Source organism: Alexandromys fortis, unplaced genomic scaffold (genome assembly GCF_014885135.2).
Source record: "Alexandromys fortis isolate MF-2015 unplaced genomic scaffold, M_Fortis_MF-2015_v1.1 scaffold_300, whole genome shotgun sequence".
Classification (NCBI taxonomy): domain Eukaryota; kingdom Metazoa; phylum Chordata; class Mammalia; order Rodentia; family Cricetidae; genus Alexandromys; species Alexandromys fortis.
Genome location: NW_026068183.1, coordinates 1026696 through 1098784, shown reverse-complemented (window position 1 = coordinate 1098784; position 72089 = coordinate 1026696). Strand labels below are relative to the sequence as shown.

Genomic DNA, 72089 nt, shown 5'->3' with positions numbered 1-72089 from the left:
CAATACTTTTTCACTGGTCCCAGCTCCCTGTTGGAAGATTTGTTTTTAATGGCAAAAAAATGTCAATGAGATAAAAAAGAAAAGCTATTTCCCTGGATGTTACCCAAACTGCATAATTACAGAAATACCCAAAAAAAAAAACATGAATTTCTTTGAATACATTGTCTATTACTACAGAGTTAACAAATTCTACACTAATTTTCTTTCCAGCGGCAATCTAATTCTATCCAATTCTATTTTACTTTTCATTTAGCACAAAGAAAACTAAAGTTTACTTTTCTATGTTCATCAAACATACCGTTAAGAGTTAAAATCTTCAATGCTGTCCTCCTAAAAGCCCAAATGTTAAAGTTTGGTCACCAGATAGCAAGCACTAAGGGCTGCTAACCAAACCCTTAAAAAGCTTTTAGGTTCCTGGGGGATGTCTTTAAAGGAGATGATGGGACAAGGGCTGTCTCTTCTCTTCACTGGCCTCCTGCCTGAGTATAGGCCCAAAATCTTAGGGCCAGTTATTTGTGGGCATGATTCAAAATCAACCCTTATTGCTTAAACAGATCATCTAGGGTAGCAGAACAGAAAGATGGCTGACAATGGGGTCTCTTGCAGGAACTCACTTTCAGCTTCTGAAAAATAGTTTTAACTGGTTTCCCTTTCTGTGCTTATAGATGTCATACCTACCCTGCTACGTCAGAACATATAAGCAGTAATGTGGCTAAATTTAGGTTTTCTGTTTAATATAACATAGTTTCTATTTCTGCTACTTTGAAAAACCTAAGTTCATCTTATGGGAAAATCTGAGTTGTTCACAGTGTTTGAGATGTATTCTGTTAAAAGGCCTTTTCTCAAGGTCCTAATGTCGCATTTACTCCAAAACTATAATTACAGAAAGGCATAGACACTCAGCAAAGTCAGCCTCCTGTCTGGGTGATTCCTGTCCTTCCGCTGTGCAGGTGGGATCCCTGAGCTGCTTACTTTGTCTACTGATTGAGAACCCACTCAGGACAAGTCATTCCTGTCAGTGTCAGAGTAAATGTTTCAACGGAGACAGCTTCTGCCTTTCTATTTTAAAAGTTAAAATATCTCATCTGTAACCTTTCCAAAGCCTAAAGATAAAATGGAAGTATAGAACTCCAGCAGGCTAAAATTTTAGACAGTATTTTTCAGTTTAACTATACAAGAAGATGAAATGACCTGCGCCTTTACTTCTTATCCACTCCCACAGTTGTCTCCTGAGCGTCCTTTGCTAAAAGAGCCAAATAAGACACAGACCCATAATTTCCAGCAGACTTTTTCATAAAGCAGGAAATTTTAAGAACAGTTTTACCTATATTGGCAGTTTGTCAGTCACTTACTTCTGTGTCCTGCAGAATGTCTGTCAGACTCTTTCATGAAGCAGGAACCCTAAGGATCGTCTTACCTTTAGGCAACTCAGCAGTCATTTCTCTGTGGATACTGCATGTCCTGTTCATACAGCATAGCATCAAGCAGTCCAGGGAAGAGCAGTTTCTTGTCCAAACGGGTAACAAACTCCATGAGGAGTCGCTTCAATGCCCATCTTCTTCTTGAAATAGACTGGTGCTGCCAGGGGTAGATGTGTCTCAATGTCACAAAAAGTTCTAAGGTCTTAAAACATTTTAAATGCCATGTTCTGAAGGACTTTGAAAGATTTGAAGAGGAGCTAAAGTTAGGTTTTAAGTTTAAATTATTGTGCTTTAAAGAGAACTATAAAACAAAAATACCTCTACTACTATAGAGAGAAATACTTTGCATTGGCAGAAGGTGCAGGCAGCGGCAGATGGCAGGGACCGGTGGGGACCTGCGCAGGCAGCAGGGACCAGCGCACAACACCCAGAGCAGATCGCCCCACTACAATTAAATCAAAGAGGTAGGCCTTTGGTTGGCGAGGGCCCTGGCAAAGGAGGAGCTGGGTCCTGTTCCTGAAGACCCTTCTGAGTAGTGAGAGGGACCTTGGCCCTCGGCAGGAGCCAGGAAACAGACTGAGGGCATTTTGGTTTTTTTTGTTTTGTTTTGTTTTGTTTTTTTTACTTTATTTATTTCTTTATTAATTAAAGATTTCTGTCTCTTCCCCAATGCTGCCTCCCCTTTCCCTCCCCCTTCCCCAATCAAGTCCCCCTCCCTCGTCAGCCCAAAGAGCAATCAAGGTTCCCTGCCCCGTGGGAAGTCCAAGGACCACCCACCTCCATCCAGGTCTAGTAAGGTGAGCATCCAAACTGCCTAGGCTCCCACAAANCCATCAGAAACGGGGCGAAGCCCCTAGCTGGGGGATCGATGACTCGATCGATGTCTGTTCTTGCCCTTCCTCTACGAGAAGGTGGAGTTGTTGGATCTGAGCTTTTAACATACAGTTAATAAATGCTTCATTAGATAAGAAACCAGAACAGGGAGCTGACATTGACCATGAGGCTTGTTTGGGGGAAGAGAGAGGGTGCTGGGGTCACAGAGTCAGGCTGGGAATTGGAGCTCCAATGTTACTCTGAGGACCTGTGCTTGTTTCTTTGGTCACACTTGGGAAAGGCCTCCTGGACAGAGTGTGACCCTTACACACCAGTGACTGACTGAATGCCAGAGCTATTGTTGGAGCCGAGGCCGGCACGGAACTGACACGGGGCCCTTGATAGGCAGGCTGTGGTAGGAAGACAGGGACAGGAAGCCTGGGGTACTTCAGTTCTTCATGAGGGCCACTTAACTCATGCCTTTAAAGTCAGGAAGGGCCACATTGGAAGCATCTGAAGGGGTACTGACCTCAGAAAAGATGGGGTAGAAACAGGAGAAGGAAAGAGAACTAAGATGGGGTGGGAGGCTGAAGACAAGGATTACAAGGTTTAAGGAAAAACATTCATAGGCCTGGACTTTATCCTGAGGACGATGAACCCCTAAGTTTGCAGGGCTTAAAAAGGAACACAGCACAGCTGATATTTCCCAGGCAGGACGGGCATGAGTAAAATACTGGACAGTACGCCCTCAGCAAATGCGTCCTGTCTTCTCCAGTGAAATACCAGACAGTACGCCCTCAGCTAACACTTCCTTTCTTCTCCAGTGAGGGCGGATCACAATGATTGAAGCTGTTAAGAAATCAACCACTCAAAATATAACCTTTCCCTCTTTAGCAAAGCCAGATGACATATTGCTGGCAACTGCATGGAGTGGTCAACCAGATCTCTCCTTTTCAATGGCACCATAACGAAGCAGACCAGAGACTCCTACAGCAGGAGAGTCTAGGAACACAAGTACTATAGGACCAATCGCCCGGTTACAGCGCTCATGTTTCACATTTCCTAACCCTTCTTCCTTACATGGGAGTGTCTTATAAGCCACACTGAGACTGCACTTGTATTCAGAAGTCCCTGAAGTGAAATTTTACATTTGGGGGTTGATAAAAAAAAAAGTAGTTGTCTAAAGTACAGTCATTCTGTTTACAATGCTGTCAAGGGAAACAGAATTTCTTAATGCTGAAATAAACTAACACGTCAATTCTTTTGTAATAAAATGCCAGTTGTACCATAAACACCTTATTTGTTCTTCCTTATTTTATCCTACTTAAAAAACCTCTTCCATCATGGCAATGGAACAGTAAAACAGGGATTTTTTAAAATAAAACTCTCTATTTTGTGAATGATGATAAAGAACATGTCTAGCTGTAATTTGCAATATAATTTTATTTCAGCTTTAGATACAATTATTTTGTTGGCCAGATCAGAGTAAGAAAAATACACCTTTTTGGGTCATATGTTTTGTAGGGAGCTGCTAAATATATTTGTTAAGGTTCTTAAAATACACGTTGTGATTTTTCATTATTATAACTTCCTTTTATTTCTAAACAAAGTTGTCATAAAATACACCTTACTTACCTGAGCATCCAGTTCAACTTGAGTATCATTAATCGTAGTATCGGGGTCTCTATTTGCCTGTAAGAAAGAACATCACACACTGGACGACAGAGCAACTTAATTCTGATGGAAAGATGCACCTGATGCCTGTGCCAAGGGACCCCCTTTCCCCAGAAAACTAGGCTTAGGCTAAGATCATATCAATCATACAGTGCTGAGATCATATCACCATACAGTGCTAAAATCATATCAACACTACAGTGCTGAAATCATATCAACCCTACAGTGCTGAGATCATATCAACCATACAGTGCTAAGATCATATCATCACCCCTACAGTGCTAAGATCATATCATCAACCCTACAGTGGTAAGATTATATCATCAACCCTACAGTGATAAGAACATATAAACCCTACAGTGCTAAGATCATATCATTAACCCTACAGTGCTGAGATCATATCAACAATACAGTGCTAAGATCATATCACCCTACAGTGCCAAGATCATATCACCCCTACAGTGCTGAGATTATATCAACCCTACAGTGCTGAGTTCATATAAACCCTACAGTGCTGAGATCATATCATCACCCCTACAGTACTAGGATCATATCAACCCTACAGTGCTAAGATCATATCCTCAACCCTATAGTGCTGAGATCATATCATCACCCCTACAGTGCTAGGATCATATCAACCCTACAGTGCTAAGATCATATCCTCAACCCTACAGTGCTAAGATCATATCATCAACCCTACAGTGTTAATATCATACCATCAACCCTACAGTGCCAAGATCATATCAACCCTACAGTGCTGAGATCGTATCAACCCTACAGTGCTGAGATCGTATCAACCCTACAGTGCTAAGATCATATCAACACAACAGTGCTGAGATCATATCACCCTACAGTGCTAAGATCATATCACCCCTACAGTGCTGAGATCATATCAACCCTACAGTGCCGAGATCATATCACCCATACAGTGCATGCTGCACTGCCACACAGCAGGGTCCAAACCAGCACAACCTTGCTGATTCTAAAGTCTATGAGTGAACAGGCTGCATACAGCTGCCTGAAACGAATGAATGAGTTGGCTCTTTGCAGTCTGAATCAGATATTCTACAGCGCAAACAGGCACAGGCAGCAGGTGAGCATCAAAGTGGGAATCTGCACAATTCAGGAATTTTTGAAAGATTTTTAAGTGGCCTTAATTTAATACGGGATGTCATTCTAACCCGCCCCTTAGTCAACTCTGTTAAGTCTCTACCAGTACCTGAAGGAGGACCACCAACATCCTCTGGTAGTACCCTGAGGTGTCCCCAACCACGTCATCTTTCAGGCTGGAACCATATTCTGCAAAACAATGATTTCACACTTGGTCATAGCATCTCTTAGCTAAAAAAACCCTGGACCATTTACAAAATGAACAAGACATACAGGAAGACATGTATATTTGATTAACAAAAACTTGCTCTATGCCATCAATGAGTTCTCTAAACACGGATGGCAAATTCAATAAGTGAGCGGCTGGATGAAAATGGGCTCTATTGACATCCCCCAAAAGCATTTGCTCAAGCCTAAATTATGACAGCCACATAGAAACTCTCTCCCCGAATGTTAGTAAGTGAACAGACAGAAGGACAGTGTGAGGCTTAAAACTATGGTAATCGTGAGCTGAAGTTCTGCTTTTTCGAATGTTTTATGTGGGTTTTTTTTTTTTTGCTAGATGTCTTCCATCCTTGGAATTCTTGTCTTTGTATGCTCATATCTCCCGCTAATAAGATATTTTCCTTTTGCAACGATTAAGTTACTTCTGACAGATAACAATGACATTGTAAAGTATGACCCCACCCCTTAGGTCCAAATCCTCAACTTGAGATCACAGGAAGGAAGAACTGAGCCCTTCTGAGTCGTAGAGCCTTTAGCTAACTCTCAAGCTGCTATTTTAAAATGGTCTTGCTAAAGGAGACTGTCACTAAGACAAAAAGGCAACCCACTGATTGGGAGAGAGCTTCACCAACCCAGCAACAGACAAAGGTCTGATCTCCAAAATATATAAAGAACTCAAGAAACTAAACGTTAAAATGCTAATTAACCCAATTAAAAAATGGGGAACTGAGCTTGATGGAGATGGGTCATTTGTCTACCTGTTGCTTTCATTGGTTAATTAATAAAGAAACTGCTTGGCCTGATAAGACAGAAAATTAGGTAGGCGGAGTAGACAGAACAGAATGCTGGGAGAAAGAAGCTGAGTCAAGCATTCACCATGATTCTCCCACCCGACACAGCTGCAGGTTAAGATCTTCCCTGGTGGGTGATGGACGGACTGACACAAGACGGCGGCGGACAGACCGACGCAAGGTGGGCAACGCAGCTGGCGGCAGGCGATGCAGGTGGACACGTGCAGGAGACATATCTGCTCCTGGCAGCACCAGCTACTTCAAGAGGAAGATGGGCATCGAAGAGGATCCTTATGGAGTTGGATAGTCATTTGGGCAAGAAACTGCTCTTGCCTGAACTGTTGCATAAACTGGACACAGAGAACCCGCAGAAAGAGGACTGCTGAACCTGCCTAAAGGTGAGATGGTCTTTCAGGGTTTCTGACTCATGAAAGAGTCTGCAAGACATTCTGCAGGACACAGCAGATAGTGATGGAACTGTCTTTGGAACTTCCTGCTTGATGAAAATGTCTGCTGAATACTATGGACCTGAAGGCTGAAGGTGGATGCCCCAATGGTACAAAAGAATTTTGGGTGGCTGTCCAGGCAACGAGATGTCTCTGTCATTTCTAGAGATTTCTTATTTCNTAATATCACTTAATATTAATGGTCTCAATTCACCTATAAAAAGGCACAGGCTAAGAGATTGGATACGAAAACAGGATCCAACATTCTGCTGTTTGCAAGAAACACATCTCAGCCACAAAGACAGGCACCTACTCAGAGTAAAGGGTTGGGAAAAGGTCTTTCAATCAAATGGTCCTAAGAAAAAAGCAGGAGTAGCCATACTTATTTCTAACAAAACTGACTTCAAACTAAAATCAATCAGAAGATATCAAGATGGACACTTTTTACTCCATAACAGGAACAATTCATCAGGATGATGTCTCAATCTTGAATATCTACACGCCTAATATAAAAGCACCCACTTATGTAAAGGAAATATTACTAGAACTCGACGCGGACATCAAACCACACACACTAGGAGTAGGAGACTTCAATACACCTCTCTCTCCAATGAACAGGTCAATCAGACAGAAACCTAATAGAGAATTAAGAGAATTATTGGAGGTAATGAAGCAAATGGACTTAACAGACATCTACAGAACACTCCACCCAAATAGGAAAGAATATACCTTCTTCTCTGCAGCTCATGGAACCTTCTCGAAAATTGACCACATACTTGGAAACAAAGGAAACTTCCACAGATACAAAAAAAAAATCACTAAAAAAAAAATCAGTGTCCACCTGTGTCTTATCAGATCACCACGGATTAAAGTTAGAAGGCAACAACAATGCTACCCCCCAGAAAGCCGACAAACTCATGGAAACTGAACAGTCGACTACTGAACAACACCTGAGTCAAGAAAGAAATTAAGAAATTAAAGTCTTTCTTGAATTTAATGAAAATAAAGAGACAACATACTCAAACCTATGGGACACTATGAAAGCAGTGCTAAGAGGAAAGTTCATAGTACTAAGTGCCCACTTAAAGAAAACGGAGAAAGCATACATTGGGGACGTAACAGCACACCTGAAAGCTTTAGAAAAAAAAAAAGAAGAAGCAGACGTACCCAGGAGGAGTAGAAGACTGGAAATAATCAAACTGAGGGCAGAAATCAACAAAATAGAAACACAGAAAACAGTCCAAAGAATCAATGAAACAAAAAGTTGGTTCTTGGAGAAAATCAACAAGATCCACATACCCCTATCCAAACTAATTAAACAACAGAGAGAGAACATGCAAAGAAATAAGATCAGAAATGAAAAGGGGGATATAACACAGACACAGAGAAAATTCACAGAATCATTAGATCTTAATACAAAAGCCTGTATGCCACAAAACTGGAAAATGCAAAAGAAATGGACATTTTTTTAGATAAGTACCATATACCAAAGTTAAGCCAAGACCAGGTGAATGATCTAAATAGACCTGTTAGTTACGAAGAACTGTTATCAAAAATCTCCCTTCCAAAAAAAGCCCATGACCAGATGGTTTCAATGCAGAATTCTACCAGAACTTCAAAGAAGAGCTAGTACCTATACTCCTTAATGTATTTCACTATATAGAAACAGAAGAGTCATTGCCAAATTCCTTTTATGAAGCTACAGTTACCCTGATACCAAAACCAAACAAAGACTCAACCAACAAAGAGAATTACAGGCCTATCTCACTCATGAATATCGACGCAAAAATTCTCAATAAAATACTGGCAAACCGAATCCAAGAACACATCAGAAAAATTATCCATTATGATCAAGTAGGCTTCATCCCAGAGATGCAGGGCTGGTTCAACATACGCAAATCTATCAATGTAATCCACCATATAAATAGACTGAAAGAAAAAAACCATATGATCATTTCATTAGATGCGGAAAAAGCATTCGACAAAATTCAACACCCCTTTATGATAAAGGTCTTGGAGAGAATAGGGATACAAGGGTCATACCTAAATATAATAAAAGCTATCTACAGCAAACCGACAGCTAACATTAAATTAAATGGAGAAAAACTCAAAGCCATCCCACTAAAATCAGGAACAAGACAAGGATGTCCACTCTCTCCATACCTCTTCAATATAGTGCTTGAAGTTCTAGCAATAGCAATAAGACAACATAAGGGGATCAAGGGGATTCGTATTGGAAAGGAAGAAGTTAAGCTTTCGTTATTTGCAGATGACATGATAGTATACATAAGCGACCCCAAAAATTCTACCAAAGAACTCCTACAGCTGATAAACACCTTTAGTAGCGTGGCTGGATACAAGATCAACTCCAAAAAATCAGTTGCCTTCCTATACACTAAGGATAAGGAAACAGAGAGGGAAATCACAGAAGCATCACCTTTCACGATAGCCACAAAGAGCATAAAATATCTTGGGGTAACCCTGACCAAGGAAGTGAAAGATCTATTTGACAAGAACTTCAAGTCTTTGAAGAAAGAAATAGAAGAGGACACCAGAAAATGGAAGGATCTCCCTTGCTCTTGGATTGGGAGGATCAACATAGTAAAAATGGCAATTCTACCAAAAGCAATCTATAGATTCAATGCAATCCCCATCAAAATCCCATCAAAATTCTTCACAGATCTGGAGAAGACAATAATCAACTTTATATGGAAAAACAAAAAACCCAGGATAGCCAAAACAATCTTATACAATAAAGGAACGTCTGGAGGCATTACCATCCCTGACTTCAAACTCTATTACAGAGCTACAGTATTGAAAACAGCTTGGTATTGGCATAAAAACAGAGAAGTCGACCAATGGAATCGAATAGAAGACCCTGACTTTAACCCACAAACATATGAACACCTGATTTTCGATAAAGGAGCTAAAAGTATACAATGGAAAAAAGAGAGCATCTTCAACAAATTGTGCTGGCAAAACTGGATGTCAATCTGTAGAAGAATGAAAATAGACCCATATCTATCACCATGCACAAAACTCAAGTCCAAGTGGGTGAAAGACCTCAATATCAGTCCAAACACACTGAACCTGATTGAAGAGAAAGTGGGAAGTACTCTACAACACGTGGGCACAGGAGACCACTTCCTACGTATAACCCCAGCAGCACAGACAGTAAGGGCCTCATTGAATAAATGGGACCTCCTGAGACTGAGAAGCTTCTGTAAAGCAAAGGACACTGTTGCTAAGACAGAAAGGCAACCCACTGACTGGGAGAAAATCTTCACCAACCCCGCAACTGACAAAGGTCTGATCTCCAAAATATATAAAGAACTCAAGAAACTAGACCGTAAAAGGCTAATCAACCCAATTATAAAATGGGGCACTGAGCTGAACAGAGAATTCTCAACAGAAGAAGTTCAAATGGCCAAAAGACCCTTAAGGTCATGCTCAACTTCCTTAGCGATCAGGGAAATGCAAATCAAGACAACTTTAAGATACCATCTTACACCTGTCAGAATGGCTAAAATCAAAAACACCAATGATAGCTTTTGTTGAGGAGGTTGTAGAGAAAGGGGTACACTCATCCATTGCTGGTGGGAATGCAAACTTGTGCAACCACTCTGGAAAGCAGTGTGGAGGTTTCTCAGGAAATTTGGCATCAACCTACCCATAGACCCAGCAATACCACTCTTGGGAATATACCCAAGAGAGACCTTATCATACAACAAAAGTATATGCTCTACTATGTTCATAGCAGCATTGTTTGTAATAGCCAGAACCTGGAAACAACCTAGATGCCCTGCAATTGAAGAATGGATGAAGAAAGTATGGAATATATACATATTAGAGTACTACTCAGCAGTAAAAAACAAGGACTTTTTGAAGTTTGCAGGCAAATGGATGGAAATAGAAAACACTATCCTGAGTGAGGTAAGCCAGACCCAAAAAGAGGAACATGGGATGTACTCAATAATATTTGGTTTCTAGTCATAAATAAAGGACATTGAGCCTATAATTCGGGTTCTTAGAAAAGCTAAATAAGAAGGAAAACCCAAAGAAAAACATATAGGCATCCTCCTGAATATTAACCTTCATCAGGCAATGAAAGGAGACAGAGACAGAGACCTACATTGGAGCACTGGACTGAAATCTCAAGGTCCAAATCAGGAGCAGGAGAGAGGGCACGAGCAAGGAACTTAGGACGGCGAGGGGTGCACCCACACACTGAGACAATGGGGATGTTCCACCGGGAACTCACCAAGGCCAGCTGGGTCTGAAAAAAGCCTGGGATAAAATCGATCTCGCTGAACATAGCGGACAAGGAGGACTACTGAGAACTCAAGAACAATGGCAATGGGTTTTTGATCCTACTTCACGTATTGGCTTTGTGGGAACCTAGGCAGTTTGGATGCTCACCTTACTAGACCCGGAGGGAGGTGGGTGGTCCTTGGACTTCCCACAGGGCAGGGAACCCTGATTGCACTTTGGTCTGAGGAGGGAGGGGGACTTGATTGGGGAGGGTGAAGGAAATGGGAGGCACGGAGGGGAAGAGACAGAAATCTTTAATAAATAAATATATAAATAAAAAAAAGGAAAAAAAAGATCTTCCCTGGTAAGCCACCTCGTGGGCTACACAGATTATTAGAAATGGGTTAGATCAATATGTAAGAGCTAGCCAATAAGAGGCTGGAACTAATGGGCCAGGCAGTGTTTAAAGGAATACAGTTTCCATGTAATTATTTTGGGGCATAAACTAGCCATGTTGGCGACCGGGTGCTGGGGACAAATCCCCGCTGCTCCTATTGTAACATGAGCTGAACAAAGCATTCTCAACAGAAGAAGTTCAAATGGCCAAAAGACACTTAAGGTCATGCTCAACTTCCTTAGCGATCAGGGAAATGCAAATCAAAACAACTTTGAGATACCATCTTACACCTGTCAGAATGGCTAAACTCAAAAACACCAATGATAGCCTTTCCTGGAGAGGTTGTGGAATAAGGGGTACACTCATCCATTGCTGGTGGGAATGCAAACTTGTGCAACCACTTGGAAAGAAGTGTGGCAGTTTCTCAGGAAATTCGGGATCAACCTACCCCAGGACCCAGCAATACCACTCTTGGGAATATACCCAAGAGATGCCCTATCATATTACAAAAGCATTTGTTCAACTATTTTCATAACAGCATTATTTGTAATATCCAGAACCTGGAAACAACCTAGATGTCCTTCAATGGAAGAATGGATGAAGAAAGTGTGGAATATATACATATTAGATTACTACTCAGCGGTAAAAAAACAATGACATCTTGAATTTTGCATGCAAATGGATGGAAATAGAAAACACTATCCTGAGTGAGGTAACCCAGACGCAAAAAGATGAACATGAGATGTACTCACTCATAATTGGTTTCTAGCCATAAATAAAGGACATTGAGCCTATAATTTGTGATCCTAGAGAAGCTAAATATGAAGGTGAAACCAAAGAAAAACATATAGTTATCCTCCTGGATATTGAAAATAGACAAGATTGCCAGGCAAAAATTGGGAACTTGCGGGTGGGGTGGGATGGGGGTAAGGGGAGATGGGGAGAAAAAAAGTGAGAAGGGGAGGATGGGGGGAACTTGAGCGAATGGGATGGTTGGGATAAAGGAAGGGTGGATATGGGAGCAGGGAAGTATATATCTTAATTAAGGCAGCCATCTTAGGGTTGTCAAGAGACTTGTCCCTAGATGACTCCCAGGAGTCCAGGGAGATGTCCCCAGTTAGTTCCTTGGGCAGCTGAGGATCTGGAACCTGAAATGACCCTATCCTATAGCCATACTGATGAATATCTTGCATATCACCATAGAACCTTCATCTGGCAACGGATGGAGATAGAAACAGAAACCCACATTGGAGCACCTGACTGAGCTCCCAATGTCCCAATGAGGAGCAGAAGGAGGGAGAACATGAGCAAGGATGTCAGGACCACGAGGGGTGCACCCACCCACTGAGACAGTGGGGCTGATCTATTGGGAGCTCACCAAGGCCAGCTGGACTGTGACTGAAAAAGCATGGGATAAAACCGGACTCTCTGAACATGGCGCACAATGAGGGCTGATGAGAAGCCAAGGACAATGTCACTGGGTTTTGATCCTACTGCATGTACTGGCTTTGTGGGAGCGACTGGAGAAGGAAGGGGAGAGGAGTGGGGGGAGGTGGAGGGAAATGGGAGGCTGGGAGGAGACAAATTTTTTCAATAAAAATGAATAGATAGATAGATAGATAGATAGATAGATAGATAGATAGATAGATAAAATAGTCTTGCTATAAGGCATCAAAATACTTAATCAGCACTTGAAAACAGAATATTTTAAAAGTCCGACCCTTCTATTCTATGTGTGAGAACCAGCTACCCAGATACAAAGCCTGTAAGCATCTGATTCCTTCCTCTACTCCAGTACCCGTAATTAGTTACCAAATCCTCCCCTACATTTGCTGCTCTGATTTGTACTCTGGCCCGCCACCTCCCTGCAACCTCGGTTGCGCCATAATTACTACACAACTTCCTCACTGCCTCACTACAGAGCTATCGATCCAATATATGTGACTTTCTAAATTTCATCATCCTTTAGCTACTGACTCTAACCTCACCAAGGACAAGAACTGTGCTGTGTATGCCTTTTATGTCCTCGGGGCAGCAGTGGACACACAGCTATGCCCAGAAACACACTGAGCAGGATGCAGCCAGCACAATTACGGCATCAGAGATGCTCAGTCCTCAGCATCAGCACCCCTAGTCAGAGAGCTCTGAAGATGACAGCAGATAAACTGCCACTTTGAGATATGTGTGTCACCTCAGCCGTAGTGGGAGCGACCATATTGGCTACAAAGACATGCTGGAAAGAGAGGCTCAGGTAATGGTTTAGTAGCTGTAGATTTCACTGTTCTTACCTGGTGGGTTAACAACATCACATCTAAATTCTATAAGCTTTGCCCACAGAGAGCCATGACCACTGGCCAACATTCCAGGTTGAGTCCAACGACATACAAACTGGACAAGAACAGACTCTCTTCATTTTTATTTCATGGACTTGAATACATTGAAAGAATTGACATATGAACTAGACTAAAATACAGACTTTGTTTTCACAGATGAAAAAAATAGGTCACACGAAAAATAACATCCAAAAATACAGGATACTTTAGTCAAGCACTCCCAGCAGATGAACAGCATACTTTTATCAATGTCTTAACAACTCCAGTATGGAAAAGGGTTTCAGTCTTTCTTCCCGCTCCCCAAAATGTCTTCTACATAGCTCTTAACATCTAGCATAAAGTTGAGTTTGTTTGAAGAAACTTAACATAGAAGGCCAGTCTATTGCTATAGTGTCTGCAAGTCTCAGGCAAAAACAAACTGCATCTCCCTTACAAGTGTTGTCAAGTTTGTTCCTGCCGTCTGTTTTGATTGAAGAAGAACAGCCTGACTGACTCATAGTTCATTCAGTGGACAATGAGAACTACAAGGGGTCACAGCAACATGAGGACAGGAAGGCGGTGACCTCCAGCTGCTTACCTTCCTCATAAACCTGTTTGATGGCCCGTAGCTCGTCAGGTGTCCTTGAAGCAATAATCTCTGTCAATACTTTTTCACTGGTCCCAGCTCCCTGTTGGAAGATTTGTTTTTAATGGCAAAAAAATGTCAATGAGATAAAAAAGAAAAGCTATTTCCCTGGATGTTACCCAAACTGCATAATTACAGAAATACCCAAAAAAAAAAACATGAATTTCTTTGAATACATTGTCTATTACTACAGAGTTAACAAATTCTACACTAATTTTCTTTCCAGCGGCAATCTAATTCTATCCAATTCTATTTTACTTTTCATTTAGCACAAAGAAAACTAAAGTTTACTTTTCTATGTTCATCAAACATACCGTTAAGAGTTAAAATCTTCAATGCTGTCCTCCTAAAAGCCCAAATGTTAAAGTTTGGTCACCAGATAGCAAGCACTAAGGGCTGCTAACCAAACCCTTAAAAAGCTTTTAGGTTCCTGGGGGATGTCTTTAAAGGAGATGATGGGACAAGGGCTGTCTCTTCTCTTCACTGGCCTCCTGCCTGAGTATAGGCCCAAAATCTTAGGGCCAGTTATTTGTGGGCATGATTCAAAATCAACCCTTATTGCTTAAACAGATCATCTAGGGTAGCAGAACAGAAAGATGGCTGACAATGGGGTCTCTTGCAGGAACTCACTTTCAGCTTCTGAAAAATAGTTTTAACTGGTTTCCCTTTCTGTGCTTATAGATGTCATACCTACCCTGCTACGTCAGAACATATAAGCAGTAATGTGGCTAAATTTAGGTTTTCTGTTTAATATAACATAGTTTCTATTTCTGCTACTTTGAAAAACCTAAGTTCATCTTATGGGAAAATCTGAGTTGTTCACAGTGTTTGAGATGTATTCTGTTAAAAGGCCTTTTCTCAAGGTCCTAATGTCGCATTTACTCCAAAACTATAATTACAGAAAGGCATAGACACTCAGCAAAGTCAGCCTCCTGTCTGGGTGATTCCTGTCCTTCCGCTGTGCAGGTGGGATCCCTGAGCTGCTTACTTTGTCTACTGATTGAGAACCCACTCAGGACAAGTCATTCCTGTCAGTGTCAGAGTAAATGTTTCAACGGAGACAGCTTCTGCCTTTCTATTTTAAAAGTTAAAATATCTCATCTGTAACCTTTCCAAAGCCTAAAGATAAAATGGAAGTATAGAACTCCAGCAGGCTAAAATTTTAGACAGTATTTTTCAGTTTAACTATACAAGAAGATGAAATGACCTGCGCCTTTACTTCTTATCCACTCCCACAGTTGTCTCCTGAGCGTCCTTTGCTAAAAGAGCCAAATAAGACACAGACCCATAATTTCCAGCAGACTTTTTCATAAAGCAGGAAATTTTAAGAACAGTTTTACCTATATTGGCAGTTTGTCAGTCACTTACTTCTGTGTCCTGCAGAATGTCTGTCAGACTCTTTCATGAAGCAGGAACCCTAAGGATCGTCTTACCTTTAGGCAACTCAGCAGTCATTTCTCTGTGGATACTGCATGTCCTGTTCATACAGCATAGCATCAAGCAGTCCAGGGAAGAGCAGTTTCTTGTCCAAACGGGTAACAAACTCCATGAGGAGTCGCTTCAATGCCCATCTTCTTCTTGAAATAGACTGGTGCTGCCAGGGGTAGATGTGTCTCAATGTCACAAAAAGTTCTAAGGTCTTAAAACATTTTAAATGCCATGTTCTGAAGGACTTTGAAAGATTTGAAGAGGAGCTAAAGTTAGGTTTTAAGTTTAAATTATTGTGCTTTAAAGAGAACTATAAAACAAAAATACCTCTACTACTATAGAGAGAAATACTTTGCATTGGCAGAAGGTGCAGGCAGCGGCAGATGGCAGGGACCGGTGGGGACCTGCGCAGGCAGCAGGGACCAGCGCACAACACCCAGAGCAGATCGCCCCACTACAATTAAATCAAAGAGGTAGGCCTTTGGTTGGCGAGGGCCCTGGCAAAGGAGGAGCTGGGTCCTGTTCCTGAAGACCCTTCTGAGTAGTGAGAGGGACCTTGGCCCTCGGCAGGAGCCAGGAAACAGACTGAGGGCATTTTGGTTTTTTTTGTTTTGTTTTGTTTTGTTTTTTTTACTTTATTTATTTCTTTATTAATTAAAGATTTCTGTCTCTTCCCCAATGCTGCCTCCCCTTTCCCTCCCCCTTCCCCAATCAAGTCCCCCTCCCTCGTCAGCCCAAAGAGCAATCAAGGTTCCCTGCCCCGTGGGAAGTCCAAGGACCACCCACCTCCATCCAGGTCTAGTAAGGTGAGCATCCAAACTGCCTAGGCTCCCACAAAACCAATAGGTGCAGTAGTATCAAAAACCCATTGCCATTGTTCTTGGGGTCTCAGTAATCCTCATTGTCCGCTGTGTTCAACGAGACCGGTTTTAACCGAGGGCATTTTGTAAGAGGAGCCCCTGGCAAGCAGGGAAAACTGATCCGGCTTTAAAAGACCCATTAGATAGCATCTATAGGAGGAGATGGGCAGGTGCCAAGGCAAGAATTCACCCAATAATCTGAAAAACAACATGAAAGCACCAGAACCCAATGATCTTACAACAGAAGGACTTGAACACACTAACACAGAAGTGGTGGAAAAAATTGACTTTATGAAAGCAATAGAGTCTCTTAAACAACATGTAAAAAAATGCCCTTATAGAAATGGATGAGAAGTATAACAAAAAGTTTGAAGTAATGGGTAAATACGTACATGATACCCTGGGAAACCAAGAAAAAATGATCAAACAGGTAATGGAAACAGTTCAAGAATTGAAAACTGAAATGGAAGCAAGGAAGAAAACATAGACTGAGGACCAGCTGGATGTGGAAAATCTAGGTCAATGAGCAGAGACTACAGAAACAAGCATAATCAATAGAATACAAGAGATAGAAGAAAGAATCTCAGATTCTGAGGACACCATAGAGAAAATAAATGCACTGATCAAAGAAAACAGCAGCCAACAAATTCTCATCACAAAACATTCAGGAAATATGGGACACAATAAAAAGACCAAACGTAAGAATAATAGGAATAGAAGAAGGAGAAGAGTCACAGCTCAAAGGCCAAGAAAATATTTTTAAGAAAATTATGGAAGAAAACTTTCCCAACATAAAGAAAGATATTCCTTTGAATAATCAAGAAGCATACAGAACACCAAACATACCGGATCAAAGAAAAACATCCCCTCACCATATAATAATCAAAACACAAAATATACAGATTAAAGAAAGAATAATAAGAGCTGCAAAGGAAAAAGGCCAAGTAACTTATAAAGGTAAACCGATCAGACTTACACCTGACTTCTCTATGGAAACCATGAAAGCCAGAAGGTCCTGGATAGAGGTTCTTCAAAAACTAAGAGACCATGGATGCAAACCCAAACTTCTATACCCAGCCAAGCTAGTATTCACTATCAATGGAGAAAACAAGACATTCCAGGATAAGAACAAATTTAAACAATACGTAGCCACAAATCCAGCGCTACAGAAAGTAATAGAAGGAAAATCGCAACCCAAGGAATCCAACATTGCCAACACTGACTACAATAACTCAGGAATCTAGCGAACCTTCACCAGTACAACTCAAAGAAGGGACACACACAAACTCTACTACCGAAAACAGTAAGAATAACCGGAGTAAACAACCACTGGTCACTAATATCACTTAATATTAATGGTCTCAATTCACCTATAAAAAGGCACAGGCTAAGGGATTGGATACGAAAACAGGATCCAACATTCTGCTGTTTGCAAGAAACACATCTCAACCACAAAGACAGGCATCTACTCAGAGTAAAAGGTTGGGAAAAGGTCTTTCAAGCAAATGGTCCTAACAAAAAAGCAGGTGTGGCCATACTAATTTCCAACAAAACTGACTTCAAACTAAAATCAATCAGAAGAGATCGAGATGGACACTTTATACTCATAACAGGAACAATTCATCAGGATGACATCTCAATCCTGAATATCTATGCCCCTAATATAAAAGCACCCACTTATGTAAAAGAAATATTTCTAAAACTCAAGGCAGACATAAAACCACACACACTAATAGTAGGAGACTTCAACACACCTCTCTCTCCAATGGACAGGTCAATCAGACAGAAACCTAATAGAGAATTAAGAGAATTATTGGAGGTAATGAAGCAAATGGACTTAACAGACATCTACAGAACACTCCACCCAAATAGGAAAGAATATACCTTCTTCTCTGCAGCTCATGGAACCTTCTCAAAAATTGACCATATACTCGGAAACAAAGGAAACCTCCACAGATACAAAAGAATATCAGTGTCCACCTGTGTCTTATCAGATCACCACGGATTAAAGTTAGATGGCAACAACTATGCTACCCCCAGAAAGCCGACAAACTCATGGAAACTGAACAGTCAACTACTGAACCACACCTGGGTCAAGGAAGAAATTAAGAAAGAAATTAAAGTCTTCCTTGAATTTAATGAAAATAAAGAGACAACATACTCAAACCTATGGGACACGATGAAAGCAGTGCTAAGAGGAAAGTTCATAGCACTAAGTGCCCACTTAAAGAAAACAGAGAAAGCATACATTGGGGACTTAATGGCACACCTGAAAGCTTTAGAAAAAAAAGAAGCAGAGGTGCCCAGAAGGAGTAGAAGACTGGAAATAATCAAACTGAGGGCAGAAATCAACAAAATAGAAACACAGAAAACAGTCCAAAGAATCAATGAAACAAAAAGTTGGTTCTTGGAGAAAATCAACAAGATCGACAAACCCCTATCCAAACTAACTAAACAACAGAGAGAGAACACGCAAATAAATAAAATCAGAAATGAAAGGGGGGACATAACCACAGACACAGAGGAAATCCAGAGAATCATTAGATCTTACTATAAAAGCCTGTATGCCACAAAACTGGAAAATGCAAAAGAAATGGACATTTTTTTAGATAAGTACCATATACCAAAGCTAAACCAAGACCAGGTGAATGATCTAAATAGACCTGTTAGTCGCGAAGAACTAGAAACTGTTATCAAAAATCTCCCTTCCAAAAAAAGCCCAGGACCAGATGGGTTCAACGCAGAATTCTACCAGAACTTCCAAGAAGAGCTAATACCTATACTCCTTAACGTATTTCACAATATAGAAACAGAAAAGTCATTGCCAAATTCCTTTTATGAAGCTACAGTTACCCTGATACCAAAACCACACAAAGACCCAACCAAGAAAGAGAATTACAGGCCTATCTCACTCATGAATATCGACGCAAAAATTCTCAATAAAATACTGGCAAACCGAATTCAAGAACACATCAGAAAAATTATCCATTATGATCAAGTAGGCTTCATCCCAGAGATGCAGGGCTGGTTCAACATACGCAAATCTATCAATGTAATCCACCATATAAATAGACTGAAAGAAAAAAACCATATGATCATTTCATTAGATGCGGAAAAAGCATTCGACAAAATTCAACACCCCTTTATGATAAAGGTCTTGGAGAGAATAGGGATACAAGGGTCATACCTAAATATAATAAAAGCTATCTACAGCAAACCGACAGCTAACATTAAATTAAATGGAGAAAAACTCAAAGCCATCCCACTAAAATCAGGAACAAGACAAGGATGTCCACTCTCTCCATACCTCTTCAATATAGTGCTTGAAGTTCTAGCAATAGCAATAAGACAACATAAGGGGATCAAGGGGATTCGTATTGGAAAGGAAGAAGTTAAGCTTTCGTTATTTGCAGATGACATGATAGTATACATAAGCGACCCCAAAAATTCTACCAAAGAACTCCTACAGCTGATAAACACCTTTAGTAGCGTGGCTGGATACAAGATCAACTCCAAAAAATCAGTTGCCTTCCTATACACTAAGGATAAGGAAACAGAGAGGGAAATCACAGAAGCATCACCTTTCACGATAGCCACAAAGAGCATAAAATATCTTGGGGTAACCCTGACCAAGGAAGTGAAAGATCTATTTGACAAGAACTTTAAGTCTTTGAAGAAAGAAATTGAAGAGGACACCAGAAAATGGAAGGATCTCCCCTGCTCTTGGATTGGGAGAATCAACATAGTAAAAATGGCAATTCTACCAAAAGCAATCTATAGATTCAATGCAATCCCCAGCAAAATCCCATCAAAATTCTTCACAGATCAGGAGAAGACAATAATCAACTTTATATGGAAAAACAAAAAACCCAGGATAGCCAAAACAATCTCATACAATAAAGGATCGTCTGGAGGCATTACCATCCCTGACTTCAAATTCTATTATAGAGCTACAGTATTGAAAACAGCTTGGTATTGGCATAAAAACAGAGAAGTCGACCAATGGAATCGAATAGAAGACCCTGACTTTAACACATAAAGCTATGAACACCTGATTTTCTCAATTCTTTTTAAGTTTCGAAGATACATAAAATGTGAAAGAATGGTACAATAAATACTATTTTTCCATATTCCTCCTGACGTGTTTGTGTTTGCATATGCTAAAAATTTGCAAGTAGATAACAGACACTAAAATGGCTTGCGTATTAATTATGGAGTAACCAATCACTTTCTAATTAGTTAAGACAAGCTAAGAAGAAGGAAATGCATGCCTGGTCATCTTAAATCTGATAAAGATTTAAAATAGCTGGGAGTTCATATGCTCCAGGGAGGGATAGAAACACTACTACTGTTTTGCTAATGGACTTAGGATCAAACCACCCTCTAAATATGAACCCTTTTTTACCCACTGGTAGTGGGGCTTTCGGTCCTCGTCAGAGAAGCTGCCGTGGGTGTGGATGATGGATAACACAGAAACTCACAATTAGTCAGAACACAGAGAATAAGTGTCTGCGGACATCTATTAAAAACCGTTTGTAAATTGCAAAATCAGGATCTAGTAAAATGTTCTCCTTTGTGCGTGCGGGTGTGTCTCAGAGGTCTCTCTCAGTCTAGAAAGATTCTCATTACATCATGGAGTTCTGACAGCACGCCCATTTTTAAGGTAAGTAACGTTGTAAAATGTTCCATTTTCTGGATTTGTTTAGTCACCACGCAGTAATTAATCTGAGAAGCTTTGGCAAGAACCCTCTATGAGTGATTTTTTAAATTCTTACTGGTGCACTCAGGAAAGTAATGCCAGCCTGTTCTACAGGGGTGCTGCTATTTGGTCATCTGCCTGAGGCGGTGACCTCAAAACTTGTAAACTACTGTTATAAGAAGTGTTCTACTTAAAGAGCTGAACATCTTCTTTTGTAACACATTTTTACCAAGATTTTAACGTTTGTTGATGCTTCTTACTTGAGTCAGTTGTGACACCAGGAATTGCAAGACAATAGTTTTCTGTTACTGGCATTCCTTTAAGATGTATGATTTAACAGAAGACATCAAACAGAAAAGGCAGCTGTGGTGCTGACTTTAGCAGAGTTTAGCAGGATACCCTAAACATGCTGACTAAAATCTGTTCTCTTGACAAAAAAAAAAGTATTAGAACTTACTATATAGTGTGTAATTGCACCAGCACTAAAATCCTGAGATTATTTTATATGTACTGTAAAGCAAAGCAAAGAAATACATTCTTCAAAAACACACATAAAATAAGGTAGAGAAAAACATTATGATACTTTGTACTTGAAAACAGTGTAGACCGCAGTGGCATCAGGAACAGGGAAGTTTATTAAACCTTGTGAGATGCGATTAACTATCAACATGTGTGTGAGTGATTTTTTTCTCTCTAAAACCATAGTATTAATTTTTTATGTCCTTAATGATGAATGTTTAATTATGATGTGATCAGATTCATCTGTTTTGAGCCAGGTATGGTGACACAAGCCTTTAATCTCAGCACTCAGGAGGCAAAGGCAGGTGAATTTCTATGAGTTCAAGGCCAGCCTGGTCTACAAAGCAAGTTCCAGGGCAGCCAGGGCTGTTACAGAGAAACCTTATCTCAAGAAAAATCAGTTTTAATGACAATTACTTTTACATATACTGCCCAAAAAGTTTTTGAGTACCCCCAAAGACAATTTAAATATTTTTAGACCTTCATAGGTTTACTCTGTATAAGACTATGATTGGTCTCAATCTGTGCATATGACGTGAGACAGGTCCCAAGGTTTTTTGTGAGCATTCAGTAATTACAAAACTGTTAGTTGAAAACTGGCCTCTGATTGCTTTGGAGAGTTGGGGTAATTGCTCAGTGGATTGGAGCGTACACTGACTTTGCAGAGGATCCAATCAAATTCAGTTTCCTGCGCCCATGTCAGGCAGCTCTGAAGAGCTGGACAGCCTGCTGCTAAGTGGGTCTTCCTCCAAGGAGCAGGAACACCTGGGAGCGATCTCCACCTGCAAGCTGGGCTCTGGAGAGAGGGATTGGAGTGGCCAAAAGGCTGTGCCCAGACTTTGATTGGCAGGCTGTAAGCAAATGAGGTAGAAAATAATGATCAATCAGTGGCTCCATGGAGAGCCCACCAAAGCCAAGAGGGCTCTCATCAGGGCTATGCTCCATCTCCTCCCCCAACCCACCTTGCTGATGTGGCAGAGGCAGGGAAATGGAAGCAAGACCAGCAGAACATACCCCAGGGGTTTGACTTTGTTCCCTGCTGGTTCTGATCACAGCCAGGATTTTTGGTTTGTGTTCAAAGTTCCTAACTACTGGCTAAAATCACAGTCAGGGCCTCTATCATCTTGCTTTTTTAAATATATAAATAAGTTGTTCGATTTAAATTTTTTAATCTACCTGTCTTTTATTTACACTTTTCAGATTAAACTTTTAGTGGTCATATAGCTAGTACAATGTATATCTAATTTACATCTGCTTCTCAATCTATGGAGCTAGTCATCCCCGTTTTTCCATTAAACACAATAACTATGATTTTAAGACATGCATATGGCACAATGGGAGACACCAGCTTCATTCCTTTCAAAAACAAAGTAATTAGAAAGTTATCTGTAAGAGAAAATAATCACAAAAGGGCTCAAGAGTCCAATTAAGAAGTCAGCAACAGAGGAGAACGAACGGCAGGAAAGGGCAGTGAACAAACGGCTGTGACTCCCGTCATGGGACCTCTGGTGAGAACAGAGGAAAAGGAGGGTATTGGTATCAGCCCACACCACCACATTCCCCAGTGGCTGTTCTATAGCAGAAAATGGCAATTTTCATCCCTGAGATGACCAAAGACCTTGTTACCAAGAGTGCCACAAAGAAGTAGGCACTGACACACACAATGCAGAGAAGCAACACTCACACCCCTGAAACTGACACTTTACCCAGCTCCGTGAGCATCCTACATACACCCCTGTTGCAGACACAAGAGCTGCTACTGCTACAGGCAAGTCCTCTCTGGGCCATACAACTGTCCCAGCTCTGAGTGTGCACACTCTGTGAACACCCAGGTCTCACACACCAGAGTCACTGCCACAGCAGGGTAGCCTGCACCTGTGCCTAGGGCACTGTCTCTGTGTATCTGTGCTCCAGGCTCTCAGGCCTATGGCCACACTGAATGCTCCAGGAGAACAGACAAGGACCCACTTGAGCACTAGAGCTGGGCTGTGTGCACCTGTGCTTCAGGCACTGGTTCTACCATGTTCCTGTGAGCACACGCTCCTTGCATGGCATTACCAGTTCAGCAGTAAGCGAGCCTGTCTTCCAGACACTGGTACTACCTCCTCCCTCTGCAGCTCAGATACGCATGTCCGTGCTCCAAACCTTGCTTGGCTCTGTGCCACCACATAAGAACCACTTATCAGACACTGGCACAATCACTGCCAATAAGCTGGACCCAGCACCAAAAGAGGCACCTCCAATCATGACTTCCCCTATTGGAGAAAGAAAAATCAGAAGAATTCCAATGACCTATCAAGGGCCTCCAAAGTCCCTGCTACCATGGACATCCCTGGAGATGTCTTGGGAACCCATGCAACCTTCATCAATCTCAAGGGACAGAGTTGGGTAGAGACTATGGTACTGGTCCTTCACGAGAACCAAAGCTGCCACGTTCCATCTTGCCAACACCTTCACACTTCTTTCCATGTAGCTATTGGGTTTGAGGTGTCTGCTCAGATCTCTATGTAAAGAAGCGGCAGCTTCGTTATAACAGGAATACAAACAATATACCAAAAATGCAACATATCAGTTGTGTCTCCGTGATAAAATGCCTTGCCTAAAAGAAAGCTGGGAGGAAAGGGTTTGCCTCCCTTACAGTTGCAGTCCATCTTGAAGGGAGTCAGGCTAAGAATTCAAGGCAGGAACCTGGTAGAAGGAACTGAAGCAAGCCCATGGAAGAATTCTGATTACTGACTTTTTCAGTTTGCTTTCTTATACACCCAGGAATATATACCTGCACAGGGATGGCAATGCCCATAGTGTGTTAGGCCGTTCCATATCAGTCATTAAGAAAATACCCCACACAGGCTTGCCAACACGCTGACCTGATGGAAGCATTTCCTCAATAGAGATTCCCTCATCTCAGATGACTCTAGTTTGTGCCAAATTGCAAAAAAAAAAAAAAAAAAAAAAAAAAACTAACAACAGAATACCCAAAATAAAACTATTACAAATGCTGATAAGAATGTAGAACGAGTGCTCGTTCATGGCTGACATGTGAGACTGCACAGCCACTTTGGAAAACATCTGGACAGTTCCTTCTGAAAACAGGACCCAGCAATCCCAATCCCAGTTATATTTCTGAGAGAAATGAAAATGAAAACTCATAAACCAAGGTCCATACATAAACGCTTGTAGCTTTATGAATAGTCTCTAAAAACTGAACAGCATCCTTCAGCCAATGGATAAACACAACACATTCAGAACACAAAATACTATTCAATAAAAAGGAATAGAATTGATTTGTATGTCTAGATGGATTAATCTTAAATGCATTTTGATAGACAAAAGAGCCAGACAGGCTGAGAAAACTAGTGTGGTTTCTGACTCCATTCATATGATATCCTGGAAAATATGAGACTACAAAGATGGGAAACAAGTCAGTGGCTGCTGGAGGATTGAGGATGGGAAAGCATCTGATTACTAAGTGACAAGAAAGGGAGCTTTAGGGTGATATGACTGAACTGTATGGCTTATGCATTTGCAAAAGCCACCAAACTGTGTGACATGGAGGAAAACTTACTATGGGCCAGTATTTAGAATTCAATCAGTATTTTGGAGAATTTGAAGATACCACACAGACTATAATGAAAGACTCCAACTGGATTATAGATACATAACTTCACTACAGCACCCTCAGCAGAAACAGGGTGAACTAAGCAACTGCAAAAAACAGTGTTTTAATGGGAATCTAGAAGGCTAAGACAAGAAAAGCAATCGCAAAAAAAAAAAAAAATGTACCCTACTTGCTGTTTCTCAGAGGAGTACATGCTGGCAATTTCAAAACTACTCTACATATATATTAGAGTTAAACAAGTGAATACATTGTAGGCGACAGGAACACTGTATCTCACTGTCAGAGAAGCAAGCAATGAGAGTGCAGAATAAATCTTGTATTAGCCAGAAATATGAGTATGCACTCTTGTTTAATACGTCGATGACCAAATGAAATAAATATGTCTAGATGCATGAGCAATGAAGAATTAGCTTAGGAGGACTATTACTCAAACCTTTCCTATTCCAAAAGACCCATTCCTGGATGGCCCTTGGTTGGCTCCTAAAGTTTGAGTCCCTGAAATGTTCTGATGAGCATTTGCATACTGGGAGATTTGAAGTCCTGCAGTATTTTGTTGAGACGATGTGTGCAATCAAGATAATCTGTGCCATCAGTGTGATTTGTGCAAAACGCTTTCCTTTCATAGATGTGGAACTTTAGAAACCACTTTCTCTGGGAGTATACAAGACTGACTCCCAATCAGAACTCTGAATTTCTAGGCTCAGGCAAACTTCCGCAGTAGACAACACCATGGATATTACTGGGTAGTCATGGTACATTGCTGGAGCAATCAGCTCTGCATTCTGTGGCCAACTACTGGGCCAAGTTTCCCACTAAACTCCTCCAGGTTTCATTTCAAGATGATTTTTCTCTTTGCTTATTTTGCTTTCTATTCATGAGAATGGTGATTTTGAATCTAGGTACTCTTGGGAATGCCCAACACACATGAAGTATACACTGTTTACTACATCTACCTTTAGCTCTTTTGCACTGCCCAGTAAAAGGCTCTAGAAGCATGCCTGGTAGCACCGGATCTTTGTTAAAATTATATCATTGTATTTGCAAGTGCAAGCTATTTGACCATGGGGCTGGGAAGAGAACATACGAGTTGGTGTAGTGTATAAATTCAGAAATGAAGAGACAAAGGGAGAGACACAAAGAAAGGAAGGGAGGGAGGAGGGAGAAAAGGGGAAACAGAGAGACCAAGACCTTATCCTGTGGCCAAAGTGAACAAGATAAAGTATTATGCTGTTGGCATGCACACCAAAGGATAAAATAAATACCCTGGAGTACATACTGATCCAAATTAATAAAGGTAACTTGTTAGCAAATCTTTAAGAAGAATTTCAAAGGTCAGCAAGATAGCTCAGAAGGTAAAGGCGCTTGCCAGCAGACCTAAGGCATGAGTTGGATCCTAAGGACCCACATAGCAGAAGGGGAGAGAGGACTCCTTCAAGTTTTCCACTGACCTCCACATGTATACCTGTGATACACTCCTTACACACCAAAATAAATAAATATAACAATTTTAAAGACTTCCAAGTATAAAAATGAAGGACAATAGGAATGGAGTACCACTCCTCAAAAACCACAATAACAATTCAACAGGTGAACAGTTACTAAGAAACAGGACTGGATATATACCTCAACATATTTATTACTAATCTAGGTGTTTCATCAATATATCTACAAATTATTTGATGCTCATTCCAGTAAGAGGTGGATTTTAATTTCTCTTCTTCAATACATATGAGACTTTGTGGTTTTGTTTCTAATAAACAAACCATGGAAAGGGAAAATGCCAGAGAATCATGAATGGTATTACATTAACTAAGGCTTCAAGGTTAACATCCCAAACGAATGCCACACTGATGCCATGGATCCCTGAAATTACAAGAGCACATCACGGCTGTGATGCTCTTGCTTCCTGACTGGAAACGGCAGTCTTAGGTGTTGCTTCTCAGGCATCGTACACCTGGATTTGTTTTGCTTTCCTTTTCACTTTGTTTGGTTAGTTTTGTTTTTTAACTTTCTCTTTATTTATCCTTTGTGCCTTTCACATCATGCATCTCGATCCCATTCATTTCCGCATCCCTTCATATCCGCTCTCTGTCCTTGCCACCTCTGTCCCCAAATAAAATAAAATTTAAATGAATAAAGAAAATAAGGAGAATTTTCGTCATGGAAGCTGTAGTGTGACACAGTGAGTCACACAGCCCTTTTATCCATATTAAGGGCAAGTGTTCACTGCAAAGAGTCGTTGGTCTGGTTCACGGCCTCTGGTTTCTGCTACACCATCGATGCTGGGCCCTCACTGGGACTCCTCTTGGTTACCCTACTGCTGCCCTGTGTTGTGGAGATCCTGCAGTTTTAGGTCTGCAGGACCGGCTCCTGTAGATCACAGATGGGGTGGATGTTGGGGTGAGCCAACACATAACCCTGATTCTGGGTCTGGGAAGCTGCAGAGTTGGTCAGTCCACTAGTTCTCCCTTGTCCACACCACTGGGGTGAGCTCTCCTGCACTGCCCTGGTGAGTTCACCGCTTGTATTAATGACCAAGGGGCATGGCCAGTTCTCCTGTTTTCATGTCCTCAGGGTCAACTTTCCCTCACCTGTTGCCCTGGTGAGGTACAGGGGTCACTCTTCCTGAGTGCTGCAGCTGGCAAGAGGCAGGAATAGCTTTCCCGTTCTTACGACCTTCGGGCCAGCTCTCCCACCAACCTCAGGCATGCCCATGTTCTTGGGGCCCGGCTCACCTGCACCCCTGTAAACAGGGTGTGCTGTGCTTTGCGGTGCTACCCAGATGAGGTGCCGGACCACTTTCTCCAGAGTTGCAGTTGGTAAAAGAGGAGGGTCAGCTCCCTCGCCAGCTAGGAGTTGCAGGGGAGAGGGAGTAGGACATCTTTCTCTCCATCCCATCACCGCACTGGAGACAAGTCACAAAGTGATCACAGTAGTGCTGGGAGAGCTCCTTGTTGGTGGGAAGGTGTTGTTGGAGGGGAGGTGGTGTTGGAGGGGAGTGTTGTTGGAGTCCTCTCTTGGGCCAGGGCAAGAAAGCCTGGGCTGCATTAGGTTGTGTTCCTCCAGCCTCAGCCATGTGGCATGGGGTGGAGATGTTGTTGTTGGTGGTGGTGGTGGTGGTGGTTGTGGTGGTGGTTTGTAAGACAGAGTCTCTCGTAGGTCTGGATCTCTCTGCAAGCAGGCTAGGGCTGACTAATGAACAAGCCCCAGAGATCTACTTGTCTGTCTTCCCACTACTTGATTACAGGTGTCTATCACATATGGATTTATTTATGTGGGTTCTAGAACTCAATCTGAATCATCTCTCCAGCAAAAATTTTTAAAGCTCTTTTATTAAAAATATTTTTTTCATAGAGCATATTCTGATCACATTTTCCCTCCCTGGTCTCTTCTTAGATCCTCTCCACCTCCCCACCCATCCAACTCCACACTTTCTCTCTCTCCCTAGAAAACTAACAGGCCAATAAAAACAAACAAGTCATAAGAAAACAAAACAAACAAACATAGGATTAAGAAAAGGAAGCACGTACACAGACATACACACATGTACAAACATAAAACCCTTAAAACAAGATCAGAAACCATAACAGATAAGTAAAAGACAAGTAAAAAAAAAAATTTAAAGTCCAAAAAAAGCCATATGACACAAAACATCTCCAAAAATATCATGGAGTTTGCCTTGTGCTGGCCATCTACTGCTGGGCCTGGGGCCTCCCTAAGGGTAGTTTGTAAACTCAGCCAAGCTCCCTGCAGAAAACTAAGTTTCCTTTAGGAGTGGTTGACAGAAATAGCTTTGGGGTTGGAGATGGGCACTTGTGTCCACTTCCTCTCCCAGCACTGGGACCTCATCCCCATGCATGCTACAACACTCTCTGAGTTCCTATGTGCACCAGCCTTCTTGAGTCTGGAAGGCACTACTTCCCCACTACCAAGTGCAAAATGTCAAACTTTTCAACAGCACGCTTCTCTTACTTCCTACCTTTTGTTTATTATACATACCTCATTTGCATATATAACACCATGCTCTAGAGCAGTGCTTCTCAGCCTTCCAGATGCTGTGATCCTTTAAGGTAGGTTTTCTGGTTGTGGTGACCCCAACCAAAAACTATTTTCTTGCTAATTCACAGATGCAGTTTTGCTACTGTTATGAGTCATACCATAAATGTCTAATATGCAGGATATCTGATACACAGGCTGAGAACCTCTGTTCTACAATATGGTGCAATGTGTTATAATGTTAGCTTTAACCAATCATGTCTTAAAGAAATCACGAAAAAATAAAATCTCTCCTCTTTACCTATTACTTGTTCTTCCAGAAGTTTCTCATCTTCCCAGGACATTTCAATTTCCATCTGGTTCTGGCATTAATAATTTATAACTTTTATCACTGTACTCACAAAAATAGCAACTAAAACTGATTTTATGTATAATTTTAATTGGTTCATGTTTCTGGTTACAAATTCAATTAAATATGCTAAAAATTATAGATTGTACTAAAAAGTACAATACACTCATCCAGACCTGGTGGCACACGCCTTTAATCACAGCACTCTGGAGGCAGAGGCAGGCAGATCTCTGTAAATTTGAAGCCAGCCTGGTCTACATTCTAAGTGCCCCAGAATAGCTATAGCCAGGTAGTGAGACCCTGTCTCAAAACAAACAAACAAAAACTTTTGTTTGAGCCGGTGTGGTGGTGCACACCTTTATCACTGCACTGGGGAAGCAGAGGCAGGTGGACCTCTGTGAGTTCAAGGTCAGCCTGGTTTACAGAGTGAGTTCTAAGACAGTCAGGGCTACACCAAGAAATCCTGTCTCAAAAAAATCAAAACCAAAACAAACAATAAAAGTTTAATACACTCAGTTTTGGGGAGAATGCATCTGTATGTGTATGGGGGGGCTGGGAAAGAAATACAATGCAGGTGTGTGCGGGTGTGCCTGTACGTGTGTGTGTGTGTGTGTGTGTGTGTGTGTGTGTGTGTGTGAGTGTGTGTGTGTATGTGTTTAGACTACAGGACAATTTTGAGTGTCATTCTTTATCATCTACCTTGTCTTGAAGCAGTCTCTCACTATGCTCACACTCACCAGGTCCCTGCATACGTTACATGACCTCACACGGTTTCCCATGTGTGCATGTGAGTGCCATAAAGTGATGTGGCCATGAAGGGGCACTCACCAGAGCTGCTGATTGGAATTTCAGCCTCCAGACCTGCTGAAATCCCTTCCCATTCAAAGTTCCCACTGTCTTAATGAAAAGCTGATTACAGCCCCGATAAAGAACTAATCTGACCACCCGAAACTGAACCTGCTGTGACGAGGACCATGTCTGTTGTTCAGATGTCCGAGTCTGCTCGGCTTCTTTCTGCACGGTCTTCTCCTTTCCCTCAGCTGCTGCATGCATTTCATACTCCTCTGTTAAACTCCACTTTTTCTTTAACTTTAGAAAAAAACAGTTTTGCTTGCAATCAAAGAGTCCCAACTTATCTACCTGAGTTGAAGTCATATATCTTATAAATGTAATTAAGAATTAGACATGCCCATCAAAATTCCAGAAAAATTCTTCAAAGACCTTGAAAGAACGGTACTCAACTTCATTTGGAAAAGCCAAAGGATAGCCAAAAATCCCAGGATAGCCAAAGCATCCTGAATATATAAAAAAATTCTGGAGGCTTCACAATCCCTGACTTCAAACTCTGCTACAGAGCTATAGTACTGAAAACAGCCTGGTATTGGCATAAGAACAGACAGGAGGACCAATGGAACCGAATAGAAGACCCCGATATTAATCCATACATCTTCAAACACCCGGTCTTTGATAAAGAAGCAAAAAATATCAAATGGAAAAAAGAAAGCATAGTTAACAAGTAGTGCTGGCATAACCAGATATAACATGTAGAAGAATGAAAATAGACCCATATCTACCACCATGCACAAAACTCAAGTCCAAATGGATCAAAGACCTCAACATAAAGCCAGCCACACTGAACCTTACAGAAGAGAAAGTGGAAGTACACTTGAACGCATTGGCACAGGGAACCACTTCTTAAATAGAACCCCAGCAGCACAGACACTGAGAAAAACAATTAATAAATGGGACCTCCTGAAACTGAAAACTTTCTGTAAAGCAAATGATACACTCAACAAGACAAAACACCAGCCTGTGAAGTGGGAAAAGATCTTCACTAACCCCACATCAGACCGAGGTCTGATCTTCAAAATATATACAAAGAACTCACGAAATTGGACACCTAAAGATCACATAATCCAATAAAAAAAATGGAGTACAGACCTAAATAGAGATATCTCAACAGAGGAATCTAAAATGGCTGAAAGACACTTAAGGAAATGGTCTACATCCTTAGTCATCAGAGAAATGCAAATCAAAACAACTCTGGAGATTCCATCTTACACCTCTAAGAATGGCCAAGATCAAAAGCACTGTTGACAACTTATGCTGGAGAGTTTGTGGGGTAAAGGGAACACTTCTGCATTGCTGGTGGGAATGCAAGCTGGTACAGCCCCTTTGGATGTCAGTGTGGTGATTTCTCAGAAAATTGGGAAACATTTTCTGAGACCTCAAAACCTCAAGACCCAGTAATACCACGTTTGAGAATATATCCAAAGGATGCTCAATCGTGCCACAAGGACATGTGCTCAACTATGTTCACAGAAGCTTTGTTTGTCATAGCCAGAACCTGGAAACAACCTAAATGCCCCTCGACTGAAGAATGAATAAGGAAAATGTGGTACATTTACACAATGGAGTACTACACAGCAGAAAAAATAACAATACCTTGAATTTTGCAGGAAAATGGATGGAGCTACAAAACATTATTTTGAGTGAGGTAACCCAGACACAGAAAGACAATTATCACATGTACTCACTCATAGGTGGTTTTTAAACATAAAGCAAAGAAAGCCACAATTCCAGAGAACTTAGACAACAATGCAGACACTAAGAGAGACTTACATAGATATAATCTTCACGGGTAGTAGAAAGTAGAACAAAACAAGATCTTCTAAGTAAATTGGGAGCATGAGGACCTTGGGGGAGGATTGAAAGGGGAGCGGAAAGACAGGGAGGAGATCAGAGAAAAATATAGAGTTCAATAAATATCAATAAATAAAAAAAGGGAGCCAGAAGATATCCCCAGAACTGGAGTTAACAGAGGTTATAAGCCTCCACGTGGGTGTTGGAAACTGACTGTGGGTCCCCAGAAAAACAGCAGAAGGCAGCGCTGGAGAAGTGACCCAGGCCCTTTGAAGCCCAGAGGTCATGCATGGCTCTCAGATTAAGCACTGAACTTTTTAGAATGCTGAATTTGATTTTGTTTCGATTCTGTCTATATCCTGGGTCTTTCCTCTTGGGGTAAGAACATAATTATTTTGATTTTACAGGATCCCACAGATGAGAAACTTTGAACTTCTACAGAGACTTAAAGAGTTTTTAGAGAAACAGCAGACATTTTAGAGCTATTTGGAACTTGAAAGGGACTTTGGATAAAAAGATTGAATTTTTAAAGCATTTGAAATTTTAGAGACTGTGGGACCCTTTAAAATTACTTGTCCTTTATATTGTGGTATTAGCATGCCATCTTGGGACAAGTGAAAGGAAATGATCTAGTAGGATAATGATGCATCTGTGTGTCATGTTGACAAGGGTTAACTATGCCTGCCAATTTTATGTCAACTTGACAGAAGCTAAAATCATTTTGAAAAAGGGAACTCTCAACTGAGATTGGCCTGTAGGCAAGCAACCCAGTGGTGCATTTTTTTTGATTAATGATTGATGTGGGAGGGCCCAGATAAGTGTATATGGTCCCCCCCCCACACACACACACACAGGCTGGTTGTACTGAGTACCATAAGAAAATAGGTTGATCAAGCCATGACAAGGAAGACAGTAAACAGCACTCCTTCGCGACCTCTGCATTAGTCCCTGAGTCCAGGCTCCTGCCCTGACTTCCCAGGATGCTGGTCTACAAGCTGTAGGCTGAAATAAACCCTGTCCTCTCCAAGCTGCTTTGGATCATACTGTTTCACAATAGAAGTACTACGACAACTGAGCCTACTTATTCAAAGATAATGCATCCACTCTCAGAGCTATAACCATAACGCCCTCACACGCATGCTAACGATTCACCAATGGAGATCTCGATTTCAGAGATTCTATCATCCACAGAATTTTCAACCCTCTTGCCCCCAAAGTAAACTCAATTCTCCTTGAAACTTGCTTCTTCTGAATTTTCCATCTCTGTGGATGGTATACTAATGCCATAAAACAATGTGTCTACATTTAATTCTTTATACCCTGTGCCTCTCCATCTTGACCCCCAACATTAAATTATGACATTCGTTCCATTTTTCCCTTATAACTCTCTCGATTCTGTCTCTTCACAGTCACAACTTTGTTCACTAAAATAAACTTTATTTGATTTATAATTAATTTCCTACTTCTAATAGTTTTCTCCCCATAAAGGTATCTTACAAAGTTGTCTTTTTAAATTAGAAACAAAATTATAATTTTATCAATTGTATTGTTTTAGTGTTGACTGCCCTTAGAACAAAGTAAAGATTCATCCATCTCTTCACAGTACATACTAAGCCATTTGCAGTGCAAGATAAAACCATGAAGAAAAAAAAAAGATCAAACCATGATTTCACCCTTTGGGCTCCTGAACTCCCATTGCATTTGGTTTAATGCATTTTCCAAACCCCTTCTGCATTAACTTTTTATTGTTGTAGCCAAGACAAAAGCAACCTAACGGAAGAAGCACTTATTTTGTCTCATGGTTTGGCCCCATGTGCTTGGTCAAAACATCACGGCCAGGAAGTATGCGTCAAAAGCATCTTTTCTCCATTAAGGACAGGAAGCAGAGAGAAGACAAAAGATGTCAGGGACAAGATAACACCAAAGTCACACCTTTAGTGACCTCCTTCATCCAGCCAGGTCCCCTCTTCTAAGTTTCCAGAAATCTCCCAAAATTGTGCTCCCAGCTGGGGAATCGGGCCCTCAGCCTGTCAGTCTTTTGAGAGGAAATGAATATTCAAACTTTAACAGCGTCTTACTACTAGCTCCTACCCAAACTTCAAATCTCAAATTATATTGTAACCTCCACAGAAGTTATGGCTATTCTTTTCGATCTGTGATGTTCCCAGACAAGCCACCAGTCACACACAGCTTCAAGTGCACCTGAAATGTGGCCACTAGAAATTTAGATATTAAATGAAAATCACACACCAGGTTGTAAAGACTCAATAATAATAATAATGAAGAGGAAGAGGAAGAAGAAAAGAAGAAGAGGAGGAGGAGAGGAGGAGGAGGAGGGAGGAGAAGGAGGAGGAGGAGGTGGTGGTGGTACAATCCCTTAGTAATAATTTTATATTGGTTACATATGAAAAAATATTTGGACACATTTATTAGGTTAAACTAAACATATTCATGCAATGTTAATTCCAGCTTTTTAAAAACCTTTCAACAACCTATCTGTAGGAAACTCAAAATTACTGCAGACTGCCTTATATTCTACCTGGCCAACACCTAGGCTAAACAAGGAGGAACTCCTTTTGCCATGTCCTATAGTTGCTTGTAGTAGTTATCTTTGAAAATCACTACTGGCAGACTACAAGCATCTTATGAACAAGGGGATGCCTCTACCTGGAAATTCCAGAAGGGTGCTAAAATAAATATTCAATAAGTATGTAAATAATAAATTAATTAAATACTCAATCCTCACTATTTGGGGATTCCACAGTTGTGGATTTGCATATACACACAAAAGAAAACTCAGTAGTAACCTCCTAAACAATACATGTGCTTTCTAGGCCATCTGTGAACGCACAGAGATTTGGCCTGTCCACATTTTCCTAGCCGAGGTCAAATACAGCAGTATTCTCTTTTATGGTTTCAACTTTCAAATTGCACATACGTCTTCTTTATGCTCTATTTACTACTTATTTTGGAACTTTGTTTCTGTTTTGCATTGTATGACTTCTGCTTAAAATGCCCCCGGAAAGATTCTGTCGAAAAGTTCTCTAGTGTTCCTATGCTCAAGATTGGGTTGCGCCAAATAGAGGCAGCAGGAGTGTAGATAAAATACCAGGTTTGAATTATAGTGCTCTTAGCCACACGCGCAATATTAACCATACATATGAAATCAGATGTCTTCGATAGAAATAAATGTGACAGAATCTCTCCTTATCAGTGAAAATGTGACTCCAAGAACCGACATGAAACCAAATGCTCTTAACTCTCCTAGAGACAAGGGCTCAGAAGGTGCTACTTCCAAGAGACTTCAGAAGGCACTGTTTGGGTTAAATTAAACAGTCATTTGATTCTACATACAAATCTTATGTGAATATGGTGGTAGACAAAGCAATAATTTCAGCTTTAATTCTCTGACTGACTTACAAGCTACATATTTTGGGGCAAACTGCATCATTTTCCCTGCCTTTGTCCATTATTCAAAACGCAGATAATAGGGTAACTGCTAATGGCTGCCAAGGTCTGGCTGGGTATGCGGTGGGGGTGGGAGACAGAGCTGAAGACATAAGGCACAGGAAATTTCGGAATGAGGAAAATATTCTCATTATTATTATGGTGATTATATAATTGACTTTCTTTTTCAAAACCCGTGGAATTAAAAGTACACTTTATTTTACAAAAATTCTAACTTCAATCTTAGTTTTAGAAAACGTTAGTAGTCAAGATTAAGCAATGGAGATGAAACAATACACTCCTATATAACTCTTACTTAAATATTAGCGGCAACAATAATAATAGGGAAAGGTTAGGCAGCCTAAGAAAACGCAGACGGATTCTGATTTGGTTCTTTCACATATTAACAGGAGGCACAGTTTACTTTATGGAAGTCAAGTGCTTATTGCGTCCAGAAACACAAGTGAAATACGTTCTGCATATATGTATACAAAAATATAAGACTGGATTTACTTACAAGACAGCAATGCCAAGTCACTGAAGAATGCACTGGGTTCCAGAGTGATAAGTGATCTGCCTAGATTCTCTTCAAGGAAAGAGAAATGCAGCTATGACGAAACTGAGAGAGAAGCGCCTCTCTAAAGAATGTCTTTAATCCTTAACAACAAACCAGCAGCAAAAAAAAAAAAAAAAAAAAAAAAAAAAAAAAAAAAAAACCTCTAGGGCACATCAGTGCCAGGAAGATCGTGGGGCAGAACAGACAAGCTCTGGGCTCATGGTTGGTACACATCCTGAGGAATTTTCCACCCCTGGGAACACTGTTGACTTGGGCCAGGTGGCACCAGCATCTCACCACAGGGTGTCTGCAGTCTTCTGCCAGCCTACAATGCGGAGACATGAAATAACACACCACGGCTGGCATTCTTCTTCGAGCTCCAAGCATGGACTCCAACCCCAAGGAGGGCTGCAAGCTGTACCAGAGGCTGAATCAAAGTTCCTTCCAGCGCCACTTGGGACACTTGGAAAATCCGTAGGACTTGAGAGTTGTGAAGACCATTGTGTGACAGCATCCAGGCGCCTGCGTGCCAGGGCTAATGGCTATCCCCAAGGTCAGCTGGGCCCCTAACCGAAGATGAGGATGCAGCTGCGCAGGTAGCACAGCCAGGCTTCAAGCAGTCGACTGCAGCCACCTCTGCACGCCGGAAGTGCACTAATCCGCAGCACGTGGGGTTGCCAGGGCGCGCTTCACGTGACTGGGCGGGGACTCGGGAAGCCTCGAGCCAATGGGCGATCCGGGGGCGGGGCCGAGTCCGCGCCCGGGCCTATCCCGGAAGTGTTTATGATGGTGGGCCGGGCCGTGGCGGGGCGGGCCAGGGCGGGGAGCCGGGTGTGGGAAGCGTGGCGGCCCCGCCTCGTCTCCTGGACCAGCCGTGGCCGCCAGAGCCGCCGCAGGGACCGGCGGACGCAGCGAAGGCGTGCGGTGAGGGCCCGAAGGTGAAGATCTGGGGTCGGGCCGGCGGGGCGGGTGCTTCAGCCAACGATGGTGGGGTCCAGGCGAGGGGAGGAGCCGAGAGGCATGGAAGGCTGACTGCGGGCGAGCGCGGGACCGCCGGGCACAGGCCCTTCGCCGCTGGGCCGAGACCTGGATGCCAGGGCGGCGCCGCTGCGGGTGCTAGGCGCGCCGAGGGCTAGGTGCTGCCAGCCTTCCCTGGACTTGCGGCCTGGCTGACGCCGGGTCAGCGGGGATGGGCTGGAAGGTTGTGGGCACTTCTTGCCGTGGGGTGGTGAGGATCGGACCTACTGGCCCAGGGCTGGCATTGCCTTCACTCCCCGGCGAGCTCCTCTGCAGCTTCCTTCCCCACCTCCCACCAAGGGATGAAAAAGGGTTTAGAGGCCTGAATGGCAAAGTATCCACCACTTAAGAGTGGGTGTCCTATAGATGCAGAATTAACGGGACACTCGGCTTGTTACCTGCCCCCAGAATGAGACTTGGCCCTACCTGTATGCCCATTATTAAAAAGCAAACAAACTTTTTGCATAGTTCCCTCAGAAAAACCACACATCTTCCCAGCCTACCATGGCAGACGAAATTGACTTCACTACTGGAGATGCAGGGGCTTCCAGCACTTACCCTATGCAGTGCTCAGCCCTGCGGAAAAACGGCTTCGTGGTGCTCAAAGGACGACCATGCAAAATCGTGGAGATGTCAACTTCCAAGACTGGGAAGCATGGTCATGCCAAGGTAAGCCCTTCCAGGTCGTTCTTTGGCTTCAGTAAGATGATTCGTGTTCCATTCTACATCATGAGGCTTCTGTATTTAAAAGAACTGTTTATTCGTCCCTCGGTCTCTGAATGATCGGCTATTTCTCTGAATGCTCTCCTTAACTGGGTCCTTAGAATGTTTTATTAGCTGGCAACTAAAACTTTCCTGAATCTGGTGATCTAAAACATCTCATTTACAGTTAAAACCAACCTGTTCTTAAAACTCTAAGAGACCTGATCTTCATTCTCTGTGGGCTCTTGTAATTGAAGTGCTAAGATCTGTAGGGTATTGAGTTTTGATGCCATGAAACTGTCCGGTGTTTGCTGAATCTCAATTATGACCACTGCTACATTTTTTTTTAAAGAAAATAAGATGACCTTGGAATGAGGTAAAAAGAACCCATTCCGATCAGTGTTGGTATTGTGCCCCCATGTAAGTAGCTACTTACTGACAGATCAAACGTGTTTCCTGTCCCCCTGTGTTAGGTACACCTTGTTGGAATTGATATTTTCACTGGCAAAAAATATGAAGATATTTGTCCTTCCACTCACAATATGGATGTTCCAAATATTAAGAGAAATGATTATCAAGTAAGTAGTGATTTCCTTACTAATGTTGGTTCAGATGTCTTAGTAGAAGTTTGACAAGATTTGAGAGTAACTTTATAGGGTCTTTTCCTCACCGTTAATAGACTCCATTTACTTTACAGGCTAGAGAAATAGTGTTCTGTTTTGTTCTTTTTAATATTTGTGCTTTTTTAAATTTTTGAAATAGAGCATCATATATCCTAGGCTGGCCTTGAACTCACTTTCATCCAAGGATGACCTTCAGTTTCTGATCTTCTTGCCTCTACCTTTGAAGGCTGGGATTACAGGTTACACCTGGTTATGCTGTGCTAGGGCTCACACCCAGGGCCTTGTGCATGTCTAGGCCAGCATGCTGTACCTCTAACCTCTACTGCACTCTGACCCCACTGGGGACCAGTGAGATGGCTTAGTCGGTCAGAGCACTCGCTGTCAAGCCTGGCCACTTAGCTCAGTTCCAGAAGGGCACAATAGATTCCTGTGTCCTCTGACCGCCACACATGAGCCGCGAAACACATGTGCCACACACATACTTTTACTAAATAAACAAATGTAGTATTTAAAATGCAGTATTCAGACCAAGGGTATCAGAAAGTCTAATATTTGGTAAAATTACTATTCTCTCTGCTGTAAACGATTTCAGGTTTAGATAACTCCTTCCTAAGTGTGTTGTTTCTTTTCAGCGAGCAGACCTAAGATTTCCAACACTGGAATTCATATTCCCACTAACCAAGTTTTTACATAATTCAAAATCTGGTATCCTTAAATAAGAAAGTAACTTGAAACCCATAAATATAAAGTGCCTGGCCACTGAGAACAAAGGAGAAAATAAAAAACTATGTAACTGACTTATGTATACCCACTAACTGTGACCTTTTATTAACATATATTTTTATAATATATTTTAATATATATATATATACATGTGCATGCACACCCACACATATGTATATGATCTTCAAGCTTTAGTTCCAATTACACCTGGAGATAGGTCATGTTTAATGATGGCATTTTGTGGTTTGGTGTGTTAATGTTAACCAACCTTCTGGAATGTAGAATCTCTGATTGATCATAGCTATAGAAGTTTTTGTACCAAATACAGCGTAAAATAAACTTTCCGTCTTAAGTGTAAGCTTTGTCTTTAACCTTAAGCTGGTCTCTCTGCACTGCATCATGCATCCGTTCAGTGACTTCTTCTGATGCTATCCATATGTATACTTATTTTTCTAGTCTTAATTTGGTTTTATATTTTCACTATGCCACTTATGAGTGTTTTATATATTGAGCCTGAACAATTTAAAATATTTTGATAATTAAATCAAACACCAAAGCAAGCAGTGTTTTGAATCAGGCAGATCTAGGTTTGAATCTAGGCCTAGCACTTTCTAGCTAGATGTGTGTGTTTCTCTAACCTGTCCCTTTCAGTCTACGAATCAAGGCTGACTGAGAAAGTATATGCCCATGAGCAGCTGTGAGCACCAAGTATTTTTGTTCTGCGTCACATTTTCTATATCAAATTCTACCTAATCATTTCATTGTTCTTCATCACTGAACTTAGATGTGCTACGTAGTAGGCACTCAGTAAACACTCGCTAAATGAATATGTATTTATTCAGTGGTGTATAAGATTGACATGTCAAATTAAGGCTAGGTATAGAATTAATTTTGCCAAGATGGATTTTTCTCATCCTGCCTTGTGAGTGCTCTGAGCCCTCAGTATCCTCCATGTTCAGTGGTTTCCCTGTGCTCCTGCCTGTCGATGCTTCATCAAGCCAACACTAGCAATTCGCATGATTGCTGTGGTCAAATTAACGAATCATTGAAGCTTAAAACTGAACATAAAAGGACTAATTTGGTATGGATTTTATTTGGGTGTTCAGTAAGGTCCAAGCATACCCTTCACCTCATGTGCAGAAATTAAGCAGACAGTTCCTACTAACAATGCCAAGCCATATAGTAGCCTAGCACAAAAGGGAAAATTAGTGACTGTGGCCCTGTCTCCATTACTAAATTTTCGTTTGTTTATCATAAAGTTTTTATGTTCTCGTTTTTCATTTTCTTTGAAGTGTTCTGTGGTTGAGGTATTGGGCTGCCTTCTCAAGCTTGTACCCAAGAGGCGCTGTTTACTTTCCCGTAGTCCCAGCCTTAGTATGCTGTCAACATGACAGAGTGGACAGTGGAGGATGGCGCCAATCAAGTGGGTCTAGGTCTCTGCTTTGGCACTTATTACTGCGCAGCATTGGTTGGCAAGTTACTCGATCTCTCTTGTCTCTTTTTCCTCATAAAATTGGGATGTGAATTACAAACTTCTTAAGAGACTGTTTCAAGGCTTAGTGAGCACTCAGGACCATGCCTGGCATAGGAGGTTAGCGATCACTCAGGACCATGCCTGGCATAGGAGGTTAGCGATTGGGCTGGAGAGATGGCTCAGTGGTTAAGAGCACTGACTGCTCTTCCAGAGGTCCTGAGTTCAATTCCCAGCAACCACATGGTGGCTCACAGCCATCTATAATGAGACCTGGNGTTAAGAGCACTGACTGCTCTTCCAGAGGTCCTGAGTTCAATTCCCAGCAACCACATGGTGGCTCACAGCCATCTATAATGAGACCTGGCGCCCCCTTCTGGCATGCAGGCACACATGGAAGGCTGTACACATAATAAATAAATCAAAAAAAAAAATTTAAAAAATGCAGACAAAAAAAAAAAAGAGGTTAGCAATCACTTAGGACGATGCCTGGCAACTTCCCTGTTATAAAACTGGCATGGAATGTTTATTTCTAGGCATTCAGTTAGGAACTCAGTTCTGTGAGCTTTCTAGTATGTTTACTATGCTCTGGGGTCTTCACTCCTCTACCCAAGTGCCTTGGTGAAATCCCTGCTTCTCTTATTATCTGGCTACATTCAGCTCCTTTGTATCTGCTGAATTCAGTATTTTGAGTGCCAGTAGGCTGCCAGAATTATGACTTTTAAATTCAATTTGCATTTATATAACCTAGTGTTTGTGTGTGCCATGCCTCCACACTTGTGGAGGTCAAAGGACAATTTTCAGGAGTTGGTTCTCTCCATTGATCATGTGGGTCCTACAGATGTAAGGATGACCCATCTTCAAACGTGCCAGTTGCCCAATACTCTGATAGCGACTTACTGTGCCTGAGTAACACCCTGCAGTTTTCTGCTGTCGTGTGGGTTTTGTTTCTTGAAATGTGGAGCAGCTGTAATATCCTGTCTTTCAAGACATTGACACTGACTTCATTAATAGACTGTCACCCAGTCTCGGTCTGCCTTGTTATCCTGTAGTTCATGTCATGTATTTTTGAAAGAAACTGTCTAAATGATGTGTCCTTGGAGTACCAATCACACCAGGAGGCAAATGTACCTAGCACACTAATGGTGCCGTGAGCCCTGACCACCTGGTTACTAGGGTGGCTTCGGCAAGATCTTTATAGCCTAAATATAGCTTTCTCTCAAAAAAGAAGGAAGCAGCCATTGGTGTTACTGCTAAATCTTAAGTATATTTTTGTGCAAACTTCCATCTTTTCCCAAAGGTTTAGGATGAGCACACATGCAATGCATGCAGTTGGTGTCCCGACTCCTGACTAGCATGTGGGATTTACTGGCACGGGAATGTGGCATCTTCTTTTTACCGAAAGGTCTTACTAAAATGATCCAGGGTGACTTCATGTCAGAGTGGGAGGTAGACACGTGCTCATTAGAGTATGAGGAACCATCAAGGCCATGAGTTCGGCACAGTCCAAAGGGATCCAGGAATTAGCGTGACTACGCTTGCTTTGACGGGTAACAAAACAACTTGTAAATTAATGTGGAAGAGAAGATATCACACAGAAACTCAAATATGTTGTTGCCTGAGTTCACAGTAAAGGTCCGTTTACTGGTTATCTTCAGTGCATCCAGAAGAGGACATTTCAAAACTAATAACAGGAGTGAGTGAGATGGCTCAGTGGGTGGAGAAACCTGTTGGCAAGCCTGGTAATTTGAGTACTACGTAGTAGAAGGAGAACCAAATCCCTCAAGTTTTCCTGACCCCGACATTCCATCATGGTATGTGTGTGTGTCTGTGGCTCTGTGTATACATATGCATACATATGTATGCTCATGTACATATATATACATACACACACACAGAAATGCTTTTAAAATATTAAAATCCCTGATACTGAAAGGCAGAGTGAAGTATTTACGTATTTATACTGGCTTCCTTGTGTACTTATACACACATGCATGAGAATGTACTCTGGAGCTGTGTGCCTTAGTCCTCAAGATAAAAGCAAAACAAGTGATTAAGAATTTCCACAGAAGTAGTCTGGTTTTCAAAGAAAGAGTGGAATACTGGATCATTACATTGTTTCCTTTAATGGAATGATGATATACATATGTGTTGTGTGGTATTTTGTTTGTGTTCTGACAAATAAAGCTTGCCTGGAGATCAGAGGGTGGCACTACCCACTAGTTAACCACAGAAGCCAGAAAGTGGTGGTATACACCTTTAATCCCAGCACTCCTGGCTCACACCTTTAATCCCAGCCCTCAGGAGGCGGAGACAGAAAGTGATACAGTGGGGTGTAGAGAAGATCTCAGCCTTTTTGGGTTTAGGAATGAGACAGGTAGGAAGCAACTGGCAGCTGCTCTGGGTTCTTTGATCTTCCAGGTTTTTACCCCAATATCTGACTCCTGGTTTTTACTGATTAAGATGATTAGATTAATATTATATATTATATATTATATATTATATATTATATATTATATATATTATATATTAATATATATAATAACATTACAGAAAAAGCAAGATTGTGCTGGGTGTGGTGGTGCCTTAACCCCTTGATCCTAGCACCCTAAAAGCAGAGGCACATAGATCTGTGAGTTCAGCACAGCAGCCCCTAGTTGGTTTCCCTCCCTCCTATGGATGATGCCCTAGACCATGTGCTTATGACAGCACTTATTGAACCGACTGGGCTATAGTGTAAAGAGAGAGAAGATGTGAAGTTGGGAAGAGTTGTGGGAGGAGCAGGCCCCGGTGTTAGTAGAGGAGGATATCTACATATTATCTAACTGCATTGCATTCATGTATGAAATTACCAAAGAATAAATAAAACGTTTTTCAAAAGAGCAGGGTGCAGATAGAGCAGGACTGTCATATACTGATGAGTATCAACTCATCACTTAGAAAAGTCAAACACGGCCAGTGAGACAGCTCAGCAGGAGAGCATTGCTGCAGAAGCCTGGAGATGCGAGTCCGACTCCTGGAATGCACACGGTGGAAGAAGAGAGCCACTACTACCACGGCAGGAGTGCACACACGTGAGAGATAATAAAGTGAACAGAGAGAGCACACACGCGAGCAGTGCACACATGTGAGAGATAATAAAGTGAACAGTGCACAGGCAGAGAGAGAGCACACACGCGAGCAGTGCACACATGTGAGAGATAATAAACTAAAGTAAACGGTGCACAGGCAGAGAGAGCACGGAAACTACTGAATGCTGGAGGGAGCACAGTGGGCTGAGAAAGGATGAGCTAATTGGAAGGGTGACTACGGTCTGGCCAATGATGCGCTCAGAATGAGAAAGAGCATAGAAAGGGAGATTATGGGAGGGGTGGTTTTGTGTTTGCCTGTGTTTGTATTACTAATATACAACAGATGGCAGGGGAAGATCGTCACTATGAGTGCGTTCTTAGTCCCAGTTGCTGGGTTTGGCTTCTATTCTATTTCACAACAAGCAGCTGTCGCCGTGCAAGGTGAGACTTACTTTCTTTCAACTTCAGCCTTCTCTCCCGTGCACTCTTCAGTTACTCCCAGAAGCTGCTGGTCCTGGATAGAGTGAATTCTTAAACATTATTATGGTAAGATGATAAATAAGTAAGATGATCATCAGCTGGGGTGTGCCCTGACCCAGCAAGGCATCCCGTGGGTGTGCACAGTGACAGACGCCATCGAGTGAAGGAGCATGGACAGGATGACATGAGAGGGCCCTAAGGTACCAAGAGCTTGAGAAGTGGCTCAGATTCAGAAAGCACTCTCTCGCACACTGACCACTTCTCCCCCAGGAACCTATACTGATGGCTCGGTGGGGAATTCTTCTGACTAGCTGACTGTAAAAACATGATTAGAATGATTTCTAGTGACCACGAACAGTATGAGGAGCCAGCAGAAAGGCTGTGACAAATGGTATGGTGGGTAGACTTAGACTGTAATGATTTCTACTGACTATGGGCAAAGAGTCAAAGAGTTGTGTTAGGAGTCAAGGACACGGGAAGAGCAAGCTAGGAGAACTGTCAATGAGGTCTACATTGCACAGACTCTCTAAATGTTCTCCTAGTGAAAGACATTCAACTTCTTGTTATTGCTGCCTTAGCACTTGCTCAGCAGGCTTAATGACACAGGCTTTCTCTCCCTGAGGCTACCAGAGCCCCACAGGTAGGACTGAAGCAGGGTCCCTGATCTGACATCTTTCCCCAGTGGGAACAGCTAGTACCTAATAACACTGCAGAAACAGCAAGCTGCACTTCTTGCAGTAGAACCAGTCTACACATGGACTTGCTTTTCCTGCCTGCAGTGCTTCTGCTAATAGTACACTTCCTCTCTGCTGCGGCACCTCAGACGGTCTCACTTCTGAATAAAATGCTCACTTACAGGCAAAGTAACGAGACGATGAGATGCTGCCCTCAGAGGTCAATGGTTCATGAACCTGCACCTCTATCAACAGCTTGCCATGGAACTGATCTTGAAGGCTCGTTTATAGTACCCACTGGGAGATACTTGGTGGGCCTAGAGTACTGTTTTACCAATTATAATATAATACATGCTGCTATTTTTCCTGTACGAGAACTCACTGACTTAGCAACCTAATGTGGCTCTTTTCACTATTGTCTTTAACAATCCTGTAGCACTATATCTGTCCTTTCTCCCTAAAATACTGGGCTCTCATTCTCATTCTCATTCTCTGAGAAAGAATGCTTCCATGAAGAATACAAGGCATTCATAGAACTGATTAAAATAAAAAAAAAAAGATTTTAAAGCACAGGGAAATCATAGCATCACTATTTTCTTTATTACTAATATTTTAATTTCAATATGGCCTTGATGGTTCCTCATACTCTAATGAGCACGTGTCTACCTCCCACTCTGACATGAAGTCACCCTGGATCATTTTAGTAAGACCTTTCAGTAAAAAGAAGATGCCACATTCCCGTGCCAGTAAATCCCACATGCTAGTCAGGAGTCGGGACACCAACTGCATGCATTGCATGTGTGCTCATCCTAAACCTTTGGGAAAAGATGGAAGTTTGCACAAAAATATACTTAAGATTTAGCAGTAACACCAATGGCTGCTTCCTTCTTTTTTGAGAGAAAGCTATATTTAGGCTATAAAGATCTTGCCGAAGCCACCCTAGTAACCAGGTGGTCAGGGCTCACGGCACCATTAGTGTGCTAGGTACATTTGCCTCCTGGTGTGATTGGTACTCCAAGGACACATCATTTAGACAGTTTCTTTCAAAAATACATGACATGAACTACAGGATAACAAGGCAGACCGAGACTGGGTGACAGTCTATTAATGAAGTCAGTGTCAATGTCTTGAAAGACAGGATATTACAGCTGCTCCACATTTCAAGAAACAAAACCCACACGACAGCAGAAAACTGCAGGGTGTTACTCAGGCACAGTAAGTCGCTATCAGAGTATTGGGCAACTGGCACGTTTGAAGATGGGTCATCGATTAGTTTGAAAAACTTACATAAGAGTGTGTCCTTGTTTTGGGGGCAAACACATTAAAGAATTTATATCTGAAAAGGCATGATCTGTGAAACTTAGGTCTCAAATGATTCAGCAAAGGAAGAATATATAGCAATGTATTGTGTACGCTGTAGTCTGTGTACACATATATAAAGGGATATACATAGATAATTAAGTGCTAACAAGGGATGATCCCACTTAAAAGATGTGTACTTTTTAACTAATTTTCTCAGTGTTCACATTTATTTGGCTTCATTACATGCTTATATTACACTTACACATTTTTGTCTTGAAATACTTCATGTATTTCACCTCAGTTCATTTAATGAATTCTGAATCTTAAAAAATTGGCATTTGTAAATAATTACCAGGATCCCAGTATTACTATCTGCCTCCTGTTCTCAGTCACTGAAGTGTGGCATTCCACCTCAGGAACTGCTAAAGGCAGCAAGTTCTGCCTTACACAAGCACCTGCTCTCAGACATTTACACACTGTGTGTGAACCTCACACCCTCAGATATTTACACAATGTGCGTGTACCTGGCACCCTCAGACATTCATATACTGTGCGTGTACCTGTTGCTCCTTGTTCTTCACTGTTCCTAGCTAGTTCTGAGACATTTCAGTGACAAAAGTTCATTGTTGCAGACTATTTGTACACTGTGAAGAAGTGTTGCTGTGATTGGTGTAATAAAAAACTGAACAGCTGATAGCTAGGCAGGAGAGTATAGATGGGACTTCAGGGAGAGAGAGAACTCTGAGAAGAAGAGAGGCAGTAGACACCAGAAAGACATGAAACAGGTCGGAGATACTATACAGAGAAGAGGTAGTCTAGTCACATGGTAGAAGGTAGATTAATAGAAGCAGGTTTGTTTGAGTTATAAGAGCTAGTTGAGGAAAAGCCTAAGCTGGGGCCAAGGTCATATTAATACTAAGTGTCTGTGTGGTTGTTTACGGTCTGGTGGTCCTGACAAGAAAGTATTGTTGCAGTTTCTATTATTCACAGTGTAGAATCAAGGCTTGAGTCTCCTGTGCATTGCAGACCTGTTAAGTGGTGCTCATGCAGCATTTGGATACTCCTTCTACTTATTAAGTCGGCTTATACATCGTAGCTCTGGTTACAGATGTCAGGGCTCAAGTTCTGCTCTGTGTGTGTGTGTGTGTGTGTGTGTGTGTGTGTGTGTGTGTCCTTAGCAGTTAGGACAGATGCTGCTGCTCTGAAGGACCTGAGTTCAGTTCCCACTCTCACAACTGCCTGCAGCTTCGTCTCCTAGGAATCCTAGCAGCTCTGGCCTCTTTAAGCTCCTGCACAGATACAGACACAGATGCAAACATGCACAGCTACACACTATTAAAAGATAAATCTTTTTCAAAGCATTATATCAAAGCATATGTTTTTTACAGGTTAGGTCATGGCTTGGTTTGTTCCATTAATGCCGTAAGATAGGATAATATTAGGAGTCTGTTGCCATCCCTCCCTGAGGGTCTACAGAGTCAGTGGAGGAAGACACTTCTCCTTCAGTCATGCAGTGCCTGTAAGCAGCAGAGGCTCCTGTGAACAACCCTCACCCACACTTCCGTAAGCAACCCTGGTGAAACTTACCAGCTCACCAAGAAATAAGAAGACATGAAAATAGAAGAGGGGCTAGTTGAGATCAGCTGCAGTGGGGGGTCAAGAGATGGTAACTGGTGGGAAAATAAGATCAAAATATAATATATATAGATATAAATATAGATAGCCAGATAGAATATATTGTATGATACATATATATGTATTTGTATATAGACATATATATGTAAATGTTTTTTAAAAATCTGTTAACAGTGGTCTGAAGACCAAAAATTTCCACGTTAAGTTTGGTTATAATCAAATTGTAAAATGCATCACTTTAATAGTGAAAAACTAAACATAACCTTGATGTCCACTAACAGGAAATTTTTGCTTACAGTATGTTCACGTACATGTGTGATGGTGAGAGGAAAATTATTCTATGTTTTATGATTTGGAAAGTTTCTAAAGCATATTATTTAAAAAACTTACATTTTCTTTCAGAACAGCTCTGTCCATATTGTGGCTGTGCAGAGGGCGGTGGGCTAGTATATAGGGAGTGAATCACACACTCTTTTGGGTTTGTTATAATGCCTGCATTTTTCCTTTTTTTCTTTTCTTTATTTTCTTTCTTTTTGAAACAGGGTCTCACTATGTAGTTCTGGCTGGTCTGGAGCTTGCAATGGAGACCAGGCTAGCCTCTGCCTCCCAAGTGCTAGGTAGGACTGAGGGTATGAGTCATTTTAGCGTTTTTAAACGCCACAAATCTGATGATGTATTGCTGTGTTCTCATCCAACCCAATGACTATTCGAGTTTAGCTGTGCAAACATTGCAACAAAGAGGATGCCATCTAATCGATATGCACCTATAATTTCTTCTAATAGCTCATATGCATTCAGGATGGTTACCTTTCCCTGCTAACAGAAACTGGTGAAGTCCGTGAGGATCTTAAGCTGCCAGAAGGTGAATTGGGCAAAGAAATAGAAGGAAAATACAATGCAGGTGAAGATGTGCAGGTAAGACTGATGGCAGACTCTCAAAACCATTCTCTAAAAACTGGCCCTAACAGGTTAGCGTAAGACTGTATGCGGAGACTTCAGCCTCCTCTGCTTTGCAGGGGGTCATTATCTGTGCATCTTGCTGTATGTTTTCTTCACCTTTAATAAAAGTATTTTCATCTGTTTACACACATATAACAATAATATATAAAATCAATTTCAACCCTGTGAACTATAACTTTAAAATACTGCTGAAATGTTGAAATGATCACCATATGGTAATTTCTGTGGCACCCTTAAAGATCTGTTTACTACCAAAGGAAGCATCAAGTGTGGGAGGTGGGTTGTTTGTCTTATTTCTTCTGGCTTGACATGGAACTCCATACTTACTTTAGATCTGCCTATGAAGGGAACACAGAGGGGAAAGGTGGACTTTGTTATAACTCAGAAGTGTAACATGGAGTAACTGTTGATGGAGTGTTTCCGTTTTCCAGGGAATTTGTCCTGAGCTACCATCTGAGAAATTATAATCCTGAAAACTGTGCAGAAGGCAGCCTAGCTGCTTTGGATTACCCATTTACAAAGTCAACATAAATGTTGTTGACATGTATGCAGGATTTAGTGAACACAGTGCATCTTCTCTTTGCATTTCCTCCCGAGTAACTCTTTGCTTGCCCTTTCCCCTTCTAGGTATCTGTCATGTGTGCCATGAGTGAAGAATATGCTGTGGCCATAAAGCCCTGCAAATAGACAGGATCTTCCACACAAGCGGGGCCGTTAGGTCTGGATCTAGTTGTCCCAAAGCTATAGCCTTCATAAGCAACCTCATGTTTTATTTTTGTTATGTTTCTATCATTTTGAAATTGTGCTGGCTTAGTTTTGCAGGCAGTTAGTAACTTTAAAAGAATATATCAAGGTGTATAATTTTATGAAGTGTCTTTCCTATAACATTCCTCTGGTTTCTAGTGTGTGACCATAAGAAACAGATACAGTAGCTTCAGTACATGTCACTCGTCTGACAAATCACTCCTGGAGTTAAGTGGTTGCCAAACCAGGGTTTTAAATCAACAATGTAGCACCTAGTGGAATGGAAATTTTATGCATTTAAGTTGAATTGTTCTTTGCTGATTTCAGACTTCATATCTAGAATTTACAGATTATAAAATGGAATTGTCAAAGCTCCAGCCCTGTGTGGCTGACACACTTCCTGAAACTAAACTCATCAAAAAAATGGTGTTCTCTTGGTGGCCAGGTGTCCCATGTAGTGCCTGCATCATGGCCTCCTTTCCAGACTGGTGACAGACCTATGCCATAGTTTAGTCTGTTGTGGTAATAGGAACTAGAACTGCCGAGAGAATCTGAGCAAGTCAAACAGTGCTGAAGAAGACCCGGGACAGCGGCCAAGAAGGGGGCGAGACTGTGGGTTTTATTTAAGACCTCTGTGATCAGCATATGAGATAGAGTGAACTCTAGTTGTATTTTTGCTTTTGGCTATGTCCCCAGCCTGTGCCCTAGAAGGACTGGCCCTAGAGGGACTCTGCACGACCTCCAGCCATTATTTGTGAGTGTTCATAATGTTGGTAAGCCAGCTCTTCCCACGATTTTTAAAGTAGATTTATTTTTGACATTAGTCTAAAATTAGGAATTAAGTTGTTTTTGAATTCTTGGCTTGTAAATGTATGTACACTTTTCTAAAGTGGAATAGAGGTAAACCATGGAAGAATTATTTTAAGTGTCTGTGTATGTGTATATATATATATATGTATATATGAATATATATATATTGTTCTCTTATGATTTCTGTTACAGATATAAAATCTAACTAGGAAAAGATTCTGTGAACTGGATTCTATTAATATGTTGTATGCGTGCCCTTCCATTTCTGTCTAGACTTTTGGATTGTGTGCAGATTATGTCCGGAATCATAGACATAGTTCTGTGTTTTTGAAGAATTCTGACACAATCACAGTCATCGCATTGAAGTACAGCCTGGAACAGACTCCTGTAACGCCCTGGCTATCGGGTCCCTTTCACCTTGCCTAGCCCCCAGAGTGCTGTGCTCCCGTCTAGAGCAGAGAGGTGCGACGGTGCAGCTGACCCAGTCAGCAGTTTAAATTGCCCTGGAAATGCGAGAGTCCACGATTTTAGTTGCTTAATTTGTATGCAGTTTTAAATTGTGTCTTGACCTCCACAAACCAATCCAGAGAAGAAAGATACTATAAGAGAAGTGCCGGGAAGAGACTTGCAAAGCACAAGAAATATTGAAGTTGTAGCCAGTGGACTTTAGTGTGACCTTTTAGCGTTTGTCCATGCAAAGCACAATTAGCAATTCGACTGGATTCTTCTACAAGTATCTCCTTTAGATTTCTGGTGTTCTCATGTGTACCACAGGAATTCCAAAAACTATCTCTGCTGTTTCCTGGTCATCATCTAGCCAATTAATAACCACATTGGTGTTTTGATTTCATATTACTTCAGGACTAGCATGCCCTTGTTCTTTGTAACTTGTCAAACCTCACAGGAGTCTCTGTTTTCCTTTGCAGTGGAAGGGTGAGGAGCAATATATCTCTAACTCCATACCTTGAATGGCAAAAGCTACTTAAGCCTAAGTATTTCCTGCTCTCTCTCTCGCTCTCTCTCTCTCTCTCTCTCTCTCTCTCTCTCTCTCTCTCACTCTTGCATTTTGTGAGTTTTGCTTTATTTTCTCAGTGCCCACGTGAAATACAGCAAACATTTTACAGAGCCGTGTGTAATTTACCCCTGTTAGAAATACAATTCATTATCTCTGGATATAGACCAGTATTTCTGGTTAAAGACCATACCATTTGGAGTTATGTTGGTTTTTTTAATTTTTAAAGGCACATCACATCAAGTTCTGCCACCAGCACCCACCTTCTGTATTACAATAGTTTGGCCTAATCACCTATTGTGGATTGTTAATTCTCACTTCCTTCAGAAACTTCTTTTTTCCTATAATTTCCTTTTTGTCCATCACTATAAATTTCGTTTTGCATGTTGGAGACCTCAAGACTTAACATAAATTCCTAATTGTGTTGTAAATTAGGGCATTCTTTATTAAGTTCATTTGTACCAAACTTTGGCTGCTACAAAAATGACTTAAGAGATCCTGACAGCAAGCAGGGGTTAAACCGCAGTTTTCCAATCCTAGCCTCTGAATGTGGCAGTTTGAATTTTGTAAAGCATCACACAGATTATGCAGGCCAGCGTCCTTTAAGTTGTTGTTCTCAGGTCTAGGCTCCACAGGTGTGGGTTGTTTGCGAGAACAGAAGCCAGATCCAGATAACTCTCACTCGTGAGAGCACAGCCCATCGACTCCAGCTCTTGAAGAGTGCTGGGCGGCTGCTGAAGGACGTGACACAGAAACTTTATCCCACTGGACTCGGACAGAGCAGTGGAGAGCAGCTCACTACACAAGGCTCTGGAGAGTACTCCATGGCTGTTTCAGGGCATCGCTGAGAAGTTCTGTCCCTCAAAGACTGATGATGGAACAGACTACAGAGCTGTAATAAAGGAAAAGTTTGTATTATATGGGATAAGAACTCTTTGCTTGGAGAATCTGCAACTTCATATCAGGGAATTACTCAGAAAGACCAAAAGCTGTTGGAGAGTATGTTTGATAAGGATATCAACACTTTCAAGATGTGACAAACAGTCATCCTTTATGGAGATGCTGGAGTTGGGAAGACAACATTGTTGAGAAGGAAATGTTAGAATTGGCAGGTGGGAATCTCTTCAAGAAGTTTGCCTATGTTTTTTATCTCAGTGGGAGAGAAATTAGTCAAGCAAAGGAGAAAAGCTTTACAAGTTAATATCCAAGAACTGAAGTCCCCATTGGACAGATCCTGTCCGAGTGCAGAAATCTCCTTTTCGTGATGGATGGTTTTGATGAGCTGAACTTCTCATTTGAAGAGCCAGCATTTGCACTATGTAATGACTGGACCCAGGAGCACCCAGTGCCCTTTCTTCTTAGCAGTTTGCCGAGGAAAGTGATGCTTCCTGAGTCATTCTCGTTAGTAACAGCAAGATCCACAGCATGGAAGAGCCTGGTGCCCTTGTTACATAAAGCTCACTGTGTAAAGCTGCCAGGACTGTCTGAGAATGCAAGGGTGGACTGCAATAAGACATGGGCTATGGATGCGATCTATTCAATAAGGAAGAATCCGCGACTTTTCCACAGGTGCCATGTCTGCTGGGTGGTCTGTACTTGTCTGACGCAGCAAGTGGAGAAAGGTGGCGATATTGCAGTGACCTGCCAAACCACCACAGCTCTGTTCACATGCTATCTGCAGCTCATTTTCACGGCCAGATGGGCGCTCTGCTACTCTGCCCAATGAGACCCTACTGAGGAGCTGTGCCAGGAAGCTGCTGACGGTGTTTGGACTATGAAGCATATACTCTACAAGAAAAATCTCAGAAATGACATCTCAGTCTTCACGGATGCTAAGTATTTCATTTTAAATACTATATGAAGTGTACATACGCCAACATGTAAGTATAGATTTTAAAGATACAGAACTGTTTATTTTCACATAACTCAGTAGTGTTTCTCTTAGAGCAAAGTATTTCATTTAGTAAAGCTTTATAAATTATATTGAAGGGAGGCAGGTAACATATATTTCTAATATAAAACAGAAGTCCCTTCTTTTTGACAGCAGAGAAATGCTAACAATTAGTTCCTAGTATGTGCTGTAATTTTTGTTTCTCAGGCACCATGTAGAGAATGGAGACTCATTCATGTCACCGCCTATTTGTGTCTGTACCCTTTTCTTTCTCTGTGCTGTGTAGACAGTACTAGCAGGTTGAATGTTTTTGTTCTAGAAGAGAGGCTTTATTTCTACTGTGAAGATTTTGTTACACTGGTGCAGTCATTTGCCCTCTGACCTGTCAGAACTTTGGGCTCTAACTTGGCCTTGGAATCCTTGATGCCCTGGGGCGCTGCCAGTCACTTGAAGTGGTTATCAACCAAGCTCTTGACTCTGTTCCCCTTCATAGTACAGATTTCTAGGCCAGTGCTTTATAGCAGAGACCAAAATTCTTGAGGCCAGAAGATACAGCGATACACATCGATATTTAAAAAATTTGGGGACACATGCTTTCCATTACCTCACCAGGTGACTGTGTGTACACACACAGCTTTGTTCTTTTCTCAAAGTCCTTCCATCTACTGAAGTACTGTAGTCTGTAGTGCCTCAAAAGTTGATTTTTTTAAGAAGTTTTCCAGAATTTGATTTTATACCTTTAAAGTTTCTCATGAAAATTGTTTCTATTGAGCTGGAATTTGAACGCTTTGTTCTCAGGGCTGTTAGTGCTAAGAGATGCAGTGTCAATATTTTAAAGCTACCTGCCTACAAAGAGACTGCAAGTTTCCCCAAGTCCTATGTAGTGCATAGGAACACAAATTCTTGGTGTAACATATTTAAGCTATATGGTACATATTTAAGAAAGATGGGGGCATTAGTAGCAGCTGTACTGGGATCTTCCCAGTGGTCTTGCCTTGAAACCTTGTTCTTGGGGATGTTTCTGTTAGCATCTTTTTGGCACGAACCCCAGAGAGGGTTTTGGAGCCAGACATTGATGCAGTGGTTCTCAGACCCATTTAAGAACAGACAGGAAATCCCTAACTCTTTTGGGTATCTTAAAATGTTTACATACTGAATTCACATTTGCTATGAGAAAATATGGATCTCTAGTATAAAAGCAAAACTATCAAAGCATATTTCCATAAGCAGTATATTGTGCTGATATGAACCTTCAAATCTTCTAATGTTTAGGTATAATAAATATTTCATAGTTCTCAAGCCTTTTTCTGTTAGCATTCTGATGAGTAATAGGCAACAAGATTTTTTTAAATCTATGGTAGAAAAATTTTAAAATTGAATCTGTTAACGTAAATCTATGAGATGTGTTCTCTGAATTGAAGAAACAGCATCATTATTTGATTGTAGAAGGAACATTTGGGAGTTAGCTATGGAGCATAGATGTTCTGTAGAAACACATTTTGGAGTCACTATGTAATTTAATTTGTCCATTAACTAAATATCTGAACCCCAACATAACTACCTAGTGAGGTCAAGTGCCCAAAGAGAGTTGTAAACATTGGCTAATTCGTCTCCTTCATGTGGCGGGCACAACTTAGGGCAGTGCACACGAGACCATCACCTGCTAGAAATGTACTTATTACCAAGCTTTCTATCACTACTGTTTATATCTTAAAACAGGTCTGAACCTATTTATAGCAAAAAGGGAGATTCTTTTATTTATATGAAGTTCTTGGAAGCCATTTCTTAATATTGGTGGATTTGGTTCGTCTTAGTTTGAAACTGTACTTTTACAAACACTGGATAGTAACCTATTCAGTAGTGACTGAAGAGCCTGCTAGAAATCATGGCTGTGCTCATAGGCAATTCTTTATCATGGTTAGTCTAATACAGGCAAGCACTCTTTGTTACTATGAAGTATACATCAAATTACTCATTCTAAACCATGATTTAAAAATGACCAGTTATATATTATCATGTACTTTACCCTCTTCCCCAGAAGAAAATAATATTGTCAGATTCATTGGCACTTTGTTAGTAATGTACTTTTTTTGGTCTGAAATATAGGCTATTTCTTGAATTTACTTGCAAGTGTTTTGGTTAAAACTTTAAAATTACAAGATCTGGATATTATAATTATGTGTTTTCCATTTTAAAAATGAGTAAACTTTGAATGTTAAATATCCAGCTATACTAAAATATGCTTTAAAATGCAGAATCTTATTAATGATAACATTTTGTTACCATAAAATTTCTGTTAACTTCATGTTATATCAAATGAAAATAAACTTAAGCGTGCACAATTCTTATATGTGTACATTCAAATATTTTATACTATAAAATTGCTCACTGTGTAGAGAACTTCTGAAAGAAAGCCTTCCATTTTATCTCATGTACTAGGTCCTTTCTTAATCTCTAACTTTGAACTCCAGGCTAGATATGAACTTGTCTTCCTTTTAAGTTCTGGAATTCTTTGCTAGCCAGGCATGGTGATGCGCCAGAAGTTGCTGCAGGAGGATAATTCGGAGTTCAAAGCCAACCTGGGCTATGTAGCGAGACCCTGACTTACATATGTAGATTTGATACCGCGGTTGCAATCATGAATGCACAGGTGTGGCCACTGCACTGAGCCCATACCGACCTGGCCCAGCTGTCAGTCAGGCACAAGTGCTCCCAGGGAACTTGCCTGCTGAACTAACCATAGTTCCCAGCAGAGGACAAATAATTCTCTCTACTCTTGTACCCACTGCTGAGCCCACAGGTTCCACCTCCAAGCTCTAACCCCATAGGCACTGTGATGGCCTGGTTAAACTCAGTAAAAACACACAAATAAGAGGAGGGGCTGTAGGGCCATAGGACAAGCGTGAGAATGGTCAGTATGTGTTACATTTATGTATCAACTCATCAGATAATTTTATTACAAATATGTGTAAACCTAAAATGATGGTTTGGTTTGGTTTGGCTTTTGCTTTCTGTTTGGGTTTTATTTTGTTTTATTTGATATGGTATCTCCTGGTGTATCCCAAATTAACTTGAATTTTGGGTCATTCCACTTCCAGCCTCTGAGTGCTGGGCTCACACTAGCCCCACATGTGACCATTCATGTCTTAAGCCTGTAAGATAGTTACTTGTATAGTTCAATGGAAAATAGAAAATATCCTGCCATCATCCTTCCCATCCTCTACATCCTCCACAGATACTGTGTGTCAGAGAGGTTAATGGTCCATTCGCCCCTGGTGCCCCTTCCCTGCCAGCCGCGATTGCTAAGTGATGAGTCCTTGAAGGGAACTCTTCACCCTTCCATGTCCACTGTGTGGACCATGTGACCAGGCTGTGAGGAGCTCAGTGCTCTCTCTCGTTCCTGTGCTTTCTCTGAGACTACGAGCCATGCTGGGTTACCATATCGGTTATCACTTTATATATATGATCACTATTACTAATAACTTTAACCTTCCAGATATACAAGCCAGAATTAGACAGTAACTGAAATAATCCAGTTAGACTTCAGCCCTCTGTCCCCACACTTTATTGTTGTTACTTCCAGATACCAAGATCCCTGTTTCCCAGAAGTACATATCAGAGGAGGGATAACGGAGAGGGTTGACTATAGCTTCCATATCACAGAGGGGGATAACGGAGAGGGTTGACTATAGCTTCCATATCACAGAGGGGGATAACGGAGAGGGTTGACTATAGCTTCCATATCACAGAGGGGGATAATGGAGAGGGTTGACTATAGCTTCCATATCACAGAGGGGGATAATGGAGAGGGTTGACCATAGCTTACATACCACAGAGGGGGATAATGGAGAGGGTTGACTATAGCTTACATATCGCAGAGGGGGATAACGGAGAGGGTTGACTATAGCTTCCATATCACAGAGGGGGATAACGGAGAGGGTTGACTATAGCTTCCATACCACAGAGGGGGATAATGGAGAGGGTTGACTATAGCTTCCATATCACAGCCTTAGTATCTCTCTGCTCCCTGTTGGACATCCAAATGGGGAACCCTTTGTAGAATCACCACATGTTAAGATCATGCAGCCATGCTTCCTGGGAAATTAAACATCTATTTCCACAACACATTCAGCAGATATTTCTAACTATAATGAACAGGTGTGTGTTGTCTCAGAAGGCTAACTAGCAAGGTATTATCTCCCTCTTGGGAGTTCTTTCAAAGTGTAATCAAAATAATATTCTGGCCACACCCAGAGATGATTCCCATTACTCAAGTGACTTGTGTCCTGAGTTTAGGAGAGCCCAGAAGGCTTGGTAAGTTTGGTTACTGATAGATCCCAACACATTCTCAGAGAAAGGATGGGCATATGTTTAAGTAATATTCATATAAATCAGTCTTTTTGTTTTCAATTATGTGCATACTTTAAATTATGGGCGCTACATTTTCACTAATATATAGGCACACACCCATCACTAGCATCCTGAATTAGAGAAATACCTTTCCTTCAAAAACATATGGGACCTCCACACACAAAAATACTAATATTGAGATATTAAGAAGACAAAATGAGGGGGGCTGGAGAGATGGCTCAGCGGTTAAGAGCATTGCCTGCTCTTCCAAAGGTCCTGAGTTCAATTCCCGGCAACCACATGGTGGCTCACAACCATCTGTAATGAGGTCTGGTGCCCTCTTCTGGCCTGTAGACATACACACAGACAGAATATTGTATACATAATAAATAAATAAATATTTTAAAAAAGACAAAATGACAAGGTTCTATGGAGATTTTAAAATTAAGTGTACTAGGAGGGCTATCACTGTAACCCCAGTGCTACTGAGTCTAAGGCAAGAGGATGGGGGACACAAGGCCAGCCTGGGCTACATAGATTCTTGTCTCTCACATGCAGCTTGCATTAAGCAGCTGAGGATAGGGAACCTGAAATGACCCTATCCTATAGCCATACTGATGAATATCTTGCATATCACCATAGAACCTTCATCTGGAGATGGATGGAGATAGAGACAGAGACCCACACTGGAGCACTGGACTGAGCTCTCAAGGTCCCAATGGGGAGCAGAAGGAGGGAGAACATGAGCAAGGAAATCGGGAACACAAGGAGTGCACCCACCCACGGAGATAGTGGGGCTGATCTAGTCGGAGCTCACCAAGGCCAGCTGGACTGTGACTGAAAAAACATGGGATAAAACCGGACTCTTTGAACATGGCAGATAATGAGGGCTCATGAGAAGCCAAAGACAATGGCACGGGGTTTTGATCCTACTTCACGTTCTGGCTTTGTGGAAGTCTAGCCAGTTTGGATGTTCACCTTCCTAGACCTGGATGGAGGGGCAAGGACTTTGGACTTTCCACAGGGCCGGGAACCCTGACTGCTCTTCGGACTGGAGAGGGAGGGGGAGAGGAGTGGAGGGAGGAGGAGAAGAGTGGGAGAAGGGGGAGGGAAATGGGAGGCTGGGAGGGGGTGGGAATTTCTTTTTTTTTTTTCTTTTCTTTCAATTAAAAAAAAGAATGTATAAAGAAAGTAAAAAAAATAAAATGATTCTAGGAACAATGCAAAAAAAAAAAAAGCCAATTCCAAGTAAAATTCAAAGCAAAAATGGAAAAACAAAAGGAGTTCCTACCTGGAAAATTTGAAACCTAATATACAATAAAAAGTCTGTAAAGAGTTTCTCAAGGATAATAAAGCATTATATTTCAGAATCTCTAATAAAGTAGCATCAGAAAAATTCATAGCATTAATACAGATGGGTCGTAATGAAGGCTCTGTTTGGAGCTCTCCCGCCTATATTCATTGCAGTATTTCATGAAGCAAATACATATACGCACACGTACAGGTGTTTATTAGATTGCTTATACAAATTTTTAAGCACTTTATCTTTCCTTTATCTTTCCAGCACAGACAGTAGTGTGGCCTTCAGGTTTTCTACTGACCAACAAGAAAGACCATGTTTTTGCAGATGTACACTGGTTTACATATTTTTTTACCATGAAAAGTAATGAGTGTTGTAAGTATTCCCTTCCCCACTGTTGAGAACTGCTCTTTACCATAAATATCAAGCATATACAACATACATGTCTGGGAACTCTCAGTTCACATACCTAACCACAGAACACTACGGTTGCAATTTAAGTACCAAATGTTTCAATTTCATAGAAAAGTTCTCCTTTATTTTCTTTCAGATTCATCATCTCTGCTCTGGTGTCTGTGCTTCCATGCAAACTGTAATTGGTCTGTTGAGAAAGCAGGCGATGAGCGTAGGAAGCTGTTGCTTGAGATCACCGTAGTCGGTAGTTCAGGCGAACTGGCTTTACTGGACTGGACTTTCAATCCATGAACACTGAATTTATTTTTTATTTTATTGATTCTTTGTGGATTTCACATCATACATCCGATCCCACTTATGTCCCTGTCCCCTTGAATCCACCCTCTGCCCTTACAGCCTTCTCCCAAAAATAAAACCAAATTTGAAAGAATTTAAAAAAAAAAATAAACATTGCCGGGCGATGGTGGCGCATGCCTTTAATCCCAGCACTCGGGAGGCAGAGGCAGGCGGATCTCTGTGAGTTCGAGACCAGCCTGGTCTACAGAGCTAGTTCCAGGACAGGCTCCAAAAGCCACAGAGAAACCCTGTCTCAAAAAACCAAAAAAAAAAATTATTTAAATCTATTTATTATGTACGCAGTCTTCTATCTGCATGTATCCCTGTGGGCCAGAGAGGGCACCAGATCTCATTACAGATGGCTCTGAGCCACCATGTGGTTGCTGGGAATTGAACTCAGGGCCCCTGGAAGAGCAGCCAATGCTCTTAACCTCTGAGTCATCTCTCCAGTCCAAGAAAAAAAAATTTTTTAAAATCCTGTGGAAGCTGTAGTGTGGCCCGTAAGACACACAGTTTACCCTTTAATCTGTTCATTACAACCAGTCATTGGTCTGGCTCGAGGCCTCTGGCTTCTGCACCACCACAGTAATGGGCTCTCACGGGGGCTTGTGTCACGGAGATCCTGCTCTTTGGGATCAGAGGGTCATCTCCTTCACAGGCCCTGACAGGTTAGAGGTGAAGTGGATGTTGGGGTGCCCAGCTCATAACCCTGATTCTGGACCTGGGCAGTCAGCATGCTAGCTTTCCCCTCATCATTTCCTGGGTGAGCGCTCCAGCCCTGCCTCAGCTAGCTCACCCAGCACAGCCTGCAGCAAGGAGCGGGGCCAGTTCTGCTCTCTGGCCTCAGATCTGGGTCCCCTCACTCCTATCAGCCTGGCCAGCTCTACTGTTTGGCCCAGGTAAGGTGCAAGGCCCGCCCTCTCTCCAGTTGTTGTGAGGGCATACAAGGGGAGCAGGGTCGGCTCTAGTGTGCTGCCCAGGAGGGACGCAAGACCTGCTCTCCTGTGTGCTGTAGTTGGTGTAGGGCAGGGCTAGTTCTCTCACTCTTGTGACCCTGGGGCCAACTCTCTCACCTGCCTCAGACAGCCATGTGCCCGGGCATCTTTCCCTCACCCATGCCACTGCATGACAGATGAAAAGGGGTCAGCTCTGTTCTCAGGCCCTCAGAGTTGGCTCCCCTGTGTCCCAACCTCAGGTGATGCATGCCTATGGCGAGGTGTAGGACTATCTTTCCCAAATGTGGGGGCGAGCGAGCTTTCCTCTGAGGGAAAGGGTCAGCTTGCCTGCACAGGACCAGCCATCTCAGAGCCAGTGAAGGACAGGGTCTGCTCAGCACAGCATGGTTTCAGGGACTCCTGTGCTAACGCGGGCCATGAACATCATCTCAGACTCCAGCTCCCGCAGGGCCACGGACCCAGACATTGCCCTTGGAGCAGCTTAAACCAGGCACCACCACAGCCCAGGGCAGCATAGGCTCCTCGTATCCACATGGCCCTGGCAGCAAAATGGCCCCCGGGCCACATGGTCCCAGGTGGCTGGTCAGACCCCAGCATCCACAAAGCCCTTGGTGGCAACTGGAGTCATGGACACCACATAAGACCCTGACCTCTGCCAGGCCATGAACTCAGACATGGCCCTGGACAACAGCCCATACCTAGATGGCTCCAGGTGGTAGCACTGGCCACCCAGATAAGCTTGGCTCTGGCCAAAGCACAGTCCTCAGACACTGACCCGTTATCCACACGGCCCTCAGTGGCAGGACAGCAGGATCCTCAGGCATCACTCAGATTCTAGCTGTTGTTGGGCTCTCTGCAACAGCCCTGGCCTGGGTGATACCATAGCCCTGGTGGAAGTGCAGACTACTCAGATGAGAATGTTCTGGTGGCAGCATAGTCCTCAAACTCCCTCAAGGCCAGTTGCAGCCAGTGTCCAGGTATCTATGTGGCCATGGACATCAGTCCAGACCTTGGCTATGATAGGACCACAGACCCAGTCACAGAACTAGGCAGCAGCCCAGGCAGAGATGTCATCACCATGGTTCCAAGTGGCAGCAAAGGCCATCTAGACCAGCAGGGCCCCCACAGCAGCATGGCCCTCGGACACCAACATGACTCCATGTGGCAGCCTAGACCTTCATATCGGTGTGGTCTCAGGAGCCACAGACATCAACACAGACCTTGAATGTGGCAGAGCCCTGGTCCGGATGATACAATGCTACAAGCCGCAGCATTATACAGAGATTGCTCAGACATCTTTTCATGAGAGACTTATCAGAACCGAGGGATCTGGTAAAAGGTAAACCAAAGGCAAGGCCTTTTGGCATTATTGCATTGAGAATAAAGTGGCTGTCCTTTGCTGTAGAATTTTTGCTATAGCCGACTTCCCTTCTGTTGAATATGTGGGAATGAATTCCCACAGTTCAGATCTGTTTCGTGAGAACGGTTTCCCACTGCCAGGCCTTGTTCCTCTCTCATAGGTGACTGCAGAGCTCTGCCTTCCTGCAATTATCTTTATCAGCAGACATTTGGTCAATGTTTAGGTTTCAGGCATAGGGCATTATTACCTGCTCATCCATGTGGGGTCTGGAGGCAACATAGGCCAGGGACATCAACACAGATACTGACTGTGGCAGTCCCAAGAACCCAGACACAGTCCCTGATAACAGGCCAGGATGTCACCAGAGCCCCAGGTGGCTTTGCAGGCCACCCATATATGGATGGCCCCCATGGCAGTGCGGCCCTCAGACACCAACATGGCTCCAAATGGTGACCCAAACCACAGGCCCCTACATGGCCCTCAGTGATGAGGGGAGCCACAGACATCAGTGCAGGCCCCCTCAGCAACTCCAGGGCCCTGGATCAAGACCTAGTCCTTGGTCATAGCCCAGGCCCAGCAATCTTCCTGGACTTGGGAAGCTAGTTGGCATTTCATATCAGCTCATTCCTTCCCACCCTCACCTCTCTGGATCTGCCCCTTCCCAATCCACAAACCATTTAGCCTCTTCCTCTCTTCCACCTCCTCACCCTGTACCCTCGCCACAATGGTGCCCAACCACCCAGCACCAGGGCTCTTGGTTGGGTCACAGATGGCACTTGGTTGAATACTGTGCCACCCAGCCATAAGGGATGGCATGGAGCTGTTTCTTTTCCTTTCTTCTGTGCCCAGGCCTAGAGACCTTGGCACATGGTACAAAAATCAGGGGGCACCATCTGTGTCCATCACTGATTCAGGCCTGGTTGGGGCCAGTGGCTCCTGGTTGATTGTGGCACCCACAGATCCAAAATTGGGGGGGTGGGCTATGTCCACCAACAATTCAACAAGCATTAAATTTTTAATCAACTTCCTTTATCCAATTTCTCTCAACTTTTACAGCTCCTTCATACAAATCTTGTGCATCTTCAGATACCTCTCCTTGGGTGTTTGAATATCTTGTGCTGTTAAAGGTGATGCCGTCCCCAGAGAAGCTAGGTGACAAAGGAGGCCTGAGAGGGACACGTGGATCGCCCTGGGAAGGGATATTAGATGGGATCTCCTGAGTAAACTGGGGGCGAAGGGGGCTGGCAGAGGGGAGGGGATGGGGGATGAGAACATGAGGGACTAGGATGGTCAAGTTGGGGAAGGATGGAGGGAGAGAGCAAGGAAAGAGAGATCTTGATAGAGGGAGCCATTCTGGGGTTAGGGAGAAACCTGGCGCTAGGGAAACTTCCAGGAATCCACAGGGATGACTCCAGCTGAGACTCGTAGCAATAGTGGGGAGGGGGCCTGAACTCATCATAGAGCCTTCATCCAGGAACCGGTGCAACCAGATACAGAGAGCCATAGCCGAGCAATTGGCTTTGTGCATGAATTTTGTACCCAGCATTCTTAACTCACATAGCAACTCTGATCATTTTTGCATAGATTTTGTTAAACATTTTACAACAATTATTTAAATCACACATCATGATATAATACCCCATTTGCTGCATGACACATTGTTAAGTACTAATAATTTATCTGTGATTATGTGAGTGTTTGCGTAGCAAGTGTTCTGATCCCTCTTTGCCAACTCCTAATTTGTTTGTCTGGAAGTTTGTGTCAAATTTCCTGCCATTGCCTATTAGCTAGATGTAGTTGGTTTACTTAGGAATGATCCCAGGTAACAGAAGTAAGGAACTAACAGACAACAGACGCAAACAGCACAATTTCTAGAGACAAGGAAGGCACAGTCCGCTAGACTCTCACAGTCACGTTGAACGCACTTCTGAACTGCACTTCACAGACTGCCCTGCACACCACAAGGCTTTTCTACCTAAAGGTTTCTGCGACGTGAAGCATGGCGTACTCATGGGAGCTCACACTTCCTTGCCAGACCACACACTGGCAGCCTGAAGCACACAGGCTAACTCCTTAAACAAGGCGTTTATCCTTGGAGCCTCTTTTCTGGAAAAAAAGGAAACCGACGAACAAAAGCTTGAACACAGAGCTGGCATAACTGCCATTATTTCTTCCTCAAATGCTTGGTAGAAGTTACCAGAGAAGCCATTTGGCTGTTTTTCTTGTTGGGAGATTTTATTTACAAAATGAATCCATTTAAGAGACTGCGGAGTATTCTGATATTCTCTTTGTTTTTCCCTTTTATTCTTCTCTGAAATGTTACATCCTGACTGCCGTTTCCTTTCCCCTCCCTCCTCTCCTTCTATCCCCCCCCCCCCCACCTCATCTCTCTCTAGATCCACTTCTCCTCCGGTTTCCTTCAGAAGAAGAGCAGGCCTCCCAGGGATATCAACCGAACACGGCATAACAAGTTACAACAAGACTAGGCACATACTCTTATACCAAGGCTGGACAAGTTAACCCAGGAAGAGGAAAAGGGTCCCCAAAGCAGGCAAAAGTATTAGACAACCTCTGCCCCCACTTTCAGGTCCCACAAGGACACCAAGCCGCACATATTGTTCATTCTGATGTAAGCTTTGGTAGGTTGTATTTTTTTGGAAGTTTTTCATCTACTTTGTCATTTTTCCCATAAGATAACTGGCACTATCTTTTAACTGTTTTGATTCACATTGGAGTTTTTGGTTTTGTTTTGTTTTTGTTTTTGTTTTTTTTTTTTTTTTTGGCACAGTGTTTCTCTGTGTAGCCCTGGCTGTCCTGGAACTCACTCTGTAGACAAGGCTGCCTTAGAACTCAGAGATCCGCCTGCTTCTGCCTCCTAACTGCTGGGATCAAAGGCATGGCTCCATGTAACATCTGTGGTAAAATAAGCATCATAATTACATAATTTACAGCTTAATGAGTTTTTATAAACTAAAAATATTAGTAATATAGATATATTCTCAAGATGTATAAATAGAACATTAATGAGAACATTAATAATAACATTAATGGCACTCTAACTCACAAGTCAGACATGACTATCACTGCTATATCCAATTGGTAATCTTTAGAATTACATACAAATTAGTAATTGTTTTTGCTCAACATTTCTTTTAACATACTAGCCTTCTTTCTACCATTATTTTTCATTGTTCTGAAGTCTATCCTTCAGAATTCCTTCCTGAAGCTATATGGGCAGAAAACAAGGAATTCTGTTATCTAAAAATGTCTGAAATGCACCTTCAAGTTTTATTCTTTATATCTGTCACATTGCTGCCTTTATTATTGCTGGTGTGATATCAGGTCCTTTAGTGGATGTTTTGGATTTTCCCTCTTTGGAGTCTTTGGAAATAATTTTGTTTTTGTGTCCTGAAGGCTCACTAAAATGTATATGGAGGATTGTCTATTTTAAATTGTTCTACTTGGGATTTGTTAGGCTTCCAGAATCTGAGAATGCAGCCATTTGTCTGTTTTTGTTTGTTTGTATTATCTCTGGTATATCCCACTGGATCTCCCAGCTAGTCCCATTTAGAGATAGCAGGAACTCTGACATCCTTGTCTCGAATATATTTTTGTTGTTGTTGTTTCTATGATTCCTTCCTTGTTTGTTTGCTTCTGTCCTCCTTTTTTCCAATTTCATTTTATTACTGGTATGTGTGTGTCTGTGTGTCTGTCTGTGCATGTGTGTTATGTCTAATGCTACATGTGTGCCTGCCACCTCATGCATGTGGAAGTCAGAGGACAGATTTTGGGAGTCTGCTCTCTCCTTTCACCATAGGCTCTGGAATTGAACTCTGCTCAACAGGCTTGCTAACAAACACTTTTACCTGCTAGACCTTCTAGTCAGCTTTCACATTCCTCCTTTTCCTTCTTTTCCTCTCTATTTTTTTGTTGTTGCTTGTTTTCTTCAAAGTTTCAATATGTTGTCAGCTGATTTCAAACTCATGGAGCCAAGCGATCCTGCTCCAACCTCCTGAGGGACGGCTGTCCCACACTAGGCTCAGCTCTTTAACCTTCTCTTGCAGTTTAGTTGCTGACTTTTTGATTTTCCTCTACAGCTGTGTCTAGCCTCCTGTTTAGCATAACTTTATAATTCAGCTTTTGTATTTTTAAGTACAAGAAGTTTTTTGTGGTTTATGTTTTAAATACTGAGAAAATTTAACTCTCTGGTCCCCTCATGTTTTGCTATATGCTTAATCCTTAATCATACAGCAAATGCTTATTTTATGTTCTGAATATTTTCAGTATATGCAGGCTCTGTGATCTGATTTGATAAGTATGGGTGGTTGATCTTTATTCATAGTGGTTTGTTTTCCTATGTATTTAGTGATTTAAAAACTTGCCAACTCATAATTCTGGAAGCTTAGCTCAGGGAATTCTTCTTGACTAGATCAAAGATGTGTTTCTCCAGAGAGCATCTGTGCTTCTTCCTGGCAGCGGTCCAAGCTCGTATTAACTGCACTTTTAGATTTGCAATTCTATCTTGGCAGAGCTAATTCAAACTCCAGATATGTATGAGAATAGCTTGCCTTTTGGCCCTCAAAATATTCTTTGACTTTACTATCAGAATAGCCATAAATTACAAGTCATTTATAACAATGTATTTTAGTTATTTTAGATGGTCACATAATACAAGTTTTACAATAAACTTAATCTACAATATCCTGTGTTCTTTTTTTTTAACTGACTCAATTATTCAGAATCCAATATCAAGTTAGTCCAACGAGTTTAATTTATAATTTGTTGGAAATACATCTGTCTAACAGGTGTGGTGGTGCACATCTTTGATCCCATCATTTATGAAGCAGCGGCGGGAAGGTACCTGTGAGTCCAAAACCAATCTAGTCTTCATGGCTTCCGTGATTGCCAGGGCTCCATAGTGAGACATCCTCGACCGTAAATACATAAATATAGAACTTTTTCTCGGGAGGATTATAATCGCAATATAATAAAGAGGATCCTAAACCAGCGTGAGACTCGGCCTTGCCGGGAGTTGAGAAAGACGACTCCTGCACCCTTGAACATACTTCACTCTGGCTTGTAAATTTGGGAAGCCCTCGGCCAAGAGCAGAGGAACCAGTTTAACGACCGCTGCCCGCTAGATGGCGCAGGAGGGAGCCCAACGCCACGCCTCCGTTTCCTAGGTGACTGAAAAAGCACGCCAGCCCACATCCGGTTCCGAGTTGCCGACGGCTTGCGCGCTCTGCGTATGACGTCACACGTTCCTATAAAAGCGTGCGCGCACCGGCGGCTCGTTCCTTCCCACGGCCGCGGGACAATATGGCGCCGGTGAGTGTACGCGCGTGCGGTCCTTTTAACATAAACTAGGTAGCTTCTGCGTCCAGCGAACAGGAGGAAGCGCCTCAGTAGGAAGACCGTGGGCCGCGTCGCCCCGGGATCTCTACCGATGAGGTAGAACGCGGGGCTTCGGAAGCTTTCGTGGGTGCCATGCGGCCTGGCGGAGCTGGGCGGGCCGCCGGTAGTTTACCCAGGCGATGGCTCGCGAGGTCGGTCTCAGGGCCTCCTGATTTCTCCCTCCCTGGCTCCTGGTGACCTGTCGCCGCGGTTACGTGGCCCGTCCGCCGTTGCATATGTTAAAGTCGGGACCTTAGCGATACGAGAAGCGTGATTTAAACCTTTTTGGAAAGCAATTTTAACAAGATGTTTTGGGTTGTTGAGTTAGGATTCAAAGGTGAGTAATGCTAACGAGGCCTTAAACCCACCTGGATTACCTGTTCATTCCACGGCCGTGAGTAAATCGAGTCCCTTCACGATTAGTTCAAGTGCTAGTTCGGGTTTGTGATAAGTGGAGGGTGGGGAATGTCCTCGGGGCGCCCACTTAAATACCTGTGGGGTGTTCCTGACTCTTCCCCGGGGAGGCATGCTGGGATTTGGAGTCCAGACCAAACGCAACTCCCAGGCCAGGGGACTGGGATGGATGCCAGGGGCTGGGGTGACGCTTCCAATTTAACATTACAGGGAACACTTGGCAAAGCTACCTCGAGAGGAAGACTTACTAATTGGGAGTCATTTGGGTGGATCTGTTTGGACGAATTGGAGCAAAGCATAGGGAAAAGCATTTCTCTGTGTATGCAGGCTTAAATTTAGACAGAAGCAGGTAGTATTTTGAATTGAAGTTGTTAATTACAATACAAAACAGTTCTTTGAAAAAAAGCAAATATTCTCCCAATGTGTTCTAACATTGCTTTCCATTTGTGAGGCATGTAGTGGCAAAATGGAAAGTTTTTGTTGGTTAATAAGTGTTGCCGGGCGGTGGTGGCGCACGCCTTTAATCCCAGCACTCGGGAGGCAGAGGCAGGCGGATCTCTGAGTTCGAGACCAGCCTGGTCTACAGAGCTAGTTCCAGGACAGGCTCCAAAGCCACAGAGAAACCCTGTCTCGAAAAAAAAATATGACTGGGGATCACCACAACATGAGAAACTGTACTAAAGGGTTACAGCATTAGGAAGGTTGAGAACCACTGTCCTGGAAGGTTCTTAAGGACCAGAGAATTCCATACACATAGCAAGCTTCCATGACTGAATTCCCAGCATTCACTGGGAATATGTCTAGGCAGAGTCTGCTAAGTCATNAAAAAAAAAAAAAATAGGTGTTTCCTTTCCATGCAGTACAGTCTCCTTTAGGTATTCAGTGGTATTTCTATGTATTTTTCTTGGAAATGTGCTGTGTAAGCTGAGTACCTTGCATTGACGCCATCATAATTGTGCTTGTAGCAGAAAGACAAGAAGCCTAAGAAGTCGACCTGGAGGTTCCATTTGGACCTCACTCATCCAGTGGAAGATGGAATTTTTGATTCTGGAAACTTCGTAAGTGTCTCTCTTTCTGTGACTTTATACTTGGCGTTTAAATGTCGTGCCTGGTATTAACCTGAACTGTGCTCCTAGGGTGCCTTCCCTAGTGACCGTCTAGGGTTCCCTTCCCTAGTTGTGCACTTTTTCTCTTTGTGAACAGGAACAGTTTCTCCGGGAGAAGGTTAAAGTCAATGGGAAAACTGGAAATCTTGGAAATGTTGTTCACATTGAACGCTTGAAGAATAAAATCACAGTTGTTTCTGAGAAACAGTTCTCTAAAAGGTTAGTTTTTGTGTTTTAAATTGTAATGGAATGTATAAAATGTAATACTTTAATCCGATAAGGTGTTTGTACATTAGAGACAGGGTGAGGAGGCTGTTATTGCTGTTCTCCCTGCTGGTTTCAAAGAAAAATGGTATAGTGTAGGTAGAGGGGCAGCGGATTTCATGGGATGTAAAGATGGGGTTGAGCAACTGCTCTTGTCCTTATCTCTTAGAAATAAAGGACTAGTGGATTTGGGGAGACAAATGTGGCAGTGTGCACCTCCATAGTAGGAATTATATATCTAAATGAAGTCATGGTTTGTCTCCAAGGTATCTGAAATATCTTACCAAGAAATACCTTAAGAAGAATAATCTCCGTGACTGGCTTCGTGTGGTTGCATCTGACAAGGAGACCTACGAACTTCGCTATTTCCAGATTAGTCAGGATGAAGATGGCTCAGAGTCTGAAGATTAGATGGCCTTTGTATGCTTTAAAGAAAAACTAAAATTGGACTTTTTCAAGAAATAAAAACAATTGCACTCTTAAAAACAAATGGGTTTGTAAGTGTACTGGGTGTTTAGAAAATGTGTGGTTGAGTGACCCGATCCTTGTCTGGAGAATGCTCTTAATAGAAAGGGTCTGAGTGGATTCTGTGCTGGTTGCCTAAGACATCTAGCTGGGTACCACAGTTGAGTCTTGACCACCTAACTTCTGATTGTCCTTCTAGGAAGTAGACTTGATGGGCCCTCAATCCTGGTAAAATAAAAGATGGGGCAGAAGAAAGTGTCTTACACAACCTGCATGATCTTTCTGTATTCTGGTGCTTCTATGGGGTTTTGGCATAAGTAGCATTACCAAATGTCTTCCATTCTGCTTTGTAGATTGGAATGGTTGGCAAGTGCTTGCCTGTTTCCCTGAACTTACCCTAGTGTGGCAAGACTTGGGACTTCTCTTGGCTTTGGGTCCTGTTTCTGTTTTCCACAAGAGGGTAGTAAATAGCATGCTTCTCTCTGTTGGCATTGGGCAAATAAAAACATCCTAGCTTTCACTTGCAAAATAATTCAGTGCTAGAAAGGAACTTGATAGATTTAGTCAGGTAAGACCACAAAAACTTGGATCTGCCTTAAACAGGAAGGCAATATGGGGCAAGAGGTAGTCCAGATGAGTGGAATAATGCTTGGAATTATTTCAGGGTATTGGGATCTGATGGGGTCAAGGTGAGTGCATGCAGAGGTCCAGTGTTGTGTTTTGTAGAAATGACAGTCAACAAATTTCCAGAAAGCAAATGTAATGGAACTGTGATGTACTATACACTAATTTACCTTGCATCTTTTGGAGGGTAGGCAGGGTCTGAATTCTGCTTCATAGCCCATATATGGTAGAAGATAGTAGGTTTCATAAGGAAACCTAATCGGGAGTCAACCCACTTCAGTGTTGCCCTGGGAAGTGTTTCAGTTCAGGTTGAAATGAGTGTGGGGTGCTTTAGTTATGAGCAGGAAGCAAGATAAAGACTGGAGATTGGGAGACTTTGGGGAATGTAGGTAAAGATAGCTAACATTCACAAAATGGCATGGTGGGTCAGTCCTGTAAGTAACCAGTGCTTCCAGAAATGGAAGCAGGAGGATCAAACCTTCAGGATCATCTTTGGCTTCAGAGTGAGGCAGGACTGGGCTATCAGCCCCTATCTCAAAAAAACAAATGTAGAATGCAGACAGGATGGGGAGCTTCCGCATATCATTTCCTTCATGCCTTCCTACAAGGAACTTGTAGTAATCTGGTAGTTACATATTTAAAAGCTTCCAAATTAATTTTATATTTAATAATGCACTAGGGCCCAGGTTATAAGCTATGTCACAATAAGATAATAAGGACTAAAGAATTGCAAGTTTTGGTTTACTTAATTTCGTATCTGCATGCTTGATAGTGTTTGAGACACTGCCTTAACCAGAAATGTCTACCTTCGTTAAGCTTATAGTCCAGTGTAGGAAGACAGAAAAGTAGTGGAGTGTGTTTCATGGCAGTATGCTTTGAAGAAGTAGGCAGTGGGGGGAAGGGGTTGCTGTGGGAACAGGAAAGGCTTGAAAGGTTTCCTGGGAAAGCCCTCGCAATAGTGTCCTAATGGAGATGGCTGCATCCAATCAAGTAGCCATCTGGGGAAGAAGAAAACGGCCAAAGCCCTGATGGGAGAATGCCCTTGCCTCCATCGAAACCTTTCTGACGTCAATAGAAAGCCTGCCTGGTGTGTAGAAAACTTGAGAAGTCACAGGAGCACTCAGGGTAGAGTGCTATACTAAAAGGTAACAATTCTATTTCACAGTTGGTAAGACTCAGAACTGAGGCAGCCGGCTCTGTGTGAGGTTCAGCTAAGCCTTGGTCCTGTGTGGTCAGGCGTCATTACTGTGATAAAATACTAAAACATCTTGGAGGAACAGTCCTAGCTCAGTGGCAGAGGCTTCAGGTCACTGGGGTCCATCGCTCAAGGCTGGTGACAGTGGTATGTGATGGAGCAGAGGCTGTGCATCTCAGAAAGGCCAGAGGCTGAGGGGAAAGCAACAGAATAAGGTGCCCGTCAGACACCCCAGTGAGTTGCTTTCTTCTGCTTGACCCTACCTTCCACAATTCCTCCACCTCCCACAGTCAATTCAGAATCTGCCAGTGGATTAATCCACTGATGAAAACAAAGCTCTCATGATCCAGCCGTTTCCTCCACTCGGGACATTGTGGCCAAGCCTTCTCTGAGCAATGTTTTTGGTGGGTTCAGAGCCTTCAGTATATGACCCTTGGGGGGGGAGGGGGCTTCGTATCTACACAACCTGGGCTGTGGGGCTACAATTATTGCCAGCTTGTGTGTGTGTGTGTGTGTGTGTGTGTGTGTGTGTGTGTGTGTGTGTGTATGCGCGCGCGCGTGCCTTTGCCTGTGCCTACGTATGTGGAGGCCACA

General features: G+C 42.3%; 2 protein-coding genes across 3 annotated transcripts; both read left to right on the top strand.

Moving 5' to 3' along the window:
- The first annotated feature begins 37029 nt into the window (after positions 1 to 37029).
- On the top strand, positions 37030 to 55665 carry Eif5a2 (eukaryotic translation initiation factor 5A2). Its single transcript, XM_050129245.1, has 5 exons — positions 37030 to 37140; positions 37688 to 37888; positions 38395 to 38499; positions 48684 to 48815; positions 49488 to 55665. The coding sequence occupies exons 2-5, from the start codon at positions 37724 to 37726 to the stop codon at positions 49545 to 49547; spliced, it is 462 nt and encodes a 153-aa protein (XP_049985202.1). The 5' UTR covers positions 37030 to 37140; positions 37688 to 37723; the 3' UTR covers positions 49548 to 55665.
- Positions 55666 to 67311: 11646 nt separating this feature from the next.
- Rpl22l1 (ribosomal protein L22 like 1) lies at positions 67312 to 69701 on the top strand. Of its 2 annotated transcripts, none has more exons than XM_050129246.1 (4): positions 67312 to 67361; positions 68807 to 68899; positions 69045 to 69166; positions 69478 to 69701. In XM_050129246.1, the coding sequence occupies exons 1-4, from the start codon at positions 67353 to 67355 to the stop codon at positions 69620 to 69622; spliced, it is 369 nt and encodes a 122-aa protein (XP_049985203.1). In that variant the 5' UTR covers positions 67312 to 67352; the 3' UTR covers positions 69623 to 69701. The 2 variants fall into 2 exon arrangements, with proteins under 2 accessions (XP_049985203.1, XP_049985204.1); XM_050129247.1 differs by having other exon boundaries at positions 67338 to 67361; positions 68810 to 68899.
- The last annotated feature ends 2388 nt before the right edge of the window (positions 69702 to 72089 follow it).

Bases quoted from the DNA above. Each gene is read 5' to 3' on its own strand.
- Rpl22l1 (XM_050129246.1), top strand. The intron at 68,900-69,044 runs GTAAGTGTCTCT...CTTTGTGAACAG, and splicing joins TTTTTGATTCTGGAAACTTC to GAACAGTTTCTCCGGGAGAA. The intron at 69,167-69,477 runs GTTAGTTTTTGT...TTTGTCTCCAAG, and splicing joins GAGAAACAGTTCTCTAAAAG to GTATCTGAAATATCTTACCA.
- Eif5a2 (XM_050129245.1), top strand. From the start codon at position 37,724: ATGGCAGACGAAATTGACTTCACTACTGGAGATGCAGGGGCTTCCAGC. The intron at 37,889-38,394 runs GTAAGCCCTTCC...CCCCTGTGTTAG, and splicing joins GGAAGCATGGTCATGCCAAG to GTACACCTTGTTGGAATTGA. The intron at 38,500-48,683 runs GTAAGTAGTGAT...TTCTTCTAATAG, and splicing joins TTAAGAGAAATGATTATCAA to CTCATATGCATTCAGGATGG.